General features: G+C 38.7%; 1 long non-coding RNA gene across 1 annotated transcript; it reads right to left on the bottom strand.

The window, feature by feature from the left end:
- Nucleotides 1–16473: 16473 nt before the first annotated feature.
- On the bottom strand, nt 16474–47313 carry LOC129638585 (uncharacterized). The gene is made up of 3 exons (XR_008707923.1): nt 46783–47313; nt 37540–37598; nt 16474–17663 (listed from the first exon to the last, which is right to left on the bottom strand). It is a non-coding gene; the product is annotated as an uncharacterized LOC129638585 (long non-coding RNA).
- Between the last annotated feature and the right edge of the window lie 24776 nt (nt 47314–72089).

Here is a 72089-nt window from a genome sequence, read left to right as displayed (position 1 = left end):
GGTGGGCTGCCATCTATGGGGTCGCTAGAGTCGGACACGACTGAGCGACTTCACTTTCACTTTTCACTTTCCTGCATTGGAGAAGGAAATGGCAACCCACTCCAGTGTTCTTGCCTGGAGAATCCCAGGGACGGGGAAGCCTGGTGGGCTGCCGTCTATGGGGTCGCACAGAGTTGGACACGACTGAAGCGACTTAGCAGCAGTAGCAGCAGCAGTTTTCAACTCGTTTGGGTAAACAGAAGCACAAATGGTGGATTGAAGCTGTGTTTAGCTTAAGAATCTGCCAGACTGTCTTCCAAAGTGACTATTCCATTTTAAATTCCCATGAACAATAAATGGAAGTTCCAGTTGCTCCACTGACTCTACAGCAATTGATATAGTTGTTTTGAAGTTTAGTCATTCTAACAGGTGTTTCAGTTCAATTTAGTTGCTCAGTCATGTCTGACTCTTTGCAACCTCATGAATTGCAGCACATCAGCCCTCCCTGTCCATCACCAACTCTCACAGTTCACTCAGACCCGCGTCCATCGAGTCAGTGATGCCATTCAGCCATCTCATCCTCTGTCGTCCCTTCTCCTCTTGCCCCCAATCCCTCCCAGCATCAGAGTCTTTTCCAATGAGTCAATTCTTCCCATGATGTGGCCAAAGTACTGGAGTTTCAGCTTTAGCATCATTCCTTCCAAAGAACACTCAGGACTGATCTCCTTTAGAATGGACTGGTTGGATCTCCTTGCAGTCCAAGGGACTCTCAAGAGTCTTCTCCAACACCACAGTTCAAAAGCATCAATTCTTCGGCTCTCAGCTTTCTTCACAGTCCAACTCTCACATCCATACATGACCACTGGAAAAACCATAGCCTTGACTAGACAGACCTTTGTTGGCAAAGTAATGTCTCTGCTTTCGAATATGCTATCTAGGTTGGTCATAACTTTGCTTTCAAGGAGTAAGCGTCTTTTAATTTCATGGCTGCAATCACCATCTGCAGTGATTTTGGAGCCCAAAAAATAAAGTCTGACACTGTTTCCACTGTTTCCCCATCTATTTCCCATGAAGTGATGGGACCAGATGCCATGATCGTAGTTTTCTGAATGTTGAGCTTTAAGCCCACTTTTTCACTCTCCTCTTTCACTTTCATCAAGAGCTTTTTTGGTTCCTCTTCACTTTCTGCCATAAGGGTGGTGTCATCTGCGTATCTGAGGTTATTGATATTTCTCTGGGCAATCTTGATTCCAGCTTTTGCTTCCTCCAGCCCAGCATTTCTCATGATGTACTCTGCATATAAGTTAGATAAGCAGGGTGAGAATATACAGCCTTGACATACTCCTTTTCCTATTTGGCACCAGTCTGTTGTTCCATGTCCAGTTCTAACTGTTGCTTCCTGACCTGCATATATGTTTCTCAAAGGCAGGTCAGGTGGTCTAGTATTCCCATCTCTTTCAGAATTTCCCACAGTTTATTGTGATCCACACAGTCAAAGGCTTTGGCAAGGTCAATAAAGCAGAAATAAATGTTTTTCTGGAACTCTCTTGCTTTTTCCATGATCCATCAGATGTTGGCAATTTGATCTCTGGCTCCTCTGCCTTTTCTAAAACCAGCTTGAACATCTGGAAGTTCATGGTTCATGTATTGCTGAAGCCTGGCTTGGAGAATTTTAAGCATTTTAGTAGCGTGTGAGATGAGTGGAATTGTGCGGTAGTTTGAGCATTCTTTAGCATTGCCTTTCTTTGGGATTGGAATGAAAACTGATCTTTTCCAGTACTGTGGCCACTGCTGAGTTTTCCAAATTTCCTGGCATATTGAGTGCAGCACTTTCACAGCATCATCTTTCAGGATTTGAAATAGCTCAACTGGAATTCCATCACCTCCACTAGCTTTGTTCGTAGTGATGCTTCCTAAGGCCCACTTGACTTCACATTCCAGGATGTCTGGCTCTAGGTGAGTGATCACACCATCGTGATTATCTTGGTCGTGAAGATCTTTTTTTGTACACTTCTTCTTAGTGGTGTCTAATTATTGCTTTTAGTTTGTGTTTTTTTAACGAAAAATGATGTTGAGCAAATTTTCATATGCTTACTTGCCATTTGTATATCTTATTTGGTAAGGTATCTGTAAAGGTTTTTTTGCCTTTTTAAAAATTGAGTTATTTCTTTATCATAGAGTTTTAGGAGTTCTTTGTGTATTTTTGATATAAATATATTATCATCTGTATGTTGTGCAGATGCTTTCTATCAGGCTATGACTTTTCTTTCCATTCTTTTAATAGTGTCTTTCATGCAGAAGTTTTTATTTTTAATTCAATAAAAGTCAAACATATAATTTTTATGAATCATGATTTTGGTGTTGCATCTAAAAACTCATCACCCAATTGAAGGACATATATATTTTTGCCCATATTTTTCTAGAAATTTTAAATTTCTAAAATTAGTTTAAATTTCTATGATCTATTCTATATTAATTTTTATGTAAGGCATTGCATTTCTTCATATTATATATTTGTTTCTTTTTCAACAGGGCTTCCCTGGTGGCTCAGCAGTAAAGAATTTGCCTGCCAATGTAGGAGACACTGGTTTGATCCCTGGGTTGGGAAGATCCCCTGGAGAAGGAAATGGCAACCCACTCCAGGATTCTTGCCTGGAGAATTCCACGCACAGAGGAGCCTGGCAGGCTACAGTCCATGGGGCTGCAAAGAGTCAGACTTGACTGAAGTGACTTAGCATGCACACAGAAGCTCTAGGCTTCATATTACTAACCAACACTTGTGCTTTTATTTCTAGTTTTTTGAAAAACAAAATGATAAAAAATTTCCCAAGCACTGCTGAATGATGACGACACTGACCAAGAATTGTTGACTGGTTGTTGACACCACTATTTTGTATCTTGGGATGTTAATCCATTAGCTGAAGTATGAAAATCTGAACTAAGAGTGGAGGTATTATTTGGTGATTTCATTATATAATGTCTGAAATAGAGCTTTTCAATGTTGATGACTAGAGTCACAGTGGTCACTCTCCTGGCCCCAGTGATAAAATAAGGCAAGAGGTCTACTCTGGCCTCTCTTGAAATGCAGAGTAGCATGGGGGAAAGAACTCAAACCACCATGGGTTATTTTGAAGTTGACCACATCCCTGAGCATACTGAAAATGTGTGAACTTCTGTAAGACCTAGACTATATGGCTTGAATTAGGAGTAGTTTTAACAAATTATTAAAATGGTTTTAATACAAAATATATCATTGTTCAAAAATGAATCTCATAACATTGCTAACTGGTTCTTAAAAGTCATCTCCAGATAGCCTGGCATCCCTCTTTTTCTTATTTTATTTGGGGTTGGTAATTTAGCTATGGTTTTTCCAGTAGTCATATATGGATGTGACAGCTGGACCATAAAGAAGGCTGAGCACTGAAGAATTGATCTTTTTGAACTGTGGTGCTGGAGAAGACTCTTTAGAATCCCTTGGATGGTAAGGAGATCAAATATTCATTGGAAGGACTGATGCTGAAAATGAAGCACCAGTACTTTGGCACACCTGATGTGGAGAACCAACTCATTGGAAAAGATCCTGATGCTGGGAAAGACTGAGGGCAGGAGGAGAGGGGGACAACCAAGGATGAGATGCTTGGATGGCATCACCGACTCAATGAACATGAGTTTGAGCAAACTCCGTGTGATAGTGAAGGACAGGGAAGCCTTGTTTGCTGCAGTCCTTGGGGTTGCAAAAGAATCAGACACAATGTGGCGACTGAAAAACAAAATTTATATAATTTTTCCATTACGACTGAATGGAAATTTTAGAATAAATGCACATACTTCTACAATTCAAATAACAAATAATTATTCCAGGATCCATTCCAGCATAGCTGTCTTCCAGATAATTCCTTAAAGAAAGCATCTGATTGTGATACACTTGACAGTTGTGTGACTATATTTAGATTGATTAAGATTTAAGCTCTTCTTTTCATTTAATGACCGTTTCTCATCACTAGTTTTGTCATTGTTTTGATGTTTTGTCTCTGGTAAGTTAACATTCTCATTTTATAAAGTTATGCTCCATAAAAGTATTTCTATATCTAAATTGCTGTGATCCTAGAATCAGTTCAGTTCAGTCACTCAGTCATGTCCACCTCTTTGCAACCCTATGAAGTGCAGCATGCCAGGCTTTCCTGTCCATCACCAACTCCCAGAGCTTACTCAAATTCATGTCCGTTGAGTTGGTGATGCCATTCAACCATCTCATTCTCTGTTGTCCCCTTCTCCTCCTGCCTTCAATCTTTCTCAGCATCAGGGTCTTTTCCAGTAAGTCAGTTCCTCACATCAGATGGCCAAAGTATTGGAGTTTTGGCTTCAGCATCAGTTCTTCCAATGAATATTCAGGACTGATTTCCTTTAGGATGGACTGGTTGGATCTCTTTGCAGTCCAAGGGACTCTGAAGAGTCTTCTCTAACACTACAGTTCCAGAGCATCAATTCTTTGTTACTCAGCTTTCTTTGTAGTCCAACTCTCACATCAGTACATGACTACTGGAAAAAACCATAGCTTTGACTAGCTGGACCTTTGTTGGCAAGGCAACATTTCTGCTTTTTAATATGCTGTCTAGGTTGGTCACAGCTTTTCTTCCAAGTATCAAGCATCTTGATTTCATGGCTGCAGTCACCATCTGCAGTGATTTTGGAGCCCAAGAAAATAAAGCCTCTCACTGTTTCCACTTTTTTTCCCCATCTGTTTGCCATGAAGTGATGGGACCACATGGCAGGATCTTCATTGTTTGAATGTTGAGTTCTAAGCCAGTTTTTCACTCTCCTCTTTCACTTTCATCATGAGGCTCTTCAGTTCTTCACTTTCTGCCATAAGGGTGGTGTCATCTGCATATCTTGGGTTATTGATATTTCTTCCGGCAATCTTGATTCCAGCTTGTACTTCATCCAGCCCAGCGTTTCTCATGATGTACTCTGCATAGAAGTTAAATAAGGAGGCTGACAATATACACTCTTGACTGGATTTGGAATCAGTCCATTGTTCCATGTCTGGTTCTAACTGTTGCTTCTTGACCTGCATACAGATTTCTCAGGAGGCAGGTAAGGTAGTCTGGTATTCCCATCTCTTGAAGAATTTTCCACAGTTTCTTGTGATCCACACAGTCAAAGGCTTTGGTGTAGTCAGTAAAGCAGAAGTAGATATTTTTTCTGCAACTCTAACTTTTTCTATGATCCAATTTGATTTCTGGTTCCTCTGCCATTTCTATCAACTTGAACATCTGGAATTTCTTGGTTCACGTACTGGTGAAGCCTGGCTTGAAGAATTTTGAGCATTATTTGCTAGCATGTGAGATGAGTGCAATTGTGCAGTGACCCTGGAACAATTATTTGTTATTTGAACTGTAGAAATCTGTGCATTTATTCTAAAATTTCCATTCAATCGTAAGTCTGTGTTGCCAGTATCATTCCTTTACACATTCACTTGAATTTAAGGTTAAATCTGATTTTTGTTAACTATTCAGATTAATTGCCTTCTACCTTGGAAAACCTGTGTGATTCAACAAATCAGCTCAAATTAGAATGAGTACAGAGAAGTTAAAATTCTCCCACCATGGTTATTATATAATTTGGTTATTCATCACAGTTAAGTTGTCTTGTTCTTCCCATATTTTAGTTACATATTTTTTCTTGACATTTTCCATGAAAGTCACTGCAAAAGTAAGGAAATAATGATATTTAAAAAAATTTAGAATTTATATGGAGATGTTATTACCTGAATTATAGGAACCTTTTTTTAACTGATGGAAGGATTATGATTTTACAATATTTTATTACAGTGAATCAAATCTGGTAATGAAACAGCTGTCAAAATTAACTGCAATTCTATTAAAAATTTCAGCCCAAAATTTCCTTTTTATCCAAGCACTTTTCAACATTTGATATTATTGTATAATTTTATTTTATTTTTTGTTTTATTGGAATCTACTGTCATTCATTAAAAATTTTACTAAAGCCATCCCTGTGGTATACTGTTTCCTCAGATTAAATTAAGAAAGCATTTAGTGGACTAAGAGAAAGTGATTAAATAGGACATTTAGTTTCTAGAAAACTTATTGGCTTTAAGTATCAATTCTTATCATCTGCTAAAAATCCCAGTATTTTCCTAAATGTTCCACTTTCTTTCACTTACCTAATATATCAGTGATCAGCATACATTGATAAAAAGCCAGGTTATCACCTAATCAGGTGACCAACACTATATTGTTGTTGCTATTCAGTCGCTAAGTCATGTCCCAACTCTGTGACCCCATGAACTGCAGCACACCAGACTTCCTTCTCCTTCATTGTCTCCTTCACTTCAGTGTTTCCTCAAACTCATGTCCATTGAGTGGCCGATGTCATCCATCCATCTCATCCTCTGTTGCCCCCTTTTCCTCCTGCCCTCAGTCTTTCTCAGCATCAGGGTCTTTTCCAATGAGTCAGCTCTTCACATCAGGTGGCCAAAGTATTGGCCTTCCAATGAGTATACAAGGGTTGATTACCCTTAGGATTAACTGATTTTAACTCCTTGCTGTCAAAGGGACTCTCAAGAGTCTTCTCCAGCACAATTTGAATGTACCTCTCAGAAGCTGCTCAGCCTTCTTTATGGTCTAAATCCCACACCCATACATGACTACTGGAAAAACCATAGCTTTGACTATACGGACCTTTGTCAGCAAAGTGATGTCTCTGCTTTTTAATGTGCTGTCTATGTTTGTCTTGCCTTTTCTTTCAAGGAGCAAATGTCTTTTAATTTACTGGCTGCAGTCACTGTCCGCAGTGATTTTGGAGCCCAGAAAGATGAAATCTACCACTGTTTCCATATTTTCCCGCATCTATTTGCCATGAAGTAATGGGGCCAGATGTCATGATCTTTGCTTGTTGAATGTTGAGTTTTAAGCCAGCTTTTTCACTTTCCTATTTCACCCTCATCAAAAGGCTTTTTAGTTCCTCTTCACTTTCTGCCATTAGAGTGGCATTATCTGTATATCTGAGGTTGTTGATATTTCTTATGACAATCTTGATTACAGCTGTGAATCATCCAGCCCTGTATTTCTCATGATGTACTCTGCATATAAGTTAAATAAGCAGAGTGACAATATACAGCCTTGATGCACTCCTTTCCCAATTTGGAACCAGTCCATTGTTCCATGTCTGATTCTAACCCTTACTTCTTTTCCTGCATAGAGTTTCTCAGGAGGCAGGTCAGATAGTCTGGTATTCACATCTCTTTAAGAATTCTCCACAGTCTGTTGTAATCTACACAAAGGTTTTAGCTTAGTCGATGAAGCATAAGTAGATGTTTTTCTGGACTTCCTTGGCTTTTTATGTGATTCAGCAGATGTTGGCAATTTGATCTCTTGTTCCACTGCCTTCAAGATTCCTCTTCCTTGAAGCCTATCTTGAAGGATTTAGAGCATTACCTTGGTAGCATGTGAAATGAGTGCAATTGTATGGTACTTTGAAAATTCTTTGTTATTTCTTTCCTTTAGGATTGGAAGGAATACTGATCTTTTCCAGTCCTGTGGCCACTGCTGAGTTTTCCAAATTTACTGGCATATTGAGTGCAGCACTTTCACAGCATCATCTTTCAGGATTTAAAATAGCTCAACTAGAATTCCATCACCTCCACTAGCTTTGTTCGTAGTGATGCTTTCTAAGGCCCACTTGACTCACATTCCAGGATGTCTGGCTCTAGGTGAGTGAACACACTATCGTGATTATCTTGGTCTACAAGAAATTTTAGAACTAACACCCAAAAAAGATGTCCTTTTCATTATAGGAGACTGGAATGCAAAAGTAGGAAGTCAAGAAACACCTGGAGTAACGGGCAAATTTGACCTTGGAATATGGAATGAAGCAGGGCTAAGACTAATAGAGTTTTGCCAAGAAAATGCACTGGTCATAACAAACACCCTCTTCCAACAACACAAGAGAAGACTCTACACATGGACATCACCAGATAGTCAACACCGAAATCAGATTGATTATATTCTTTGCAACCAAAGATGCCGAAGCTCTATACAGCCAACAAAAACAAGACCAGGAGCTGACTGTGCCTCAGATCATGAATTCTTTATTGCCAAATTCAGACTTAAATTGAAGAAAGTAAGGAAAACCACTAGACAATTCAGGTATGACCTAAATCAAATACCTTATGACTATACAGTGGAAGTGAGAAATAGATTTAAGGGACTAGATCTGATAGAGTGCCTGATGAACTATGGATGGAGGTTCGTGACATTGTACAGGAGACAGGGATCAAGACCATCCCCATGGAAAAGAAATGCGAAAAAGCAAAACGGCTGTCTGAGGAGGCCTTACAAATAGCTGTGAAAAGATGAGAAGTGCAAAGCAAAGGAGGAAAGGAAAGATATAAACATCTGAATGCAGAGTTTCAAAGAAGAGCAAGAAGAGAAAAGAAAGCCTTCCTCAGCGATCAATGCAAAGAAATAGAGAAAACAACAGAATGGGAAAGACTAGACATCTCTTCAAGAAAATTCGAGATACCAAGGGATCATTTCATGCAGAGATGGGCTTGATAAAGGACAGAAATGGTATGGACCTAAAAGAAGCAGAAGATATTAAGAACAGGTCCGAGAGTACACAGAAGAACTGTACAAAAAAGATCTTCACGACAAAGATAATCACGATGGTGTGATCACTCACCTAGAGCCAGATATCCTGGAATGTGAAGTCAAGTGGGCCTTAGAAAGCATTACTACGAACAAAGCTAGAGGACGTGATGGAATTCCAGTTGAGCTATTTCAAATCCTGAAAGACGATGCTGTGAAAGTGCTGCACTCAATATGCCAGCAAATTTGGAAAACTCAGCAGTGGCCACAGGACTGGAAAAGGTCAGTTTTCATTCCAATCCCAAAGAAAGGCAATGCCAAAGAATGCTCAAACTACCGCACAATTCCACTCATCTCACACTCTAATAAAGTAATGCTCAAAACTCTCCAAGCCAGGCTTCAGCAATATGTGAACCGTGAACTTCCAGATGTTCAAGCTGGATTTAGAAAAAGCAGAGAAACCAGAGATCAAACTGCCAATATCTGCTGGATCATCGAAAAAGCAAGAGAGTTCCAAAAAAAAACATATATTTCTGCTTTATTGACCTTGCCAAAGCCTTTGACTGTGTGGATCACAATAAACTGTGGAAAATTCTGAGAGATGGGAATACCAGACCACCTGACCTGCCTCTTGAGAAACCTGTATGCAGGTCAGGAAGCAACAGTTAGAACTGGACATGGAAACAACAGGCTGGTTCAAAATAGGAAAAGGAGTACGTCAAGACTGTGTATTGTCACCCTGCTTATTTAACTTATATGCAGAGAACATCATGCAGAGAAACACTGGGCTGGAAGAAGCACAACCCGGAATCAAGATTGCTGGGAAAAATATCAATAACCTCAGATATGCAGATGACACCACCCTTATGGCAGAAAGTGAAGAGGAACTGAAAAGCCTCTTGATGAAAGTGAAAGTGGAGAGTGAAAAATTTGGCTTAAAGCTCAACATTCAGAAAATGAAGATCATTGCATCTGGCCCCATCACTTCATGGGAAATAGATGGGGAAAGAGTGGAAACAGTGTCAGACTTTATTTTCTTGGGCTCCAAAATCACTGCAGATGGTGACTGCAGCCATGAATTTAAAAGACACTCCTTTGAATAAAAATTATGACCAACGTAGATAGCATATTGAAAATCAGAGACATTACTTTGCCAACAAAGGTCCATCTAGTCAAGGCTATGGTTTTTCCAGTGGTCATGTATGGATGTGAGAGTTGGACTGTGAAGAAAGCTGAGCACCGAAGAATTGATGCTTTTGAACTGTGGTGTTGGAGAAGACTTTTGAGAGTCCCTTGGACTGCAAGGAGATCCAACCAGTCCATTCTAAAGGAGATCAGCCCTGAGATTTCTTTGGAAGGTATGATGCTAAAGCTGAAACTCCAGTACTTTGGCAACCTCATGTGAAGAGTTGACTCACTGGAAAAGACTCTGATGCTGGGAGGGAATGGGGGCAGGAGGAGAAGGGGACCACAGAGGATGAGTTGGCTGGATGGCATCACTGACTTGATGGACATGAGTCTGAGTGAACTCTGGCAGTTGGTGATGGACAGGGAGGCCTGACGTGTTACGATTCACGGTGTTGCAAAGAGTCGGACACGACTGAGTGACTGAACTGAACTGAACTGAACATCTAGCTATAAATCATTTCCCCTAAAGTGAGGAACAAGACAAGTGTGCCCACTTTCACCACTACTATTCAACATAGTTTTGGAAGTTTTGGCCACAGCGATCAGAGCAGAAAAAGAAATAAAAGGAATCCAAATTGGAAAAGAAGATTAAAACTCTCACTGTTTGCAAATAACATGAACCTCTACATAGAAAACTCTAAAGACTCCACCAGAAAATTACTAGAGCTAATCAGTGAATACAGTAAAGTTGCAGGACATAAATTCAACACACAGAAAAACCTTGCATTCCTATACACTAGTAATGAGAAAATAGAAAGAGAAATTAAGGAAGCATCCCATTCACCATTGCAATGAAAAGAATAAAATACTTAGGAATATATCTACCCAAAGAAACTAAAGACCTATATATAGAAAATTATAAAACACTGGTGAAAGAAATCAAAGAGGACACTAATAGATGGAGAAATATACCATGTTCATGGATCGGAAGAATCAATATAATGAAAATGAGTATACTACCCAAAGCAATCTATAGATTCAATGCAATCCTTACCAAACTACCAACAGTATTTTTCACAGGGCTAGAACAAATCATTTCACAATTTGTATGGAAATAGGAAAAACCTCGAATAGCCAAAGCAATCTTGAGAAAGAAGAATGGAACAGGAGGAATCAACCTGCCTGACTTCACGCTTTACTACAAAGCCACAGTCATCAGGACAGTATGGTGCTGGCACAAAGACAGAAATATAGATCAATGGAACAAAATAGAAAGTCCAGCGATAAACCCATGCATCTATGGACACCTTATCTTTGACAAAGGAGGCAAGAATATACAATGGAGTAAAGACAATCTCTTTAACAAGTGGTGCTGGGAAAACTGGTCAACCACTTGTAAAAGAATGAAACTAGAACACTTTCTAACACCATTCACAAAAATAAACTCAAAATGGATTAAAGATCTAAACGTAAGGCCAGAAACTATAAAACTCCTAGAGGAGAACATAGGCAAAACACTCTCCGACATAAATCACAGCAGGATCCTCTATGACCCACCTCCCAGAATATTGGAAATAAAAGCAAAAATAAACATATGGGACCTAATTAAAATTAAAAGCTTCTACATAACAAAGGAAACTATAAGCAAGGTGAAAAGACAGCCTTCGGAATGGGAGAACATAATAGCAAATGAAGCAACTGACAACTAATCTCAAAAATATCCAAGCAACTCCTGCAGCTCAATTCCAGAAAAATAAATGACCCAATCAAAAAATGGGCCAAAGAACTACATAGATATTTCTCCAAAGAAGACATACAGATGGCTAGCAAACACATAAAAAGATGCTCAACATCACTCATTATCAGAGAAATGCACATCAAAACCACAATGAGGTACCATTTCACGCCAGTCAGAATGGCTGCTATCCAAAAGTCTACAAGCAAAAATGCTGGAGAGGGTGTGGAGAAAAGGGAACCCTCTTACACTGTTGGTGGGAATGCAAACTAGTCCAGCCACTATGGAGAACAGTGTGGAGATTCCTTAAAAAACTGGAAGTAGAACTGCCTTATGACCCAGCAATCCCACTGCTGGGCATACACACCAAGGAAACCAGAATTGAAAGAAACACATGTACCCCAATGTTCATCGCAGCACTGTTTATAATAGCCAGGACATGGGAGCAACCTAGGTGTACATCAGCAGATGAATGGATAAGAAAGCTGTGGTACATATACACAATGGAGTATTACTCAGCCATTAAAAAGAATATATTTGAGTCAGTTCTAACGAGGTGGATGAAACTGGAGCCTATTATACAGAGTGAAGTAAGCCAGAAAGAAAAACACCAATACAGTGTACTAACACATATATATGGATTTTGAAAGATGGTAATGATTACCCTGTATGCAAGACACCAAAAGAGACACAGATGTCTAGAACAGTCTTTTGGACTCTATGGGAGAGGGCGAGGGTGAGATGATTTGGGAGAATGGCATTGAAACATGTATAATATCATATGAGAAATGAATCACCAGTCCAGGTTCGATGCAGGATACAGGATGCTTGGGGCTGGTGCACTGGGATGACCCAGGGGGATGGTATGGGGGGGGAGTTGGGAGGGGGGTTCAGGATTTGGAACACGTGTACCCCTGTGGCAGATTCATGTTGATGTATGGCAAAACCAATACAATATTTTAAAATACTTAGCCTCCAATCAAAATAAATAAATTTAAAAAAAAAGTATGCAAAACATATTAATTTTTTACTTTGGCAACAAGATAGTAAGAGTTTTCTTTTAAAGTTGAAAGTTTAGGTTTTATAAGAATATTTAATTAGAAGTAAATTTATAAAAAAGATGTATCACCATTTCTAAATAATTTAAGATGTTGTTGATAGCAGACCTGTGTGAAAAATTCTAACAAATCTGATGCAGGAAAAAATTGAAAACCAGAATTTTGGTCAAAATCTAGAAGCAGTACCTGTGCCATGTATAACATATTTGTATTCATTCTTTAGAAAGATGACATAAACTCCGTTGATAGTGATGCCATTCTTTGGAACAATTCAAAAGTTATGTATCATTATGGACCTGTCCCCAGATGGGATATCTTGATGTGGTCCATATCAGATTTGCTCAAACACCATGTTCAAACACCATGGGAATGATGTCATCCAAGCAAATAAAATTTAATTTAGGCATGTTCCAGGATATATTAGAATAGAGAAGAGATCTTCCTATAAGGAACAAATTCTGTCTGTTTTGGAGGAAGAAATTTTCTTCTACCCTTATAGGTTCTTCTGGCTGACCTAATAGTAAAATTGACATGAGACAGATTAATAGGAGAAAATCAAAGTTTAGCAACATCTATACCTGGGAGAGACCCAGGAAAACTGAATAACTCTCCCAAATGGCTAAAACCCTCACCTTAAATACCATTCTCATCTGAAGATGTTTAGGGATGGGAAGAGTCAGTTATGGAACATGACCAGGAAAAACGTGCCGTCCTCCATTGATTGAGTTTCTAGGGATTTGGTCATCATTCTCTTCTGGTAAATGGAAGTAGACAGTGTTACAAATGGACATTTCCATTACACAGGTAAATGTTTGCTACAAAAGTATAACTCATACTTGGTTTTCAAAATTTTTCCCTTTCTGCTGTTGCTTAGAAAATAACCAGATTAAAATAATATGTGAGAGAGACATATTTTGGTGGTGCAAATTCTTCTCCTTTACATATCTTTGGTAGAAAAGGGTTATTTTGAATTTATAGTAATCCGATATTTGGTATGAACAGTTGTTTATTATTAATAATGTTAACAAAAGCTTATAAACATATTTTTGATGGATTGAAAATATAGAAGTTTTAGACAAGCATTTAATTGAAAGAAAATGCATGGGAAATGGAATACCACAAAGGTGGCATTCCAATATAACACAAGGGGATTAGAACAAGGAAATGAAAATGTTTACAATTCTATGAAGAAGCTTTGGGTAAAAGTAATCCCCAAAATAATTTCTTAAAATGCTACTTTCTGTCCATTATAGAACAAAGAATAATTCCACCTTATGAGAGAATTGAATAAAGTGAAAAATGTAGTGGGTTTTTATCTTGCTTCCTATAAAATATATCAACAATATAGAATTTGATGAAATTCTTTCTTCATTGAAAGAAGAAAGAAATAGAAATTGGATATAGATATTGCTTGAAAATCACATTATATGCAATAGTAGTTTATATAATGAAATTAAAATATTTATAAGTTTTCTGTGATAGTAACGATTTATCATGTACAACACTGATAAAATATTTAGAAATTGTAGGTAAAAAGCATGGTTCATTTGCAAACCTAAGTATGGCTTACATAATACTGTTGATAATTTCAGATACTACTCCCTTAGCAGTGTGAAGTTTCTGCAAAATGAAATTACAGTTGCCCCTTGAACAACATGGGGGTTAGGGGTGCTGACCCCATATAGTCAAAAATCCACTTCTATTTAACATTATAAATCCACTTTATGTATAATTTTATAGTCAGCTCTCTGTATCTGTAGTTCTGTATCCATGGATTCAACCAACCACAGATCATATACTATTGAAAAACTCCCCATATACGTGGACCTGTGCAGTTCAAACCCATGCTTTTCAAGGGTCAACTGTAATAAAAAATGATTAAAGAACCAAAATTGTTCAATAAGGTTGTCCAACTTAATAATACTGTCAAAAGAACACAAAATTATATGGTAAATACATTACAGCATATTTTTTTCTGAAATAAAGACAAGTAAATATTATGAAATAAACAATTATTATGAATATTCCACTTATTTTTCGTTTTCAAAACTGTCAAAACATCAACAGAACACCTAGATAAGTACAAAAATAAACCAACTGTTTTGGATATTTGACTGGCTTTCACATAAAAATCATAGCCATACACATATATTTATTTCAATATTGATTCCTTGGCTTGTAGTCCCCCTTCTAACATCTTCAAAGTGAAGCAGGCCTTCATACTTAGAACCTTCCTGACTTTTCCTTCTGCCCCATCTCTTTTTCCACCAGTATAGGAAAATTCTCTGCTTTTAAGGGTTTATAGGATTAAATGGGATCCATGTGGATAATCTAGGATAATGTTCTTATTTTATGGCCCATGATTTTAATTAAATCAGCAAATTCTTTTGCACTGAAAGGCAGTCTATGCACAATTTACAGGGATTAGGACATGGACATCTTTGGGGAGCCGTTCTATCTACCACAAGAGATGACCAGAAATACAGAGCTACAGAAATACTAGACCTTGCAGAGCTGAAGGGCAGAAAGAGTTTGAGGTGTCTTGATACATGTTAGGGAAAGAGTTGCATCAGTGCACATTCCTTCTAGCAGTGTCTGGGATAACATGTTTCACCACGTGCTTACCAGCATCCACTATCATCAGTTTTTAACCGCTACTCATTTGATGGTGGGGAAATCCTGAGTCTCTGGGGGTAGGGGGAATACTTTTCCATATATTTGATAGATATTTGCATACCCTCATTTGTGAACTGTATGTTTATTTTCTTTGTCCATTTATTGCTTGCATTTTGAGTATTTTTCATGGACCTGTATAAGATGATAAACATATTCACCTTTAACACTGTATGGTTTGTGAAAGAAAGTCATAAAGACTTTACAAATATAGAGAAAATCATGTATCCCCCACTTTTATGAAAGATCTACATTAGTACCTGTTTTCAGTAACTGAAAGAAATCCAGAGGATTTTTGTCTTTTGGGGGGAAAAAGGCAAAAACATAATAACATCAGTGTTTGTTTTTCAGTGAGCTGAGCATCTATAGAGGCCATCTGTACCCCCAAGTATCCAGTATTGACAAAAGTTTAATGGCACAGTTCCTTCCCCGGGAACTACACTCAGCATTCAGCCTTCATGGCTTTGAAGCATCTGTGTCTGTGAGCATCTGTGTTTTATCTCCATTCATTTTGTATCTCCTTTAGTAAAATGTGGCCTAAAGTAATTGCTTCTTTGCTTTATACCTTTTCATTTCACAGGTTTCTTAGGAATGTTCTCCTTTCAGATAGTGGGGGAAACCTGTATTCAAAATTGAAAATTTACTTCTGATCACATTCCCTTGGGCTGTTTGGTACATGTACATGCAGTCTTTATACATTTTTTACACAGTTGATATCACAGTATATATGGAAATTAGCATTCTACAAATAAAATTATAACAATAGTATTTTCCTATGGGAAACTTTATTCATAACTATATCAGTTGCATAATACTCCATCATAGGGATGTGTTATAAATTGAAATATTCACTACTTGCCATATATGAGGCAACTTTTTCTAAAGTTTTCCATTTTCTCTTTGGATTTCAACTAAATGTTTTAAATTCATCCATTTTTAAGGTTCCTGTTTTACCACTTTGTAGTTTCTTGCACTGAATCTAAGCATAGAAAGTTCCCCCAAATGTAAGATAAATATTCATTACTTTTTCTGAAAATAGGTGATTTTAAAAATATTTCACACTTAAATTCTTCTGGAATTTATATTTGCATATATTGGGAGGTGGTGTTTTTAATGTATTCCTCTTCTCTCAGCTCCATTTCAATAACTAAAGAATCTCATTACTGTTTGAAAATAACTTTGTTTTCTTTTCTTTTGATACTTCTTTTATCATATAGTAAACTGATATATATTAGAATGTGTTCTTTGGCTATATACTCCATTCCATAAGACTGCTGATTCTTGTGCCATTTCTAGGTTTAATGATTTTTTTTTTTTTTTTTTTTTTGCTTCCCTGGTGGCTCAGTTGGTAAAGAACTCACCTGCCAATGCAGAAGATGTAAAAGACACGGGTTTTATTGATCCCTGGGTCAGGAAGATCCCCTGGAAAAGGAAATGGCAACCCACTCCAGTATTTTTACGTGGAGAATATCATGGACAGAGGAGCCTGGTGGGTTACAGTTCACGGGGTTGCAAAGACTTGGACACGATTGAGCATGTGCATGCATGCATACAAGCGCACACACAATGATTTTTTATAATATGCTTAATATGTACAAATAAATGAAATTATAAGAAATATTGGGGCTTCCCTGGTAGCTCAGACTGTAGAGAATCTGCCTGCAATGCAGGAGACCCTGGATCGGGTCAATGCAGGATTGACCCCGGGTTCAATCCCTGGATCGGGAAGATCCCATGGAGAAGGGAATGGCAACCCACTCCAGTATTCTTGCCTGGAGAATTCCATGGACAGATCATGGGGTCGCAAATAGTCGGACATGACTGAGCGACTAGAACAAATGAATGAACAATAAGAAATATTGGCAATTTCTGTCAAATGATGTCTCCAGTTTATCTTAAGAATTATTTTTAAATTTCTCTGGATTAATTGTGTAGATACTTTTATCAAGTTTATATCAAATATATAAATCTATTTGGGAGGAGTTGAGCTTTGCTATTTATACTCTTGTCCACTCATGGTATGACTTCACTTATATAGATTTTTAAAAATTTGCTCATTAAAGTTTATATTTTTTCCTTGTAGAAAATAGTATTTAAGGTGGTGGCTGGGTAATTACTCAGTTTCAAGGAGGTGCTCAGTTGTGCTGAGTCTCTCCTATGTATACAGGGGGGATGCATGTTATTAAATTTCAGTTTCTTCCCTATCAATCTGTATTTTATTACAGGGGCTCACAGTCACAAACCTAGACGGGTAGAAAGAAAATTGTTTTCCCTCCCTACAGTTGGAACTGCAAAGTTACATTATAAAGAGGCGTGCATTAAGACGAGCAACTGATCAGAGGCATCACTGTCCATCAATTGTCCACTGAGGTCCCACAGGTCCTTTTGATCTGTTTTTCCTCATTCTCAAATGTAAATCCCCTGGCAAGGTCTCTGGCACAAGTTAGGAATTCAGTATATGGCTGCCACTTTTTCTTCTCCCTTATTAAACAGGACAGAGATGTTAGCATAGCACTGTTTCCAGAAGATTCCATTGACAGTGCCTTTGAAAATCAATTAGAAGTAATGGAGACCAGAGACAGAAAACTATGTAACATGTTAGCAATAAAGGTAAGAATAATACAGATCAAAGCAATGGTGATGGAAAAGGAGAGAATGGCGTTGAAAACTATTTTGTAGGGAAATCTTGCTGATCAGTGTAGCAGAGTGGCTTAGACTATGAACATCAGATTCAGGCAGATCTAAGTTCACATCCTAACCATGTCACCTTGACCAAATCATTTAATTTATCCAACCTCCAATTTCTTTATCTGAAAGATGCAAATAGCTTCCCTCGTGGCTCAGTTGGTAAAGAATCCACTTGCAATGCAGGAGACCTGAGTTCTATCCCTGGGTCAGGAAGATACCCTGGAGAAGGGCATGGCAACCATGCCCTTCGTTGGCATGTATTCTTGTACACTCCAGTATTCTTGCCTGGATAACTCCATGGACAGAGCAGCCTGGCATGCTGCACTCCATGGGGTAGCAAAGAGTTGGACACAACTGAGCAACTAAGCACATAGCACACAAAATAAAAATAAGAGTAGTGCCTTATTATCTTGATTATTTACTTATCATTGCTGCTAAGTCACTTCAGTCGTGTCCGACTCTGTGCAACCCCATAGACGGCAGCCCACCAGGCTCCCCCGTCCCTGGGATTCTCCAGGCAAGAACACTGGAGTGGGTTGCCATTTCCTTCTCCAATGCATGAAAGTGAAAAGTGAAAGTGAAGTCACTCAGTCGTGTCTGACTCTTTGAGACCCCATGGACTGCAGCCCACCAGGCTCCTCTGTCCATGGGATTTTCCAGGCAAGAGTACTGAAGTGGGGTGCCATTGTGATCTATAATTGAACCTGGATAATCACCATGACTGAATTATATCATGGAGGTAAGGATATGGACATCGATTTGGCATAAGACTTGAAGACTGAAATTCAGATGTGAGCAAGGAACCAATTAAGGATGACTCAGATATCTTAGTTGCATGACTAGCTACAGGGCAGAGCCATTTCTAGATATTAGGGAAATAGGAAAAATCAGTGACTGTGAAGAGGAACACATATCAATAGTATAGACATTTCCACCTGGATATCTCACAAGTCCATAGCAACAGAGACACTGGAAGGGATAAACAGCCCTCCTGATAGGTACCAGGGCTATAGAAGTATGCAATATATGCTAGGGAAAGCATATACTGCAATATTTCAACATTTTCTTTTAAACCAGTGATCCTTTCTAATACACAGTTTTCTATTGCATCACAGTTACTGCCTCTGTATGTTTCATCTTCTCACCAAAATAGGTATACAATCTGCTTGGTCATTTATTTTCTATTTATCTGCATCACAAAAAAAAAAAAACTGGAAGGATGGCTGGTTAGGAAGGTGGGGGAGGTGGAGTAGGTGAAGGTCCTGTACTTTCCAATGTGCTTGGATTTGAATGTGATGGAGGAAATTTTTTTAAATATTTATCTGCATGAAGAACCTCAACCAATAAGTGTGATAGTTTATGATTAATGAGAAAATTTACATGAAATATGCTAAGGTAATTTAAATACCATAAGGCACAGGAGTTCATATACAAAGTGGAAGTATTATTACAAATAAGATCAGCAAGATCCTTTCTACCTTAAAGGGAATAAATGGGTGTCACTTCTTATTATAAATATATTGCATGGGTTTTGTGGTCACCACATATGTTGAGGTTAAAGGTTTCACTTGTGGAAGTTATTATTTTTCTGTTTATAAATAACCTTTGCAGTAAAAACAAAAGAAACTTATTCTTGAATTAGATCTTTGCTTCAAACCTCGTTAATCTTCAATGGAGTGCTTTGTTCTCTGTGTTTCCCCATCACTAGATGGTAAATCATCTGTGCTGCTCCCCTTCTCCTTCCCTCACTTAGCTTGCCAGAGAAGGGCAGGCCACAGAGGGCTTGGATTCTCCAAGTATTTATATCAAGATCATTTCATATCTAGGTTTCTCATTGTATTTCACTGTGGCTCATATGTATATTTTTTTGTAGTCAAGGAAGAATCAAAGTGTTTTTTAAAGATTAATGCCTTCTATTTCCCACTAGAAAATTTTAAGATATTAATTTATAGGCCTTTTTTCTTATATTCCCCCTCTCACTAACCTCAGTTCAAACAGATAATAGACTCTGGGTTTCACGTTTTTAGAAAATAGATGTGCCTCTGCTGAGAGGTGGTACAGCTTGTTGGGCTCCCTGCTTGAAGATATGAATAGCAAATGTATAGAAGAAGCCCATGACGCATGGTCTTCCCCATGACTAACAAGAATGATTCCCTCCAGGGAATGGAGGAAGGAGAAAAGCCAATGGGTCAGTTAAGGCAGATCCATGCTGTTGACTCTTATTGCACCTCAGGAATGTATCAGGACCTCAGAGCAAATGGTTACATGGTACAGGAAGCTAGATCCGGGGCCTGAGATTCCAAAGACATGGCAGCAATACAACAGAGATCCCTTACTCACCAGGAACTTCCATAGCCTTGAACAAAGGCCCATTAGCACTAACCATGTTGGAGCAGAGGTCAGAGCCTCTTCATCATTTTTCTCATTCCCATCAAATTCTCTGAGAATCTAGTGCCAACACAGGGTTGAAGATGGGACATCCAAAATGCCAGTGACAGAATCTCCCACCAAATTAGTGGGATGAGTGCCCAGGATCTAAAGACATTTGATCAAAAAGGAAAAAAGACTTGTTTCTGTCAAGTTGGCAAACTGAGATTCATACCCACACATGAATTTCAGGTAGTCTGTGTGCTAAAAATAGTACCTAGGTTCTTCAAAATAAAATCTTATTTAATTCCTGAGTGAACCTTCGCCAACTGTACATGCTACCAACCTGTGGCCCTGACATTCTGACACTGTCACTTCCCAAATTTGTACCATTTCAGAGACCCAAGAACAGAAGTGAGGGCCACAGCAAAATCTAAGATTTCAAGCAAAGGACACATAGTTTGAAATAGAAGATAACTCAGAGAGAGAAACTCAGCCAGAGATTCAGTAATTGGCACCTGCTTCTGCTTAAATTTGGCTGATGGCAGGAGACCTCATGAAGTTCCCCAGCAACTGCAGGATGTGAAGGAGTATCTGTGCGGAGAAGAATATGGGGAGACACACACACACAGTTTTCATCACTGTCTGCGGGAAGCCGAGGTTCCCACAGTCTGGCAGGTTCCCACGATTCTAAGACAGAGGACATGCTCAGTTGAGGGCAAGAGCTGTCATGCCCACCAGGTAGGCTCTGAACTGACTGATGGAGCATGTAACCAGAGAGGGTGCCACACGTGTATGACAAGGATCAGGGCTTCATAGACACTGCCCCTTTGACAATCCTCCATGTAAGGATCTGGAGCAAAGATGGAAGCTGTTCTAGAAAATCAATCTATGTTGAAGCCACATTGTTTGCAGAAATGACCACAACATGGTTTAAGAATATTCACTGGAGGGATTGAGGCTGAGGCTCCAATACTTTGGCCACCTGATGTGAAGAACTGACTCATTGGAAAAGACCTTGATGCTGAGAAAGATTGAAGGCAGGAGGAGAAGGGGACAACAGAGGAAAAGATGGTAGGATGACATCACCGACTCAACGGACATGAGTTTGAGCAAACTCTGGGAGTGGTGATGGACAGGGAAGCCTAGTGTGCTGCAGTCCATAGCGTTGCAAAGAGTTGGATATGACTGAGCAACTCAAAAACAACAAAAATGGTTCAATAATATGTCCTCTGTCCAGCTACCACTAGAAGACCATATAGCCAACTCTAGACATCAGCTGACCCAGAATCTAGTCGAGGGTGGGATGGATATTAGCAATAGGCAGAAGACCAAATGCATTGAGAACAGCTTCCCTCCCCAACACACACATTTTAAACTGGAACCCTGCTATACATACATTTTCAACAACTGTTTTTCCAACCGTGTACCATGAACACATGTTAATGCTGACATGTACACACTGCTACCAAATGATTTTTGAGAGCTCCATAAGATTCTGTTAACTAGAAGTACCATTTTTTAACCAACCCCCCTTTGGTAAAAATGTTTTTTTGCTTCATTATGTGTTTTTTATCTTAACAATTGTACGCTATTATAAAGAGCACTGTACATACTCTTGAGAATAAATATTTGGAAGCAAAATTTTGGGGTCACATGGTATGGGCAATTGCAAGATACACTCCTAAATTGTTTTGTGACTCATAGCCCTGTCAGGAGTTAGAGTCAACTTCCTGGAGTCTTTACCATCACTAGACATACTGGGTGTGTATGGCTGCGAACACAATCTGTTCGGTTCAATTGCTCAGTCATGTCTGACTCTTTGTGACCCCATGGACTGCAGCACACCAGACTTCCCTGTCCTTCACCAACTCCTGAAGCTTGCTCAAATTCATCCATCAAGTTGGTGATGCCACCCAACATTCTCATCATCTTTCATCCCCTTCTCCTCCTGCCTTCAATCTTTCCCAGCATCAGAGTCTTTTCCAATGAATTAGTTCTCTGCATCAGGTGGCCAAAGTATTGGAGATTCAGCTTCAGGATCAGTCCTTCCAATGAATATTCAGGACTTATTTCCTTTAGGATTAACTGATTTGATCTCCTTGCAGTCCAAGGGATTCTCAAGAATCTTCTCCAACACCACAGCTCAAAAGCATCAATTCTTTGGTGCTCAGCTTTGTTTATACTCCAATTCTCATATCCATGCATGACTACTGGAAAAACCATAGCTTTGACTAGATGGAGCTTTGTCAGCAAAATAATGTCTCTGATTTTCAATATGCTGTCTAGGTTTGTCAAAGCTTTTCTTCCAAGGAGCAAGCATATTTTAAAACAATACACTGCCACAAACATAATGCCTTAACACACACATTGACTGTCTCATGGCTTCTGATTGTCAGGCATCTTAACATAGTTCAGCTATATTCTCTGCTTCAGAGTCTCAGCAGCTATAATCAAGATGTCAACTGGGCTGCATTCTTACCTGAAGAAAAATCCACTTGTAGACTTAGATTGTCAGCAGGATTCATTTCTCCATGGCTCAAAGGCTGAGAACTACCTGTTCTTTTCAACTAGAAGACTCCCTCAGCTCCTAGAGGCCGCCCAACAGTGCCTGATCATGTGGCCCTCTGCAGAATCAGTTCATAGCATGACATCTTACTTTATCAAGGACAACAACCTAGGATACAGCCAACTAACAAGAGAGTCTTACATACAGTATATAATTGCGGGGGTAACAGCCCATCATCGTTACCATGTTCTATAGGTTAAAAACGAGTCAGGTGTTCCATGAGAAGCTCTACTGGGACGTTTTCTACAGTGGCATGGACACAGGAAGGTAGGAGTCACAAATGTCACCTTAAAGTCTGTTCACCACCCTAGATCCTATCATTTGTTTCCCTTTTTACAAATTTAGCACATGGATCATTGCTTTAATTTGCACTCATTTTGCCTTGATAAGTAAAATGTTTAATGGAAAAAATGGTCAGTGTTAAATGCTGCTCCTTCACACACACACACACACACACACACACACTCAAAAAGTAAGTAACATAAAAAGCTCACAGCTCTAGCACACATTAACCATGAATTTCCTAGAGCACTTTTTCCATGGAATTTAAAATGACCATGCACCAAAATAGTATCAAGAAAGGTAGTATTTCATGATGTTTATGTGAATGTTCTCTGGAACTAAAATGCCTGAGTTTGAATACCGGCCTCACTGTTTACAAGCTATGACACTTTCAGCACTGATTTGGTCTCAGTCTGTGTTTCAATTTGTAAGATTATGCTTATGTTAGTCAATGCTTAGACTTACTGGGCACGTTCTATGTTCTTCACTCTTAAGCACTTTAACATATGCTAACCCATTTAATTCTCACAGTAAGCTCAAAAAATAGATATTGTGAAAGATATCACCCCTGGGTATGGGGCGTATTAGAATTAACTTAAGTAAAGGCCATAGAATAGCCCCTGGCATGGAGAAAGCACTCAATAAATGTTAGTGACCATTATGATGGTAAATGTAGGGCTGTGCTCATGTCCAGTGCTCTGGGTGACACAAAGAGTATAACACAATGTTTAACCCCCAAGAAGATTATCGAGGGAAAAGGACATTTACTGGAAAAGAGCAGAATCAAGATCACAGATATTTCCTTAGGCAGCATATGATTAAGTGGCATGTGTTAAGGCTAGGTCCAGAGAATATAAACTTCTTCTAGAAGAGAGGGGTCACAAAATCTGTTTCAAAGAATGAACAGGGGATGTGAATCAAGAGAAAAGTGGGAATGGGCAGCTACCAAAGAATGGAATAGTTGGCACAAAGGCTGAGAAAAAGGAATGGCCAAGGCTGGTCTCTGCCAAGGAATGAAACATTAGAACTCTGGTAGAAGAACCAGGCTTCCAGGAAGTGAACAAGGCAAAGCTGGACAGGGAAGCCGACACAATCATATGGGTGGCCTTGATGTACTGCATGAATCTGTGAATATCCATCCCTCTAGGGAGTGTTATTATTGATTCAGTGAATAAAATGATGATTTGTCATAATGAAGAGTCTGTATTTCAGTAAGAACAAATTCAATGCTAAACTTCCATCTGAGGAAGGAAACAATGGAATGCCCTCAAGCCTTCACTGACTCAATGCCACTAAGCCATCCCGCCAGACTTGACTCATACAAAATGCCTCCCCAGACTTTCATAAATTCCTGGAATGTCTACTATCATTTGTCACATGGAGACACAGTACCTCTAATTGTTAGGCAACTACCAAGTGTAGAAATTGTGGCTATTCGAGGAAAAAAACAGGGTCCCTGGCTGGGCAGGGACCATTATTTACAGCAGGAAAAGACAGTCTTGTTTATTGAGCACCTAGTGCACTCCTGGCATTATACTAAGTGCTCTCCCATGTGTGCATTTAATCCTAATTGGCACCACGGGCCTGATCAACCCCTTTGGCTTTTCTGCTGATTTGAACTGTTGGTGCTGAAGAAACACACAACTTCTCATTTTGTTCATCTGTCTACACTTATGGACACACAAATTGAACCATACAGCTCACAGCTCTTGTCCCACACCAACACAGAGGACAGTACCAGACTCATTAAACCCCCAGGATCTGAAATGAGATGTGTGTTGGACATGAAGGTGAGAGATGCCAAGCTGCCATCCAGGTGGAAAGCCTTGTCCTTGTGGGTGTTTACATACATGGACAATGGCAATAAAATACTACACCCAGGGAACATTTCATATAGCTACAAACACCTGCAGGTACATTTATTACTTCATTTAACACTCACAATAACTGTGTGAGGTAAATACTGTTACAAACTACATTTTATACATGAAAGAATTGCTCCTCTCTCAAGCTAACACATTTCACTTGGACCCAATCTTTCCCCTTGTGAGTTTTGACATGTTACTGATTTCTCTTTGCACCTCCATCCTAGCCCTTTGGGTGCTGAAAGTCAAATTATAGAAAGAAGTCTTCTGCTGTATCAATATTTTTATGTTTAATAAACACTCATCCTCTGCTTAATCTGGGTTATTCAAATAACATGTATAGTAACTACCTTCAAAACATTAGGAATGTGATCTAATTTTGCACCCCAGCCTATAAATCTACAAATATTCATTTGATTCTGTCTCCTACCTACAGGGACATTACTTGTTAATCTAAGTTCAGATGGTGACTAGAACAGTTTCAAGAAGTATAAAGTTCTCGACAGACATAAAGATTAACCTGCTGGAAGACTCACCAAAGAGAAAAACTTCTTTCTCCTGGGTGCATTTAATTTGTTTTCCTTCAGATCTATATGGGTTTCCCTGATAGCCCAGTTGGTAGAGAATCCACCTGCAATTCAGGAGACCCTGGTTCGATTCCTGGGTTTGGAAGATCCACTGGAGAAGAGAAAGGTTACCCTCTCCAGTATTCTCAGGCTTTCCTTGTGGCTCAGCTATGAAAGAATCTGCCTGTAATGCAGAAGACCTGGGTTTGATCCCTGGGTTGGAAAGATCCCCTGAAGAAGGGAACAGCTACCCACTCCAGTATTCTGGTCTGGAGAATTCCTTGGACTGTATAGTCCATGGGGTTGCAAAGAGTTGGTTATGACTGTGTGATTTTCACCTTCAGATTGATGTTGACCTCAGGGAAATAATGCTACCTTTTTTTGATCTTTATACTTCCACTCTGTCAAAGGACACTTTCTCTACTCTCCTTTATCTGGCTCTGTCTGCTTCTCTGCTACTTGATGATAATTAGACCTACTGAAGAGATAGCTTTTGGTGCCCTTTGGTTCTATTACAATGGGCAGCCATGGAAAACGGAAAGGCCAGGGGAGCGTGGCAGTGGGACAAATACAGATGAATGTGTGGGCTGCTGCACACCAGGGCTCAGAAACCTGGTGGGCAAAGGAAGGGCTTGAAGATGAAGTCTCCCAAGACAGACTCTCCTGCTACTCAGTGTCCTTGAAGATTCAGAGCAGCAGCCATGCAAAAGCCAGAGCAGGCTCAACAGGATAAAACATTCAAGAATCTCAAGTTTAGCAAGAAGGGGCATTCATTCCCAAGGTGGATGTACACTTGGGCTGCTGTCACTTTTGAAAGTTGTTGTTAATGGAAGACAATTTGACTTCCCTTTCTAAATTCACAAGCTATAATTAGGTATATGTGGACAAAGTACTTGCATAGAATGTTAAAAAGTAATGATTCACCATGTTTCTTCATCAAGAAATAGTCCTTTGTATTTTGATGGATCCTCTGTATTAAAGCAACAAGCTGTCAGGATGCCAACTACCTTTCTTTGTGGCTTATCAATATGTTATGAGAGAGACACCGTTAAAAATAGCAGTGAAGTCAACAGAAGCTTGGGGATTAGAACTAACTCCATGCCCTCCATCATTTGTTTTCCTTCCTCAGAGACAGCTCTGCGGAGGCTTAAACATTTCATTCAGAGACTTTTACGATATGAAAGATTGGAACTCTTTGTACTGCTTCTAAAATAAATTCTAGGTGTTAAGTTGCTTTAAATGAGTTGAAAAGTGTTTAGGATTCCAAGTTCAGTAAGCTGCTGCCCATTTTCAAGATATTAAAACTGAAGTTTGGGTTGTTTAAGGAGCCTCCCATATAAGAGTAGGGGAAAGGATAAATTGGGAGAGTGGGACTGACATATACATGCTACTATATATAAAATAGATAATTAATAAGGACCTACTGCATAGCACAGAGAATTCCACTCAGTACTCTGTAACTGCCTATATGGGGAAAGACTTTGAAAAAGAATAGATATATGTATATGTGTTAATATAACTGAATTGCTTTGCTGCACACCTGAAACTAACTAAACATTGTATAACAGTTTCACTTTGCTGTACACCTGAAATTAATACAACATTGTAAATCAACCATACTCCAATATAAAATAAAAGGTTTTAAAAAAGAAAGAAGCTTCTCCTAATGAGAAGCTTCTCATCCTAACACAGCTATGATGAACGTCAGGAGTCTCATTGAAACCTTTTTCCAAATTCCAAAGCACATGTCCCTCTCACCAAAGAACTCTGTAGAAAAATAAGACTTTGTTTTTAAGGTACAAGAAAAAAAACACTAAGATATAATAAAAACATATCTACTCTCCATGGGCATAACCTCTGAGAAAGGACCACAAGCAATGTCTACTATTATTTTGCACTTCAAGAAAAATACAGACATATTTTCCTCTAAACTATGTCCAAAGAGACAGAGCCTGAGCCCAAGCTTTCTTTGCTCCTTTCTGCTTTATGACCCCATGAGTCTATCACCTAATACTTTGCAAACTAAAAGTCCACAGTAGTTTCTGATATCTCCATTTGTGCCTGAAAGTGAGACAGAAAGTATGAGCATAAAATCGCTTGCCTGTTACATGCAGTTAATATTAATGTTGCATAATGAAGTAGGATATGTTGATCCTATTTTGATTGAGGAGCTTTAAGGAGTGAAATATGATGTGCTCAAGCAGCATTGGTGAAACTATTTTTCTCCTAAATGTCACATAGTTAAGAGCCCATTGAGACATACTCATTTATAGAAACCTCCTTCTCCCATGCCTTAAATCCAAGTCAAATATGAATGGCATAATGGTTTAATGAACCAACATTCCTCTCAAGTTATAGCTAACAAAGAGTAAGAGAGACAAGAATATTTCCTGTAACTATCTGCTTCTTCAATAACCCTATCTCCATAGTATGTCCCCTAGTCACCTCCATTAGATGGCATGAGTTTGTAGCTGAACTTACTTCACTCTTTATTCACTTCCTTTCATCTATTGAGAGGATACCTTTTGCCTTTCAAAGTTCAGCTCTCAGTCTTGAAACAAGGCTGCTCACCTTTTTACCAAGTGAATTCTTACCAAGTGAAAGTCAGAGAGGATCACTTTCAAAGTGAGACTGACAGAATTCAGATTATCACAGAACACAGAACTACAAACTTACAGGAAAGCAAACAGGTGCTCCACTGAGATCTCAAGCATGGCTGGGAGTGCTTGGGAAGACAAGTGAGGAGGGCCCTACGAACAAGCTTTGAAGAAATTCACTTTAAGAGAATTATGAAAAGAATGCTGCATAAAATGAGGAGATTATCCTAGCACTGAAGAAGGGGAATAGGAGCATGCTTATAAAAAATATTTACTCCAGGAAATGAGATCACACTGTAGTCACCATCTAACACCTTTCATCAAAAGCAAACAAACCTTATAGGAAAATAAAATACCAGCACGTGGTCTTAAACAATACTAGCACTAATAAAGAATTACTGCAGAAACTGCATCCCTGAAGCTTCTCAACTGATATTCCCATAGAAGACACCAGAACAATTATAACAAAAGTAATATGCAAAAATATCCATGAAGACAGCCTTCTTGAATGAAGTAAGACTTCAGCTTTAAAAATTGAAAGGGCAAAATTAGAGAATATAGATGAACACCTATACATGCCCTGACTAAATTTCTGAAATTTAAGCATAATTCATCTTTCAATCATCTAGTCAGAAAAACAAAAACAACTCAAAACAGATTCCTTACAAAAGAGAAACAAATGTTGGTTCCAGGCTCATTAGAGCTTGATAATATATGCATTTATACACATGCATATATATTAAACCATATTTCCCTATAACAACAAAAATATATTAAACATATATTCTTAAAATCCTCAATAAAATACTAGTGACATGAATACATCAAATACTATAGGTATAAAGTTATTCAGTAATTTCAGGAGGCATAGCAACCACTTCAACTCTTAAACCTCTATTACCTCCAACCTCAGTATACTTTTAAGAGAAAACAAAGCCTCATCCCACTTTGATCTACTTCCTTAATCAACATTTGCATGATCCAGACACGCGCAATTAGTATTCACTTCTCATTGTACAATAAGTACTTGATTTTTCAATTGTATATCCCACTGCCTTTCCTGGGCTCTGCTGGTGGCTCAGATGGTAAAGAACCTGCCTGCCAATACAGGAGATCTGGGTTCCATCCCTGGGTCAGGAAGATTCCCTGGAGAAGGAAATGGCAACCCACTCCAGTGTTCTTGCCTGGAGAATTCCATGGACAGAGGAACATAGCAGTCTACAGTCCATGGGGTTGCAAAGAGTCGGACATGACTGAGGGCTCTCCACTACTGATTACCATTTTCTCTCTATTAACTCTTTGCTAACAATTATAGATGCAAATTTTTTCCATTCTAAAAACATACCACTCACAGACTAGTTAAGAAAAGCTTCTTCCAACCCAATTTCCTTTTTCCTTAGCCATTTCATTTTTTCACTCCTTCACTTCTAAACTTCTCGAAATTGTGGTCTGCATTGGCTACTTCCATCTCCCCATATTTCCCATCTCACAATTTGAGTTTGTTTTTTTTTTTTTTAACCAAGATTAGCGGCTTTCTTATTATTAAAACCAGTGAGCACTCACAGCCTTATCTTACTCAGTCCCTCAGCCATGGTCTGATTGAATGCAACTGGCTTCTAGAAATACTTTAGTCTCCTGTTGTCCACAACACACTGTTTATTTTCTTCCAACCTATCTGGGAACTAACTCTCAATCTTTATTGCCAGATTCACTGCTCTGATCTATTCCTTAAATGCTAAGTCTGTGTCAAGTTTCTTACGTAGGCCCCTTTTATCACTTTACACTGTCCAAACATGATCTCACCCATTCCCCTGGTTTAAATGATAACATAAATGTTAAGGATTCCTAAACAAATCCAACAACACACATTTATATGCACATCCCACAGGTTTCTCAAATACTATTAATACTACTTTACACTCACTAGCCCTTTGCATATTATCCTGTATGTATAGCTTTCCTCTTCATTTACTACTTTTTCCAAATGTGAATCAATGCACACATTTTATTAAGTATCCAGATATGTTTCCCTTAATATGCAGACACCTTACCATGTCACTAAATAATATATGGCACACTTTTACAATGCATTACTAAATACATGATGCTGAAGCTCCAATAGTTTGGCCAACTGATACAAAAAGCTGACTCGTTGGAAAGACCCTGATGCTGGGAAAGATTGAAGGCAGGAGGAGTAGGGGGTGACAGAGGATTTTGAGATGGCTGGATGGCATCATGGACTCAATGGACATGAGTTTGAGCAAACTGCAAGAGATCGTGGAGGAGCCTGGTGTACTTCTGTCAATGGGATTGCAAAGAGTCAGACACAATTTAACAACTGAACAATAAGAATATGCAACAGAGATAGCATATAATATGTAAAGCCTAAAGTATTAGCTTTGTATTCCTTTACATAGAAGTTTGCAGACCCCAGCCCTATGGCCATGAAGACAATCTTTTGTGTCACCATTGTACCAGTAGAACTTACTTTGGTGATAGAAATTTCTATAATCCGTGCTGTCTCATATGATAGACACCAGCCATACGTGGCTATTGAGTACCTGAAATGTGCTTAATGGGTTTGAGGAACTGAGTTTTTTTTTTTTTTTTCTAGTTTTATTTACTGATAATTTCTAATTTAATTGATTTAAAATGTCAAATACCTACAATTTCAATACAGTTTGTATCTTATATTTAAAAACAAAGAATATTGAGAGCTGAATCATTTCAATGAGATAAACAACAAAGACTCAACATCTCTTAATATTATCCAGAAACAGATTTTAAAATACACAGTGGAACACTAAGTGGCAAACAAAACTATAATACATCCAAAGGTTAAACTCCTTTGAAAAACAGCTGCTGTGCAATTCTCAAGAATGGGATTTCCATGTTTCGTTAATACATCTAAAATATGTCCACTGCCTACTACAAATCCTGATGATCCTCAGAAAGCTGGTCTGAATCAAGAACTGAGTTTTTGGTATTATTTAATCCACTTAAATTGCAAGATGTGTATTGTGGTTACTATAATGAACAATGTAGTCTTAATGTTTTTATCTAAGTTTTAACACTGTATCTTTCAGAACTGTCTTAAATCCAACTAGATGTCTGTACATGTTGTCAAATCAAATTTCATTTTCTCATAGGAATTAAAAAAAAAAAATTCCTAACCTTTTTCCTGGGCTTCCCTGGTGGTCCAGTGGTAAAAAATCCACCTGTCAATGCAGGAGACATGGGTTTGATCTCTAGATCAGGAAGATCCCCTGAAGGAGAACATGGAAACCCACTCCAGTATTCTTGCCTGGGAAACCTCATGGACAGAGGAGCTGACGGGCTACAGTCCATGGAGTTGCAAAGAGTTGGATACAACCGAGCAACTGAAAAATAAGAATAGTCATTTTCCCATGGTGATACAAATAGAATAATATACAGGTAGCAGAGTGGGGTTGGTAAGATCCCCTGGAGGAGGGCATGGAAACCACTCCATTATTCTTGCCTGGAGAATCCCCATGGACAGAGGAGCCTGACGGGCTATAGAGTCAATGGGATCGCAAAGAGCTGGACGCGACTGAGTGACTAAACACAGCACACAGCAGAGTGGGGAAGATGTACGTGACTTCTAGAGGCCAGAGTCAACCTCAGAAAATTCTGTGACTTTTTTTATATCATTTTCATGACACTTATGCACTAGGATTAGTTCTTACTTCTAAGTAACTTATTCCTAATACTAATACAATTATTATCCATATTTTCCATATGGGGAACTGTGGCACAAAGTTTATGTCCAAGGGCATAGAGACAGTAGGTATCACAACCAAGACTTGTACCCAGGCCATTTTGGTGGCAGAGCTCATGCTGTTAAACCACTGACACAGCAAGTGTGGCTTTTTTCTATCTTATTGCACTAGCTCAGACCACTAATCACTGCATTAGTAAACTGGTAGTGGTTACACTCTTTGTCTTATCCCTGATTTTAAAGTGATAATATTTTAGTATGGTATCTGATTCATTTTTGTTAATAAATTTTATCAAGTAAAGGAGTTCCCTATTTCTTGTTTGCAAAATTTTATCATGAATTATGTAATTCATGAAATAGAAATTTTAATCAAAAATTTTTGATTTTCTGCATATACTGAAATCATCACATAACTTTTTTACCTTTAATCTCTTAGTATGATGAATCATTTTTCTAATGTTGAATTAAGTTTGCATTCCTGGAATAAACACAATCATGATGTTCTATGTATATAAATGTATATAAGCTGTATGTTATCTATATGTCATATATGGTATTTATATGGTGAGAGAGAATATGGAGCTGGTTTGCAATTTTTAAGAGTATTTTAGTAGCAATTTTCAGGACCAAGACTAGCATGCAGTTTTCCTTTCTTCTACTATCTTTATCTGGTTTTTCCATCAGGTACATATGCCTAATTCAATCAGTTAAAGAATACCCTTTTTCATTCTCTTGGCAGTCACTATCTCAGGTCTGTCAGTCTTTGGAGGCAACTTACTATGTTCCCTCTGGCTGGTTTTAACTCCATTTCTTTGTTTCAGTATTCCATAGTTTATATATCAATGTGCTTAGGTGTAAGTTTAATCTTATTTGTTCTTTTTGGGATCAGTTTGAGAGTTTCTTTCACAAACTACGGAAAATACTTAACTATAAACTTATTGAAAATTTCCTCTCTTCCCATCTTCCTATTGTATCCCTCTAGTATTTCGACTAGATATGTTAATCCTTCTAAGTTTGTCATGCATTATTCTCAACATAGATTTTGTATTTTCCATCTCTGTTTCTCTGTACTGAATTCTGAGTAATTTCTGATGTATAGTCAAGTTTATGAATTCTCTTCAGCAATGTTTAACATTTTTTAAAACCATACACCAAGGTTTTTTAATTTTTAGAAGATCATTTTTACCCTTTTTTTTTCAAATTTCACTAACAAAATTAGTCAATTGGATAATTTATTTTTCTTAGCCAAATTTTCAATACCCTCTATTTCTCTAAACATGTTAAATATGCTCATTGTATATTGTTTTTTTCTGATAATTCCAGTGTTCACAGTCTTGGTAGTTTGGTTTCATTTTAGGACTTGATTGTTTCTGTTGATACTGAAGAGTTTTTTGTTTTTTGTTTTTTGTTTTTTTTTTATCTTTTAAGAGTTTTGACTATGAGTTCAATATTGGGTATGTAAACGTGCAGAAGAAACAATTATTCAATATTAGGAATCAAGTTGAAGCAATTTCCCTTTTGATAGGTCAAATGAGATAAAATATATGGTTATCTTGATAGATGCTAAAAGATATCTTGTAACATTTGTCACCAATTCCAGATTTCTTTTAAGAAAAGAGTAAACTAAAAGTAGCATGTATCCCTAAATGCTGTGTATCTTAAAATATGATATACTGGTGCTATCTGCGCTAAAATCTTCAAAATATTGTTTCAAAAGGTTTATTTATTCCACAGATTTCGAGAAATAGGCCTTCCAGGATGGTGGGAAACTAGAAAGAGGTACTTATTAGGGACTTAGGGGCACAGACTACTTTACTCCCTGGGGGAAAATGTGACCTCACTGATACCGAGTTTGGACCAAGATCTAAGAAAGCCTAACACAAACCTCTCCTTAGAAACGCTAAACAAAGAGATGTGTACATTTTCCTTCAGTAGTGATGTGAGTCCTAAACAGAAAAGAACTGTAAAATAATATTAGGCTTTGCTCTTCTGGGAAATCTGAACCTTTTGCAGACAGTGTCATCAGTTAGGTGCTGCTCCTTTGGAGACTGAGGGATGCTACACTGTTATATGTTATAGGATTTTGTGTCCTTGGCTAAATGAACCTGGAAATTACAGTAAGCTGTGAGTTGTATATGCTGGTCTTTTCCAATTAATCAACAGAATTTCTGAAAGCATGTGACAGGACACTCATGCCAGGGGCTGACAGATTGAGTTAAAAAAAAAAAAAGTATGACCAAAATGTTTGGAAAATAGTATGCATTTAAACACATCCTCTTCTTGGAAAATTACAACACAGTAGATAATTAAAGGCCCCATAAATTCCAACCATAAGGATAACTTCTTGGTTCAGATAAAGGGTTAGCAACCTTTTTTTCTGTAAGGACCAGATATAAACATTTTAGACTTAGCAGGTCAAATGGTCTCTGTTGCATCTACTCAACCCTGCATTTGAAGTACAAAGCAACCACAGAAAATACCTGAACAAATGCCATGGCTCTGTTTCAACAGAAGTTTATAAAGAGAGACAGAGGGCTGGGTATGACCCATGTGCCATAGCTTAGGCAAATGACCATATCCTACACATATCTGATCACAAAAATTTTATTCACTCAAATCTCAATCCATAACCTATGTGCTTTAAAGTAATAGGCAAATTGAAATGATAAATAAATCCTACTTGAAAAGCAAGCAGGACTTCCCTGGTGGCTCAGGTGTTATTGCGGGAGACCTGGGTTGGATCCCTGGGTTGGGAAGATCCCCTGGAGGCGGGCATGGCAACCCATTCCAGTATTCTTGCCTAGAAAATTCCATTGTCAGAGGAGCCATGCGAGCTACAGTCCATGGAGCTGCAAACAGCTGAACATGACTGAGTGACTAAGTACACACATTTGAAAGGCAAAGAATGTTTAAAACTTTTTATAAGCTTTCTATAGGATTTATGAAGGATACAGTTATCTAAAAAATATTAGGGTAATAGAATAGTGATAGGATTTTAAAATTTGTATTGTTTTCCATTTCCTTATACATGGACTTTTAATACTCATTTCTCACTCAACCTGTCTTTAATGATATGTCTGTCTTGTGATTATGTTATAGAAAATCAATTTGAAGTTATGATATCCAGAGTTGGGACTAAAATATAACAGAATATTAGAATCACAATTGCAAATTTACTAGCTTTTAAGTTGTATGACTCTTTGTACATGTGCTCAGTTGTGTCCGATTCTTTGAGACCCCATGGACTATAGCCCGCCAGGCTCCTCTGTCCATGAGATTCTCCAGGCAAGAGTACTGGAGTGGGTTGCCATTTCCTTCTCCATTTAAATTGTATACATGTTATGATTTTCTTGTCTTAAAAGTCTTAGTGAGGTATTATGTTTCCATGAACCGAAAAGCCAACTCTGTGGTAGACAAGTTTGATAAATGCTGACTATAGGACCACTAACTTAAGTATGTGGTGTCTGCAAACCTTACCTCATAACTGCTATGACTTTTGATCATTTTATTTGGAACTTTAGTATTTATATTATTAAGCAACTCAATCAATGGAAGATAAAAGTACTATAAACAAATAGATCTCTTTCTACTTTCTCAATTTAATAATTTTTTCCTCCTTCTGCTTGGTTGATGTGACCTAAATGTATAATTTGTCCTTCATTTTTTAATGTTAACAGTATCTTAAGGCAAGGCATTCCTAGAGATTTAAGGAAAGTAAAATATTTATATGAAAGAGTATAAAGTTCACTTTTAGCTTAATCACTGTGTGAACCTTAACAAAATCACTTTACTTCTTTGACCAACAGTTTCCTCATCTGTAAAATAGGATAATTAAACCCTTCTCATGAGGTGATTTCTAATGCTACCTCATCATACATATGTGAACACCTGAGTATAGCTCCTGACGAAGAGCATATGCTTGAGAATGGATAGCTGCATTTGAAGATGTGAGCACTTCTTAAATTTTCCTCGCCAGGACTCTTTTACAGTCTAAATGTGTTTAGAAGGCATGTTTTATGCTTTAGAAGACTCGCTTAAGGGGATCAACACAGGAATCAAAGTCCATTGCATTCGCATTTCAAAATAAGATATTGTGAAGATTCCCCACACGGTTTAGGAAGAATCTTCCCCAGAGAGAAATGTGCTAATAGAGTCCTAAATAGTATAGTGATTGCCAGACAGCATTATTCATCCTCATGACAACTCCAGAGCAAACAGCCTGGGGAAGGCCACAGTCACATTACTAACAGTGGTTCAGACTTGCTTATTTTAAAAGCATTCAATCAGCCAAAGCTCCCTTTCCACTAACGATTTCCAATCACAAACCTCTCTTGGTTGACAGCAATGGATTTCTCATTACAATGTGCTATCATTACAGGTTGGCCTTCCCCATGGCTTTACTTCAGGTTAGAAATACCTCACCTCTATTTCACTGACCTGCAAAGATCAGAAAATAAACCTATTTCCAGTCTACACAGAACATGTTATGATTTATCAGAAGACTATGTGCTATTTATTAAAAGGTGAGTTTGTCCCCAACTCACTTTTTATTATAAATAGATGTTATCATGCTTGCATGAGTGCATTCAAAGTCTTATTCAATTTTTTTGAAGAGCTAGAACCTTTGAATTGGTTTCCCAGACTGTTTTAGGCAATCGCCACCTAGTAAAAGCAAAGCTATTTGAATATCTCCATTATGGAATCTGGTTTGCTGTCTATAGGCCTCTATACATAGCACTTTCAATTAGGACACCTGGCCTATTCTTTAAATGTCCCCACAGGACATAATCTAATTTTAAACTCCAATCTTCATTAGTGCAGTATAGCCTCAACCCTTAATCTCCAGCCTAATTTAATTCTGTTCATCTCCTCTTTGTCTGACCTCTATAAAACTAACTTACAAGGGTCTTCACACTCTTGTACATATCTTGCCTGGATGAATAGCATCGAGGATTCCAGTAAGCAGATAGAAGATGGCTGGATTATGGACTATATTTCCAAAAATTCACAGACTTCCAAGCCTCTGGCCCTTGGGTCACAATTTCTCTACCTAGATCCACCTTCCTTCCTTCCACTGGGAAACTTCAGTTTACTGTTCCACTGAGAGTGATCTACTACAGCAATTGTCTTTGTAGGTTTTCTTTTATGCCTCACTAGGTGAGAAAGCCTTCAAGGGCTGAGACCTATCTTTTTATTCTCTTTGCATATGAGGAATGAGGGGGCAGTACTGTGCTGGTTGCCTTCATCCTCCACTTAAGCGAACACTACAGACCACTTCAATGATGCTTGAAACACTTGACCTTTAATCTTGGGTTCCAGGCTCCCTAAGTCTTCTTTATTTAACTGTTCTCTCTCCATTGCCCTTGGTAATTTCACTGACTGATGGGTTTTGAGTTAGATCCAAGTTCAAAGTCCAGGTGTGTCCTTTACTAGCCCTGTCACCATAAAGAACACACTTCTTAGCTCCTTTTCTTTTCACTGACCATCAACATATGATTCTTTGCACACTTGCCTGATACAGCAATTGTAACTTCCTCAAAATCATGGATATATTTAGTCCCCCACACCTAGCTTCATACATGTTACAGGTAGGCAATCAGGAAATACTAAATAAGTGAATCCTCTCAATATGCCATTCATTCATTCACTCAATTTGTATTTGAGGACACTTTTCTTTTACTTACGTTATAGCATTTTGAAGTGGGGCAGTCCTGGATTCAGAATCTATTGATAACTTTGTCACCTGAAAGTGAAAGTCACTCAGTCATGTCTGCTTCTTTGCAACCCCATGGACTATAGCTTGCCAAGCTCCTCTGTCCATGTGGATTCTCCAGGCAAGACTACTGGAGTGGGTTGCCATGCCCTCTTCCAGGGGATCTTCCCAACCCAGGGATCAAACCCAGGTCTCTCTCATTGCAGGCAGATTCTTTACCATTTGAGCCACCAGGGAAGCCCACCTTAGTCACCTCTTACTATGCAATTTCATACTACATTTTTTACATGTCCAACTTTCCACTCAATTATAAACTCTTAAGGGGAGACAGTATATATTGTTCATCTTTAAGTTATTCCTCTTTAAAGGTTATCATGGGGACTCACAAGTCTGACTCCCATAAAAGGGTGCTTAATGAAAAGTAAGTGCAAAATCAGAGTAACAAGTGCCAAATACTTTATATAAATGAGGTGTTTTCATGATTACTGTGTTGGGTCCTCTCATTAGAACCCTTTCTGTGGCAGCACTTCCATGGGTTACAGCATGATCTTGATAAATGAGGAAGATATGACTTTTGAGTTTCCCCTCTGCTGCTTTCTATATGTGTTACACCTTCAAATCCCTGACAGTTATCAGCCTTGACACTATTGCTATAAGGTAACAGTTATGTTAGGTAGGCGGTGAGGAGATACCCCTCGTCTAAGGTAAGGAGCAATGGCTGAGCTTTGTTGGAGAAGCTGTGAAGAGATACCCCACGTCCAAGGTAAGAGAAACTCAAGTAAGACGGTAGGTGTTGCAAGAGGGCATCAGAGGGCAAACACACTGAAACCATACTCACAGAAAACTAGTCAATCTAATCACACTAGGACCACAGCCTGGTCTAACTCAATGAAACTAAGCCATGCCCGTGGGGCAACCCAAGACGGGCGGATCATGGTGGAGAGATCTGACAGAATGTGGTCCACTGGAGAAGGGAATGGCAAACCACTTCAGTATTCTTGCCTTGAGAACCCCATGAACAGTATGAAAAGGCAAAAGGATAGGATACTGAAAGAGAAACTCCCCAGGTCAGTAGGTGCCCAATATGCTACTGGAGATCAGTGGAGAAATAACTCCAGAAAGAATGAAGGGATGGAAACAAAGAAAAAACAATACCCAGCTGTGGATGTGACTGGTAATAGAAGCAAGGTCCAATGCTGTAAAGAGCAATATTGCATAGGGACCTGGAATTTCAGGTCCATGAATCAAGGCAAATTGGAAGTGGTCAAACAAGAGATGGCAAGAGTGAATGTCGACATTCTAGGAATCAGTGAACTGAAATGGACTGGAATGGGTGAATTTAACTCAGATGACCATTATATCTACTACTGCGGGCAGGAATCCCTCAGAAGAAATGGAGTGGCCATCATGGTCAACAAGAGAGTCCGAAATTCAGTACTTGGATGCAATCTCAAAAACGACAGTATGATCTCTGTTCGTTTCCAAGGCAAACCATTCAATATCAGGGTAATCCAAGTCTATGTCCCAACCAGTAATGCTGAAGAAGCTGAAGTTGAACAGTTCTATGAAGACCTACAAGACCTTTTAGAACTAACACCCAAAAAAGATGTCCTTTTCATTATAGGGGACTGGAATGCAAAAGTAGGAAGTCAAGAAACACCTGGAGTAACAGGCAAATTTGGCCTTGTAATACAGAATGAAGCAGGGGAAAGGCTAATAGATTTTTGCCAAGAAAATACACTGGTCATAACAAACACCCTCTTCCAACAACACAAGAGAAGACTCTATACATGGACATCACCAGATGGTCAACACTGAAATCAGATTGATTATATTCTTTGCAGCCAAAGATGAAGAAGCTCTATACAGTCAGCAAAAACAAGACCAGGAGCTGACTGTGGCTGAGATCATGAACTCCTTATTGCCAAATTCAGACTTAAATTGAAGAAAGTAGGGAAAACCACTAGACCATTTAGGTATGACCTAAATCCAAACCCTTATGATTATACAGTGGAAGTGAGAAATAGATTTAAGGGCTTAGATCTGATAGACAGAGTGCCTGATGAGCTATGGAATGAGGTTCGTGACATTGTACAGGAGACAGGGATCAATACCATTCCCATAGAAAAGAAAAGCAAAAAAGCAAAATGGCTGTCTGGGGAGGCCTTACAAATAGCTGCGAAAAGAAGAGAAGCAAAAAGCAAAGGAGAAAAGGAAAGATATAAACATCTGAATGCAGAGTTCCAAAGAATAGCAAGAAGAGATAAAGCCTTCTTCAGCGATCAATGCAAAGAAGTAGAGGAAAACAACAGAATGGGAAAGACTAGGGATCTCTTCAAGAAAAGCAGAAATACCAAAGGAATATTTCATGCAAAGATGAGCTCGATAAAGGACAGAAATGGTATGGACCTAACAAAAGCAGAAGATATTAAGAAGAGATGGCAAGAATACACAGAAGAACTGTACAAAAAAGATCTTCACGACAAAGATAATCACGATGGTGTGATCACTGACATAGAGCCAGACATCCTGGAATGTGAAGTCAATCAGGCCTTAGAAAGCATCACTACGAACAAAGCTAGTGGAGATGATGGAATTCCAGTTGAGCTATTCCAAATCCTGAAAGATGATGCTGTGAAAGTGCTGCACTCAATATGCCAGGAAATTTGGAAAACTCAGCAGTGGCCACAGGACTGGAAAAGGTCAGTTTTCATTCCAATCCCAAAGAAAGGCAGTGCCAAAGAATGCTCTAACTACTGCACAATTGCACTCATCTCACACGCTAGTAAAGTAATGCTCAAAATTCTCCAAGCCAGGCTTCAGCAATATGTGAACCGTGAACTTCCTGATGTTCAAGCTGGTTTTAGAAAAGGCTGAGGAACCCGAGATCAAATTGCCAACATCCGCTGGATCATGGAAAAATCAAGAGAGTTCCAGAAAAGCATCTCTTTCTGCTTTACTGACTATGCCAAAGCCTTTGACTGTGTGGATCACAATAAACTGTGGAAAATTCTGAAAGAGATGGGAATACCAGACCACCTCACCTGCCTCTTGAGAAATTTGTATGCAGGTCAGGAAGCAACAGTTAGAACTGGACATGGAACAACAGACTGGTTGGAAATAGGAAAAGGAGTTCATCAAGGCTGTATATTGTTACCCTGTTTATTTAACTTATATGCAGAGTACATCATGAGAAAGTTGGACTGGAAGAAACACAAGCTGGAATCAAGATTGCTGGGAGAAATATCAATAACCTCAGATATGCAGATGACACCACCCTTATGGCAGAAAGTGAAGAGGAACTCAAAAGCCTCTTGATGAAAATGAAAGAGGAGAGTGAAAAAGTTGGCTTAAAGCTCAACATTCAGAAAACGAAGATCATGGCATCCGGTCCCACTACTTCATGGGAAATAGATGGGGAAACAGTGGAAACAGTGTCAGACTTTATTTTTCTGGGCTCCAAAATCACTACAGATGGTGACTGCAGCCATGAAATTAAAAGACGCTGACTCCTTGGAAGGAAAGTTATGACCAACCTAGATAGCATATTCAAAAACAGAGACATTACTTTGCCAACAAAGGTCCAGCTAGTCAAGGCTATGGTTTTTCCAGTGGTCATGTATGGATGTGAGAGTTGGACTGTGAAGAAAGCTGGGCGCCGAAGAATTGATGCTTTTGAACTGTGGTGTTGGAGAAGACTCTTGAGAGTCCCTTGGACTGCAAGGGATCCAACCAGTCCATTCTGAAGGAGATCAGCCCTGGGATTTCTTTGGAAGGAATGATGCTAAAACTGAAACTCCAGTACTTTGGCCACCTCATGCGAAGAGTTGACTCTTTGGAAAAAACTCTGATGCTGGGAGGGATTGAGGGCAGGAGGAGAAGGGGACGACAGAGGATGAGATGGCTGGATGGCATCACTGACTTGATGGACATGAGTCTGGGTGAACTCTGGGAGTTGGTGATGTATAGGGATGCCTGGCGTGCTGCAATTCATGGGGTCACAAAGAGTCAGACAGGACTGAGCGACTGATCTGATCTGATGTTAAGTAGTGGCCTGGCACATGGGGGATGCTCAGTTAATGTTTGTTATCTTTCTTCTCTGTTTTGGTTTAAAAGGTGTAGCAATGGGTCCCATGTGTGTTAGAGAGATCACTAATAAGCTTTTAACCAATTGGAAATGACGTGATTTCATATTATGATCCCTTTTGATTGCAGAAGAGAGAATTTTTTTAAGTGGAAAAGAGTACTGCTATTAAGATGACTTCATTTCAGTAATCCATTTTAATCTGACTTGTCAAATATCATATTTATTATTCTAAGAGACTAACTTACCATACCCAATTAACATTTTCTTTTAAAATGATGAGACTGTAATAAAGAAGAATGAAATAATACTATTTGTAAAAATATGGATGAACCTAGAGATTATCATCCTAAGTGAAATAAGTCAGACATAGAACAAAATGCCATACAATACCACTTATATATGGAATCTGAAAAACAATGCAAATAAATTTATATACAAAGCAGCAACAGACACAGAAAACAGACCTGTGGTTGTCAAGGGGGAGGGATGGACTGGGAGTTTGGGATTAGCAGATGCAAACTAATAGAATGGATATACAACAAGGTCCTTACTGCATAACATAGGAACTATATTCAACATCCTGTGATAAACTATAATGGAAAAGAACATTAAAAATGTATGCATATGTATAACTGAATCACTTTGCTGTACAGGAGAAATTAACACAACATTGTAAGTTGACTATATTTCAATAAAATTTTAGAAAATATGTTCTGACTGTAGAATTTTAAGCTCTGAATCCCACGCTGAAAAACTTGATGAGTAACAGCTTTTGCTAGAATTAAATATATCAGTACCCCTTAAATAAATAAAAAAAAAAAAAACTTTTTCACACAAAACAGTGGCAATGGATGATAAAAGATGGATTATACTCAAGACCTATGGGTTAGGAAATCTGTAAAGACTGCCACAGTCATGGAAAATACTATAAATTGCAAGGGATGCAAAACTTCTATGAAAATCAAACACTCCAGAGCCCTATTTAAAAGTTGGAGTGTGCTTATCAGTCTTAAATTCACAGTGAAGAGAACCTGATAGTCTGCGATATTCTAAAATCTACAACAGTCATATGTGTGTTTAGGGGGACAAAATTTATCTTAAAACAACTCCTAAATTCTCACTAATATTCTTATATATCTCAAGTTCCACCTGAAATGAAATACAGACAAGCTCAAAATTTTCCTGTATAACTTCAGCTTATGTAAAAAATTAGGAAAGTATTATGACTCACACTGTTTTAAAAAATCAGTATCATTCAAAATTTAACCAAGAATGTTAATTATGTCTCTATATAAATATGTTCATGGTTTCTTTTTTCCAGTTTCTAAAGTGATTTTTAACCATTTCCATACAGAGCAGAAATCTGACTCTCCCCCAAAGCTGTAAGGAATAATCAGAGGATGTTATATATCCTTTATCAGCTTGAAATTCCTACCTGCTACAGCTTCAGGCAAACAATAGGCTATTTGCTTAGCATGTCTGAGCAATTGGCATTTCAATCAGATAATTAGAGGGAGCAGGGGAATTGGCACATTTGCAGAATCAGTCACACCTATGGGGAGTCAGATGCCTTTTAAACCCTTGCTTCTGTAGTTGGTCAAATCAGCCTGGAGTCCAGGGAAGCAGGTATGAAAGCACCAGAAACTCAGGCCACTGCAATGCTTCTTTTACTTACAAGTTTTACCTTCCACTTTGTAGGCACCACAAGTGAGTATCATACTATAGAACAAATGAATTACTGAAAAGGTGTGTGAAATGTATGGATGGGTCTTCACCTGCTAAACTCTATTTTAAATGTGCAAGGCAGGTTGATGTTATAAAGGAACCCCATTAAAACCTTCTTTAAGAAGAAAATGTCTGTCAATGAAAGAACTACACATTCTCTGACTTCGTGATTCTTAACCTTTCTGGGTCATTAGACCACTTTGAGACTACATGGAAAGTTATGGAACTTACTGCATGAAAGAAAAATCAAGGCAGATGAGAAACTTTACATACCATTTTAGGAACTTCAAAGACTCCTCCTCACAGTCTTAGACTTTAGAAAGAATTTCTTCTATAATTAGAGGTATTAAAACTCAAGGTAGTAAGTGAAGCAAAAGTAACTTCCCAGGATATATACTATAAGATTGAAAATACTTTGGAGTCTGTGGCTTTGGCTATACCAATTGATTGATTCATTCACTCATATATTCAACAATTCTTATTTCATATGTACCATGTACCAGGGCCTGTTTTTAGGTGCTGGGAAGCAATGAATAAGAAATAGAAATCCAGCTCTCGTGAAGTTTATATAATGAAATGTGATTCAAGCTGCCTACAGTGTATGTACCAAGGTGGAAAAAAATACACCTTAAGAGGCAATACTGGAATAACTTTTAAGCTGTGGTTCTCTGTCTTGGATGTAGATGACAATCACCTGGGGCACTTAATCTCAAAAACTCAGCCACACTGCTGCCATATCACCTCCCTTCTCTTACACTTTGTGTAGAGTTGTACACTCAGCAACACACAGTATACTGTTTGCAATTTATGTGCATGTGTGTGTACTTATGCCCACGTGAATATGGGTGGGGGGGGTGTCGAGCACTGCAAAGAAAGGGTCTGAGGTACACCCAGGCATATACAGAATATAGAGGTGGGAGGGTAAGGAAATGATTCAAGAATAGGACAATCTAGTGAAAAAAAGTATCTCAGAGTCAGAGGCGACCATGAGAACCTGAAGCCCCTGGGGGGAAAATGTGGAAGGCTTCCAGGGGTCATTGAATTCTCAGAGTGTGTATCTGGAAGGTTAGGGAGGCCTCTGGGTCCACACTTTGGAATAAAACCGTGCTATCTGTACCAGGTGTGATTACCACACAGTGTAACACTTTTCACGTCAAGACAGAAGTGGCTGCCTGAGTGAGGTGACATAGTGGGCATCAAAAGGTTCTTATCCATTTTCTTTGTAGATTAAAAAAAAAAAAGACCAAAACGTCTAAAAGGCATGCCACAGCACAGGAGACATACCGAGTTCCACTGTATCTTTCAGCCATGTAAATCATTTGGGGTTGTGCTCCTGAAGCCTGCAAGTAATTATTCAAACTAAACCTGGAAGCATAGAAAACTAAAAAGTTTACATTCAGGAAGGTCCATGAATGAGTTCTTTTTGATCCATCTTTCTAACCAGGTGAAAACCGCACTTTCTAGCTCAAATTATATTCAGAGCCAGGAAGCTGTGGTAGAATTCAGTTTCCTTTATAGCATACTTCTAGAACTGTAGCATGCTTGCCTAGGTGCCAGGTTTATTGGTGACTATGCTGGACTTGATAAAGGGACCTATTTTTATCTCCTCAAGTCCAATTAGTATAGCTGATTAAAAGGAAGAAAGAAAGGAAGGGGAGAGGGAGAGGAAAGGAAAAAGAAAGATCAATATGGTATAACTTCTTCCTTCAAGTGAAGCTCTACATTTCATCACCAAGTGTTCATAAATTTTAAAATTTATATATTTATCTATTAAATTATTTGGTGGTGGGGGGAGGGGGCAGAAGTGCTTCCCAGGTGGCTCAGCAGTAAAGAACCTGCCTGCCAATGCAGGAGATGTGGGTTCAATTTCTGGGCTGGGAAGATCCTTTGGAGAAGGAAATACCACTGCAATATTCTTGCCTGGAAAATCCCATGGACAGAGGAGCCTAGCGGGCTATAACTCATGGGGTCGCAAGAGAGTCAGACACAACTTAGCAAGTGAGCAGACACAGTATATGTGTTAAATTATTTATATTCGACGTGAAGATTATTCAGTCCAGCACTACTGACATTTTACACCAGGAAATTTTTGGTTGTGGGGATGCGGTCCTGTGTGCTGCAGGATGTCCAACAGCCCATGTGATCCCTACCCACTAGAAGCCTGTAGCATCCTGCCCACCAATTATGACAACCACAAATGTCTCCATATATTTCCAATTGTGGGAGCAGGGGGGTGGGAGCTGCCCCACATTGAAAACCACAGGTGTTTACTTTCATGAAGAATTCAACAACTTGCAAATACACATACAGTAAAATACAAATAAAATATAAGCATCATCATCTCCAAGGAAACAGATGAATAAAAATCCAAAACCAGTGGAAGAGGAACTGAGGTATGAAGAGATTAAGGACTAAAAAGACTGATTCTGTTGAACCTCAAGTATTTTTTCTGAGCTTTCTGGTTGCCAAAGGAGCAGGGAGGGCAGCAGAAAGTCAGAGAGACCAGCCTACTGCACATGCATAAACTGAACTCTTCCAAACCTGTCTGCTCATAAACATATCACACATACAAACACACACCTGCTACTTCTCAGTAATAACCATCATCTGTGTCTACCCAACTACTCAAAACTCTAAAACTTAAGGATTATCCTCTAAGGTTCCCCTTTCTCCTACCTAAGAGCTCCACCTACCCGCCCCACACTGAACCTGTTATTAGCAAATCTTGTCAATTATAAGACAAATATATATCTGAAATCCAACTTTGGATCTGTCTCCGTTGTCATCTCCCTTGGACCAAGATTTCATCATTTCCTGCCTGGTCTATACCAAGAGCCTCCTAATTTGTCTCTTTGTTTCCATTTTGTACCCCTTCAATCACTTCTCAGAGGAATCTTCTTGAATGTAAACCAAATCATATGACTTTCCTGCTGAAACATCCCAAAGCTTGGCAGTGCACTGAGAATGAATCAAAACTCCAACATCCAGCTCCTACCTGTTTTTCCAAAATTTTCTAACCATCTCACCCATTGCCACCAACCAACCACACTCCATTTCTTTCAGTTCCCACCACACAGACTCTTCCCCAGCATCAGGTACCACAATTATTATTTCAAACTTACTAATAAGGGTATCGTTTTGTGATTTCTCAGCTACATAGTACACATACACCAAAGCATTAATATGACTTGTTACAGGAATTTAACACTAGGGAAATGTGGGAGTAGAGTAAGTTCTTCCTGTCTGATTTAGGAACGTGATATTTACCAGGAAGGCAGGAAGGGAAGATGGAGGTAAAGCAAAGAAGGCAAGAAAAAGACAAAACCTACAAATGGAAGCGGCAGCCCATGAGTCTGAGTGGGAACCCACAAAGGCAGATGGGGTGGTTGGAGTTCCCGTTACCTCCAAGCTCCATACAGTGAGTGTTTGGAAGGAAAAGGCGCTCTTTGTGAAGATCTGCTCTCACCCCAGGAGCTAGCAGTGAAAGGAGCAGGATCCAGGGGAAGCTGGGGCAGCCTCAGGCCCCACCTCTCCCACTGCCCTGAATCCTCAAGGTAACCAGCAAATGGATGAATGAAAAGGCCTGTGAATTACAAGAGCACGTGCCTCCACTTCTCGCAGGGGAAAACACCTCCCTTGCTGCTCCTGGTCTTCAAGCCACCAAAATTCCTATTCCAACTGAGCAAAAACGTCCAGGGAAGGGAATTCTGTGACAAAGGAGTGTGGCCTAGCCAGGTTGCCACATTACAGTGCCTCCACATCCTGGTAGCAAACAGAAATGCTTTTATTGATTTTTTTATTTATTTTAATTGGGGGCTAATTACTTTACAATATTGCATTGGCTTTGCCATACATCAACATGAAGCCACCAAGGGTGCACACGTGTTCACCATCCTGAACCCCCCCTCCCACCTGCCTTCCCATACCATCCCTCTGGGTCATCCCAGTGCACCAGCCCCAAGCATCCTGCATCAGACATCAAACCTGGACTGGCGATTCATTTCATATATGATATTATACATGTTTCAATGACATTCTCCCAAATCATCCCACCCTCGCCCTCTCCCACAGAGTCCAAAAGACTGTTCTATACATCTGTGCCTCTTTTGCTGTCTCGCATACAGGGTTATCGTTACCATCATTCTAAATTTCATATATATGCGTTAATATACTGCATTGGTGTTTTTCTTTCTGGTTTACTTCACTCTGTATAATAGGCTCCAGTTTCATCCACCTCATTAGAACTGATTCAAATGTATTATTTTTAATGGCTGAGTAATACTCTATTGTGTATATGTACCACAGCTTTCTTATCCATTCGTCTGCTGATAGACATCTAGGTTGCTTCCATGTCCTGGCTATTATAAACAGTGCTGCAATGAACATTAACACACATGTCGCTTTCAATTCTGGTTTCCTCGGTGTGTATGCCCAGAAGTGGGATTTCTAGGTCATACGGCAGTTCTATTTCCAGTTTCTAAGGAATTTCCACATTGTTCTCCATAGTGGCTGGACTAGTTTGCATTCCCACCAACAGTGTAAAACGGTTCCCTTTTCTCCACACCCTCTCCAGCATTTATTGCTTGTAGACTTTTGGATAGCAGTCATTCTGACTGGTGTGAAATGGTACCTCATTGTGGTTTTGATTTGCATTTCTCTGATAATGAGTGATGTTGAGCATCTTTTCATGTGTTTGTTAGCCATCTGTATGTCTTCTTTGGAGAAATGTCTGTTTAGATCTTTGGCCCATTTTTTGATTGGGTCATTTATTTTTCTGGAATTGAGCTGCAGGAGTTGCTTGGATATTTTTGAGATTAATTCTTTGTCAGTTGCTTCATGTGTTATTATATTCTCCCATTCTGAAGGCGGTCTTTTCACCTTGCTTATAGTTTCTTTTGTTGTGCAGAAGCTTTTAATTTTAATTAGGTCCCATTTGTTTATTTTTTCTTTTATTTCCAATATTCTGGGAGGTGGGTCATAGAGGATCCTGCTGTGATTTATGTCAGAGAGTGTTTTGCCTATGTTCTCCTCAAGGAGTTTTATAGTTTCTAGTCTTACATTTAGATCTTTAATCCATTTTTAGTTTATTTTTGTGTATGGTGTTAGAAAGTGTTCTAGTTTCATTCTTTTATAAGTGCTTGACCAGTTTTCCCAGCACCACTTGTTAAAGACATTGCCTTTTATCCATTGTATATTCTTGCCTCCTTTGTCAAAGATAAGGTGTTCATAGGCGGTGGATTTATCTGTGGGCTTTCTATTTTGTTCCATTGATCTATATTACTGTCTTTGTGCCAGTACCATACTGTCTTGATGATTGTGGCTTTGTAGTAGAACCTGAAGTCAGGCAAGTTGATTCCTCCTGTTCCATTCTTCTTTCTCAAGATTGCTTTGGCTATTCGAGGTTTTTTGTATTTTTATACAAATTGTGAAATTATTTGTTCTGGCTCTCTGAAAAATACCATTGGTAGCTTCTTAGGGATTGCAATGAATCTATAGATTACTTTGAGTGGTATACTCATTTTCACTATATTGATTCTTCCGATCCATGAACATGGTATATTTCCCCACCTATAAGTGTCCTCTTTGATTTCTTTCACCAGTGTTTTACAGTTTTCTATATATAGGTCTTTAGTTTTGTTAGGTAGATATATTCCTAAGTATTTTATTCTTTTCGTTGCAATGGTGAATGGGATTGTTTCCTTAATTTCTCTTTCTGTTTTCTCATTATTAGTGTATAGGAATGCAAGGGATTTCTGGGTGTTGATTTTACATCCTGCAACTTTACTATATTCGTTGATTAGCTCTAGTAATTTTCTGGTGGAGTCTTTAGGGTTTTCTATGTAGAGGATCATGTCATCTGCAAACAGTGAGAGTTTTCCTTCTTCTTTTCCAATTTGGATTCCTTTTGTTTCTTTTTATGCTCTGATGGCTGTGACCAAAACTTCCAAAAATATGTTGAACAGTAGTGGTAAAAGTGGGCACCCTTGTCTTGTTCCTGACTTTAGGGGAAATGCTTTCAATTTTTCACCATTGAGGATAAAGTTTGCTGTGAGTTTGTCATATGTAGCTTTTATTATGTTGAGGTATGTTCCTTCTATTCCTGCTTTCTGGAGAGTTTTTATCATAAATGGATGTTGAATTTTTTCAAAGGTTTTCACTGCATCTATTGAGATAATCATATGGATTTTATTTTTCAATTTGCTAATGTGGTGTATTACATTGATTGATTTGCAGATATTGAAGAATCCTTGCATCCCTGGGATAAAGCCCACTCATGATGTATGATCTTTTTAGTGAGTTGTTGAATTCTGATTGCTGGAATTTTGTTAAGGATTTTGGCATCTATGTTCATCAATGATATTGGCCTGTAGTTTTCTTTTTTTGTGGCATCTTTGTCAGGTTTTGGTATTAGAGTGATGGTGGCCTCATAGAATGAGTTTGGAAGTTTACCTGCCTCTGCAATTTTCTGGAAGAGTTTGAGTAGGATAGGTGTTAGCTCTTCTCTAAATTTTTGGTAGAATTCAGATGTGAAGCCGTCTGGACTTGGGCTTTTGTTTGCTGTAAGATCTCTGATTTCAGGTTCAATTTCCATGCTTGTGATGGGTCTGTTAAGGTTTTCTATTTCTTCCTGGTTCAGTTTTCGAAAGTTGTACTTTTCTAAGAATATGTCCATTTCTTCCAAGTTGTCCATTTTATTGGCATATGATTGCTGAAAGTAGTCTCTTATGATCCTTTGTATTTCTGTGTGGTCTGTGTGATCTCTCCATTTTCATTTCTAATTTTATTGATTTGTTTTTTCTCCCTTTGTTTCTTGATGAGTCTGGCTAATGGTTTGTCAATTTTCTTTATCCTCTCAAAGAACCAGTTTTTGGCTTTGTTGATTTTTGCTGTGGTCTCTGTGTTTCTTTTGCATTCTTTCTGCCCTAGTTTTTAAAGATTTATTTCCTTCTACTAACCTTGGGGTTCTTCATTTCTTCCTTTTCTAGTTTCTTTAGGTGTAGAGTTAGGTTATTTATTTGACTTTTTTTCTTGTTTCTTGAGGTATGCCTGTATTGCTCTGAACCTTCCCCTAAGCACTGCTTTTACAGTGTCCCACAGGTTTTGGATTGTTGTGTTTTCATTTTCATTCATTTCTATGCATATTTTTATTTCTTTTTTGATTTCTTCTGTGATTTGTTGGTTATTCAGCAGCGTGTTGTTCAGCCTCCATATGTTGGAATTTTTATTAGTTTTGCTCCTGTAATTGAGATCTAATCTTACTGCATTGTAGTCAGAAAAGATGCTTGGAATGATTTCGATTTTCTTGAATTTTCCAAGGCTAGATTTATGGCCCAGGATGTGATCTACCCTGGAGAAGGTTCCGTGTGTGCTTGAGAAAAATGTGAAAATCATTGTTTCGGGGAGAAATGTCCTAGAGATATCAATTAGGTCTATCTGCCCTATTGTATCATTTAAAGTTTGTGTTTCCTTGTTGATTTTCTGTTCAGTTGATCTATTCATAGGTGTGTGTGGCCTATTAAAGTCTTCCACTATTATTGTGTTATTGTTTATTTCGCCTTTCATACTTGTTAGCATTTGTCTTACATACTGTGGTGCTCCTATGTTGGATGCATATATATTTATAATTGTTATATCTTCTTATTGGATTGATCCTTTGATCATTATGTAGTGACCTTCTTTGTCTCTTTTCACAGCCTTTGTTTTAAAGTCTATCCTATCTTAATGAGTATTGCTACTCCTGCTTTCTTTTGGTCTCTATTTGCATGGAGTAATTTTTTCCAGCCCTTCACTTTCAGTCTGTATGTCTTCCTTGTTTTGAGGTGGGTCTCTTGTTGACAACATACATAGGGGTCTTGTTTTTGTATCCATTCACCCAGTCTTTTTATTTTGGTTAGGGCATTCAACCCATATATATTTAAGGTAATTATTGATAAGTATGATCCCGTTGCCATTTCCTTTTTTGGGGGGTTCCAGTTTATACACCCTTTTTGTGTTTCCTGTCTAGAGAAGATCCTTTAGCATTTGTTGGAGACCTGGTTTGGTGGTGCTGATTTCTCTCAGCTTGTGCTTGTCTATAAAGCTTTTGGTTTTTCCTTCATATTTGAATGAGATCCTTGCTGGGTACATTAATCTGGGCTGTAAGTTATTTTTTTTTTTTTCATCACTTTATGCATGCCCTGCCATTCCCTCCTGGCCTGAAGAGTTTCTATTGAAAGATCAGCTGTTATCCTTATGGGGATCCCCTTGTGTGTTATTTGTTTTTTTCCCTTGCTGCTTTTAATATTTGTTCTTTGTGTTTGATCTTTGTTAATTTGATTAATATGTGTCTTGGGGTGTTTTGCCTTGGGTTTATCCTGTTTGGGACTCTCTGGGTTTCTTAGACTTGGGTGATTATTTCCTTCCCAATTTTAGGGAAGTTTTCAACTATTATCTCCTCAAGTATTTTCTCTTGGTCTTTCTTTTTGTCTTCTTCTTCTTCTGGGACTCCTATGATTCGAATGTTGGGGCCTTTAACATTGTCCCAGAGGTCTCTGAGATTCTCATCATTTCTTTTAATTTGTTTTTCTTTTTTCCTCTTTGATTCATTTATTTTTACCATTCTATCTTCTACCTCACTAATCCTATCTTCTGCCTTCATTATTCTACTATTTGTTCCCTCCAGAGTATTTCTGATCTCATTTATTGCATTATTCATTATATATTGACTTTTTTTTCTTCTAGGTCCTTGTTAAACCTTTCTTGCATCTTCTCAGTCCTTGTCTCCAGGCTATTTATCTGTGATTCCATTTTGATTTCAAGATTTTGGGTCATTTTCACTATCATTATTCAGAATTCTTTATCAGGTCGATTCCCTATCTCTTCCTCTTTTGTTTGGTTTGGTGGGCATGTATCCTGTTCCTTTACCTGGTGGGTATTCCTCTGTTTCTTCATCTTGTTTATATTGCTGTGTTTGGGATGGTCTTTCCATATTCTGGCAGTTTGTGGAGTTCTCTTTATTGTGGAGTTTCCTTGCTGTGGGTGGGGTTGTACGTGTGGCTTTTCAAGGTTTCCTGGTTAGGGAACCTTGTGTGGGTGTTCTGGTGGGTGGGGCTGGATTTCTTCTCTCTGGAGTGCAATGAAGTGTCTAGTAATGAATTATGAGATGTCAATGGGTTTGGAGTGACTTTGGGCAGCCTGTATATTGAAGCTCCAGGCTGTGTTCCTGTGTTGCTGGATAATTTGCATGGTATGTCTTGCTCTGGAACTTGTTGGCCCTTGGGTGGTTCTTGGTTTCAGTGTACGTATGGAGGCGTTTGATGAGCTCCTATCAATTTTTGCCAATGGCACCCCACTCCAGTACTCTTGCTTGGAAAATCCCATGGATGGAGGAGCCTGTTAGGCTGCAATCCATGGGGTCGTTAACAGTCGGACACAACTGAGGGACTTCACTTTCACTTTTCACTTTCATGCATTGGAGAAGGAAATGGCAACCCACTCCAGTGTTCTTGCCTGGAGAATCCCAGGGATGGGGGAGCCTGGTGGGCTGCCATCTATGGGGTCGCACAGAGTCGGACACAACTGAAGTGACTTAGCATAGCATAGCATAGCATAGCAATTTTTGTTCCCTGGAGTCAGGAGTTCTCTGGTGTTCTCAGGATTTGGACTTAAGCCTCCTGTTTCTGGTTTTCAGTCTTATTTTTACAGTAGCCTCAAGACTTCTCCATCTATACAGCACTGTTTATAAAACATCTAGGTTAAAGATGAAAAGTTTCTCCACAGTGAGGGACACCCAGAGAGGTTCACAGAGTTACATGGAGATGAGAAGAGGGAGGAGGGATTTAGAGGTGACCTGAATGAGATGAGGTGGAATCAAAAGAGGAGAGAGCAAGCTAGCCAGTAATCACTCACTTATGTGTGCTCCACAGTCTGGACCACTCAGAGATGTTCACGGAGTTATACAGAGAAGAGAAGAGGGAGGAAGGAGACAGAGGTGGTCAGGCGGATAAAGGGGGGAATCAAAACGAGCGAGACAAATCCAGCCAGTAATCAGTTCCCTAAGTGTTCTCCAATGTCTGGAACACACAGAGAGATCCACAGAGTTGGGTAGAGAAGAGAAGGGGGAGGGAAGAGATAGAGGCGACCTGGTAGAGAAAAAGGAGAGTAAGGGGGAGAGAGCAGTCAAGCCAGTAATCTTGCTCCCAAGTAAAAATGGGTACTGAGGATTGGGTTCTTAAAGGCACAAAATTGATAACAAATACCAAAAAGCAAAGATTAAAAATCTAGAGTAGAGGTTGGATTTTCAAAAATACAATATTAAGGAAAAAAAAAAAACAAAGTCACAAAAATTATTTTATATATATATATATACACACACACACACACACACACACACACACACACATGAGGTTTGCTTTAAGAAATAGGGTCTCTTTTTTTTGCAAAGTAATAGTAGGTTATAAAAATGAAAATTAAAGGAATAATAGAGGAATTAACAATTAAAAAAATAAAGAATGATAGTAAAAATAGTAAAATATATATCTAGGACTTTCTCTGGTGTTGTTGTGGACAGTGTGGGGTCAGTTCTTTTTTGGATAGTTCCTTGATCCAGCTTATATTTCTCAAGATCTATAGGCCCCTTTCTATGTATTCGGTACTAACTACAGGGTTTTAATCTATTGCACCTGTCACTTCCAAGGAGGTTCCCTCTGTTTTAGCTTCTTCTGTTTGCTCGTCTCTTCAGTGTCTAATTTCCACCCTGACACAAGGGGGCAGTGGTGGACACTTTTTTAGGCTAACTTGTTCAGTCATGTTGTGGGGAAGGAGGGAGGCTGCAAATAACACTGGTGTGTGCTCACAGTGTCTTGGCCACACTGGGTTTCCTCCCCACTGATAGCATGTGTGCTTTCCCTGTCTACACTGTTTAGGTTCTAGGTTGCTCTGCTGGGAACTGTCTGAGCCCGGCCCTGGGTTGTATGCACTTCCAAGGTCTAAGTCGCTCAGATTCAGGTATTCGGGTAGTCCTCAGAGGTGCAGACTTGGCTGGGCCTGTGTTTTGTGTCCTTCCCAGGTCCGAGCAGCTCAGGTGACCAGGTGTTTGGCAAGCGTGGTCGCTGCCACTTATCGCCTCCCCATCCCTCCTGTTCGGTTTTCTGGGTGTACAACCAGCGCACCTTCTCAGGCGAATGTTAACCATCCAGAATCCCAAGAAGTCTTAGTTAGCAACGAAGCCTGCTTGCAGTTTGGTAGATAATGCTTCTCTGAGGCCGTGATTTCCCCCTTCCAGCTCTGGCTGCCTGTCACCTGAGGGGGATGGTCTGCAGTGGGCTAGCTCTGCTCAGTCCTTTGTTCTGTGAGCGGGCCTGAAGGTGTCTTAGGTTAGGGCTTTTTACATGGTAGCTATTCCACAGTCTGGTTTGCTAGCCCAAGTTAGTTCCCTCAGATTGCCCTCGGGGCATTCAGGCCCGGTCCTTACTCTAAGCAATGCAGCCCGGGCCTCCCTGCCCAGCCCCCGCTTGCTAGCATCGGATGCAGGCATCTGCACTGCTTCTCCGCTGGGGGAGTTACCACTGGGCACATTATCTGTGGATTTTAATTATTTATTTATTTTTCCTCCCAGTTATGTTGCCCTCTGTGGTTCCAAGGCTCTCCACAGACTTGGCAGTGAGAGTGTTTCCTGGTGTTTGGAAACTTCTCTCTTTTTTAAGACTCCCTTCACGGGGATGGAGCTCCATCTCTACCTCTTTTGTCTCTCTTTTTGTCTTTTATATTTTTTCCTACCTCCTTTTGAAGACAATGGGCTGCTTTTCTGGGTGCCTGATGTCCTCTGGCAGCATTCAGAAGTTGTTTTGTGGAATTTACTCAGAGTTCAAATGTTCTTTTGATGAATTTGTAGGGGAGAAAGTGGTCTCCCTGACCTATTCCTCCACCATCTTAGGACCGCCTCCTCCTTTTATTGATTTTGAACAAAATGTACCCCAAATTTAGAAGACTTCCAAGAAGGTTAAAAAAAAAAAAAAAAAAAAAAAAAAAAAAAAAAAACATAACATGGGTTGATTTACCAGTCCTTCAAAGATATCATTTTGAACCTCAGACTGACCACGGGCAGCAAACATGTCTAAACGATCATGTTGTTTTTCATTGTGTTTACACCATACTAGTATTTGCAGAAAAACGTTATAAACCAAATACTTTGTGTATATATGTAATGCTATTTTTAAATTTGGGGAACTATAGCTTCTATTTTGGAGAAGGCAACGGCACCCCACTCCAGTACTCTTGCCTGAAAAATCCCATGGATAGAGGAGCCTGGTGGGCTGCAGTCCATGGGGTCGTGAAGAGTCGGACACGACTGAGTGACTTCACTTTCACTTTTCACTTTCATGCATTGGAGAAGGAAATGGCAACCCACTCCAGTGTTCTTGCCTGGAGAATCCCAGGGACGGTGGAGCCTGGTGGGCTGCCGTCTATGGGGTTGCACAGAGTTGGACACGACTGAAGTGACTTAGCAGTGACTTAGCAGTAGCTTCTATTTGAATTGGTAGAATACTTTGTTTTTATAGATGTAACTATAAACTATCTATGTACTACCACTAATGCCAAGCACATTTCTGCTCCCTATCTTTCTTATTTGAGTTGGAATATTGTTTTTAACATCATGCTGGGCTCTACCTGTATTTTTTATTATCACCATATATGCATTTCACCACAAAATAAATTGCATTTGTATTTTAAATTTATTTAGATGTGAATACACTTACAGGTAAATGTTAATTACAACAGAAAATGTTTTTTCCTTCAGTTTTGAAGTTCTAAAGTGAATTTACAGTAACATTTACAATAAAGGCAGATACACTGTCTCTGACAATGTTTTATTCACAAAGGCTTGCCAAGGCAAGCTCCATAAATTTGGTTTCTTAAAAATGGTACTATTATTGGAATAAGCTCTTTTTTATTTGAAGCATCTGATAATATTGATATGAAATTCAACTCTTTTAACTGCAACTGCAAAGATCTTCTGCAAGTGGAACCAACACAGTATAAATTGTCCTTTTATTTTTCCTGCATGCACAAACACTTTGAATTTGAAAATGAGTAAAATTAAATTAGAATAGTGATTTCACTCTCCAATCATGTTTTACAGAGTAACATGGAAACATCTTTTTGCAACAAAACGTGTTAGTAGTAAACTGTCATCCTCTGAAACACTCTCAAATGATGATTAACTTTCAAGTGATTGCTGACGCTTCTTCAGCAGATTGGTGATTTCTTATTTTCAGCTGATCAATGGTACCACTACCACCCCAAAGAGGAAGTGGGTAATATCAAGGGATATTTCATTTTTATCATCAATTTTCTTGCTAGATCAATATTGAGTACTTACTATTTGCATTTAATATGCACTTTTATTTTTTGGAACTCACAGCTACAGAAAAGGTGAATCACAAAAACTTAAAAAAAGTTACTTTGTAAAAAATTAGAAGTCCAAATAGGAACCACATGTGGATTACTCTGTCTATAGACTATAGTATGGCTGGTCAGCCCCAATTTCCACCCTATATTTCTTGGACACAACCTGTAATGTCCCATGATTCCTACTGACCATGACAAGTGGCAACCTTACCCTATAGCTTCATGTACTTAACAGTTCTTGGCTTAGATCACGGCACAAGTGGCTCCTGTAAGGCAGTGGAGCCAATGACTTCTGCCATCACCATTTGAGACTAGAAGGAAGCACTGATTCCCAGCACTAGGCAGCACACACTTCACTGTATCCACAAATACCTAGCATGCTGACTTTAAAAGCGAAGATCAAAGAAAAAGATATGGTCCAACACTTTCCACTATACAAATATCTCACACACCACACTATGAGACCAAGTCAGAAAGCAGAAATATACATTGCAGATCTGCCAAAGCTACCCTGACATATTTTAAGGCAACTATTAATATTAATGTTGTTTAGTCACTCAGTTGTGCCCAACTCTTTGCAACCCATGGACAGTAGCCCGCCAGGCTCTTTTGCCTATGGGGATTCTTCAGGCAGGAACACTGGAGTGGGTTGCCATTTCCTCCACCCGGGGAACTTCTCAACCTAGGGATCGAACCCAAATCTCCTGCATTGGCTGGAAGATTCTTTACTCCTGAGCCACCAGGGAAGCCCAATACTTTACCAAATATGAAATATCCAGAAAAATGCAAAATCTGACTGGATTCCAGGAGTACAGGAGTAAACAAGGGCTCACCCAGGAAAACAGGGACTCACTGGTTAGTCATTTAGTAACTAGCCCTAGTAACTAGGATTCACATTTATTTCAACCTTAACTCTGATTTAGAGCTCCTGCCTGTCTCCTGAGCAAGGCTCTGGGATCTGCCATCAGGAAGAGTGTGTGAGCAGGAAGTGCTTGGTCTCTTTTTTCTCTCTCCCCTCAACCCTACCACCTCTTACTGGCCAGAGGCGATCAGCCTCAATGACCTCCAGTAATTCTTACCCTATAGTAGCAACATTGTTTTGTTGTCCCTTCTCACACTGAAGGGGCCTGACCTGTGTAAATGCAACTTCATGGAAATGTCCTCAATCAGAACTACCTAATAGCCACTCTGCAATTTCTGACCCACAAAAAAAACTGTGAGAAAAATCAATTTTTCTTGTATTTAAGACACTGACTCTGGGGGTGATTTTTCACATGTCAATCAATAACTGATGAATTCTCCTCCTGGGTCAGGAAGAACTAGGGGGATGAGAAGAAGACAGTAGGTCTTTTATGGCTGCTGTACTCACAAGTCTTACCTTTAGGGCTGTACTCCCTAAACTGTGTCCAGAGCCTGGCTTTTGGTGGGGAGGGGGGTGGTGCTCATTAGTCAGTCCTCTGAGCACTGGCAGATGTCTTCAAAAAGAAATTCTTCCACTCGGGCAAGGCATGCTCTGGATGATTCACAATACCCTCAAAGCTTTCACCCCCTGCAATAGACCCATAGCTTTTTCCTCTTTGGGTCTTTTTTTTTTTTTTCTGGTAAGCAGCTTTCTTGGGCATCCAGACATCAAGATTACTCAAGGTGACTACCTTCTGAGCTAGCCACTTGGCCAAAAGGAAAATCGCTCAAGGTGCAGTTTGCCTAATTGCTGATTCTCTCTCCATGCACTGCCTTTCGGAGCTACTCAGATCCACTCTTAATTTCTATGTTCATTTATCCCCCCTCCCTCACTTAAATATACTGTCTAATTCTTCCAAGAACTCTTGCCCTGACCTCCATCTGAGTGTGATCGTGAACTGGACATATGAATTTCTGTGGTTCTGGATGATTCCATCCTGAGAATGTACTGCTACTCTTCCCTTGCAGGCATACTGAATCTGTGCAAGTGGTTCTCAGCTACTCTTCCCTTGCAGGCATACTGAATCTGTGCAAGTGGTTCTCATGGAACCCTCTTCCATCAAGTTTAGTGAAAAAACTTTAAAAATCCATTCTACTTCTATTCCAAAAATTTCCTTTTGGTAATTCCCTTTAAAGTGTTTCATATTCTTCTACAAGGGAAAAATGGAGAAGAGGTCACTGGACCAATTTTTCTAGCTTTCAGTGTGTTCTTTAAGAAAGAGATATGTCGGAGGGAGGAACTAAGATGGCAGAGGAATAGGACGGGGAGACCACTTTCTCCCCCACAAATTCATCAAAAGAACATTTAAATGCCGAGTAAATTCCACAAAACAACTTCTGAATGCTGGCAGAGGACATCAGGCACCCAGAAAAGCAACCTATTGTCTTCTAAAGGAGATGTTTTATTGATGGTGCTGTATAGAAGGAGAAGTTTTGAGACTACTGTAAAAATAAGACCGATAACTGGAAGCAGGGGGCTTAAGTCCAAATCCTGACTCAAGAGAACTCCTGACTCCAGGGAACATTAACTGACAGGAGTTCATCAAACGCCTCCATACCTACACTGAAACCAAACACCACACAAGGGCCAACAAGTTCCAGGGCAAGACATACCAAGCAAATTCTCCAGGAACACAGGAACACAGCCCTGAGCTCCGGTATACAGGCTGCCCAAAGTTACTACAAAACCATAGACATCTCATAACTCATTACTGGACACTTCATTGCACTCCAGAGAGAAGAAATCCAGCTCCACCAACCAGAACACCGACACAACCTTCCCTAACCAAGAAACCTTGACAAGCCACCTGCACAAACCCACACACAGCTAGGAAACTCCACAATAAAGAGAACTCCACAAACTGCCAGAATACAGAAAGGACACCCCAAACTCAGCAATATAAACAAGATGAAGAGACAGAGGAATACCCAGCAGGTAAAGGAACAGGATAAGTGCCCACCAAACCAAACAAAAGAGGAAGAGATAGGGAATCTACCTGATAAAGAATTCCAAATAATGATAGTGAAATTGATCCAAAATCTTGAAATCAAAATGGAATCACAGATAAATAGCCTGGAGACAAGGATTGAGAAGATGCAAGAAAGGTTTAACAAGGACCTAAAATAAATTAAAAAAAGAGTCAATATATAATGAATAATGCAATAAATGAGATCAAAAACACTCTGGAGGCAACAAATAGTAGAATAACAGAGGCAGAAGATAGAATTAGTGAATTAGAAGACAGAATGGTAGAAACAAATGAAGCAGAGAGGAAAAAATAAAAACGAATTAAAAGAAATGAGGACAGTCTCAGAGACCTCCAGGACAATATTAAACGATATAGCATTCGAATCATAGGAGTCCCAGAAGAAGAAGACAAAAAGAAAGACCAAGAGAAAATACTTGAGGAGATAATAGTTGAAAACTTCCCTAAAATGGGGAAGGAAATAATCACCCAAGTCCAAGAAACCCAGAGAGTCCCAAACAGGATAAACCCAAGGCTAAACACCCCAAGACACATATTAATCAAATTAACAAAGATCAAACACAAAGAACAAATATTAAAATCATCAAGAGAAAAACAACAAATAACACACAAGGGAATTCCCATAAGGATAACAGCTGATCTTTCAATAAAAACACTTCATGCCAGGAGGGAATGGCAAGACATACTTAAAGTGATGAAAGAAAATAACCTACAGCCCAGATTACTGTACCCAGGAAGGATCTCATTCAAATATGAAGGAGAAATCAAAAAAGCTTTACAGACAAGCAAAAGCTGAGAGAATTCAGCACCACCAAACCAGCTCTCCAACAAATACTAAAGGATATTCTCAAGACAGGAAACACAAAAAGGGTGTATAAATTCAAACCCAAAACAATAGAGTAAATGGCAACGGGATCATACTTATCAATAATTACCTTAAACGTAAATGGGTTGAATGACCCAGCCAAAAGACAAAGACTGGCTGAATGGATACAAAAACAAGACCCCTACATATGTTGTCTACAAGAGGCCCACCTCAAAACAGGGGAACACATACAGACTGAAAGTGAAGGGCTGGAAAATATTACTCCATGCAAACAGAGACCAAAAGAAAGCAGGAGTAGCAATACTCATATCAGATAAAATAGACTTTAAAACAAAGGGTGTGAAAAGAGACAAAGAAAGTCACTACATAATGATCAAAGGATCAATCCAAGAAGAAGATATAACAATTATAAATATATATGCACCCAACATAGGAGCACCACAATATGTAAGACAAATGCTAACAAGTATGAAATGAGAAATTAACAATAACACAATAATAATGGGAGAATTTAATACCCCACGCACACCTATGGATAGATCAACTAAACAAAATTAACAAGGAAACAAAAACTTTAAACAATACAATTGACCAGTTAGACCTAATTGATATCTATAGGACATTTCATCCCAAAACAATGAATTTCACCTTTTTCTCAAGTGCACACGGAACCTTCTCCAGGATAGATCACATCCTGGGCCATAAATGTAGCCTTGGTAAATTCAAAAAAATTGAAATCATTCCAAGCATCTTTTCTGACCACAATGCAGTAAGATTAGATCTCAATTACAGGAGAAATACTATTAAAAATTCCAACATATGGAGGCTGAACAACATGCTGCTGAATAACCAACAAATCACAGAAGAAATCTAAAAAGAAATCAAAATTTGCATAGAAACTAATGAAAATGAAAACACAACAACCCACAGCCTGTGGGACACTGTAAAAGCAGTCCTAAGGGGAAAGTTCATAGCAATACAGGCACACCTCAAGAAACAAGAAAAAAGTCAAATAAGTAACCTAACTCTACACCTAAAGAAACTAGACAAGGAAGAAATGAAGAACCCCAAGGTTAGTAGAAGGAAAGAAATCTTAAAAATTATGGCAGAAATAAATGTAAAAGAAACAAAAGAGACCACAGCAAAAATCAACACTGCCAAAAGATGGTTCTTTGAAAGTATAAATACAATTGACAAACCATTAGTCAGACTCATCAAGAAACAAAGGGAGAAAAACCAAATCAATAAAATTAGAAATGAAAATGGAGAGATCAAAACAGACAACACAGAAATACAAAGGATCATAAGAGAGTACAATCAGCAATTATATGCCAATAAAATGGACAATGTGGAAGAAATGGACAAATTCTTAGAAAAGTACAACTTTCCAAAACTCGACCAGGAAGAAATAGAAAATCTTAACAGACCCATCACAAGCACGGACATGGAAACTGTAATCAGAAATCTTCCAGCAAACAAAAGCCCAGGTCCAGATGGCTTCACAGCTGAATTCTACCAAAAATTTAGAGAAGAGCTAACACCTATCCTACTCAAACTCTTCCAGAAAATTGTAGAGGAAGGTAAACTTCCAAACTTATTCTATGAAGCCACCATCACCCTAATACCAAAACCTGACAAAGATCCCTCAAAAGAAGAAAACTACAGGCCAATATCACTGATGAACATAGATGCAAAAATCCTTAACAAAATTCTAGCAATCAGAATCCAACAATACATTAAAAAGATCATACACCAGGACCAAGTGGGCTTTATCCCAAGGATGCAAAGATTCTTCAATATCTGCAAATCAATCAATGTAATACACCACATTAACAAATTGAAAAATAAAAACCATATGATTATCTCAATAGATGCAGTGAAAGCCTTTGACAAAATTCAACATCCATTTATGATAAAATTCTCCAGAAAGCAGGAATAGAAGGAACATACCTCAACATAATAAAAGCTATATATGACAAACCCACAGCAAACATTATCCTCAATGGTGAAAAATTGAAAGCATTTCCTCTAAAGTCAGGCACAAGACAAGAGTGCCCACTTTCACCATTACTATTCAACATAGTTTTGGAAGTTTTGGTCACAGCCATCAGAGCAGAAAAAGAAATAAAAGGAATCCAAATTGGAAAAGAAGAAGGAAAACTCTCACTGTTTGCAGATGACATGATTCTCTACATAGAAAACCCTAAAGGCTCTACCAGAAAATTACTAGAACTAATCAATGATTATAGTAAAGTTGCAGGATATAAAATCAACACACAGAAATCCCTTGCAGTCCTACACACTAATAATGAGACAATAGAAAGAGAAATTAAAGAAACAATTCCATTCACTATTGCAACGAAAAGAATAAAATACTTAGGAATATATCTACCAAAAGAAACTAAAGACCTATATATAGAAAACTATAAAACACTGGTGAAAGAAATCAAAGAGCACACTAATAGATGGAGAAATATACCATGTTCATGAATTGGAAGACTCAATATAATGAAAATGAGTATACTACCCAAAGCAATTTATAGATTCAATGCAATCCCTGTCAAGGTACCCATGGTATTCTTCACAGAGACAGAACAAATAATTTCACAATTTATATGGAAATACAAAAAACCTCGAATAGCCAAAGTAATCTTGAGAAAGAAGAATGGAACTGGAGGGATCAACCTACCTGACTTCAGGCTCTACTACAAAGCCACAGTCATCAAGAAAGTATGGTACTGGCACAAAGACAGAAATATTGATCAATGGAACAAAATGGAAAGCCCAGAGATAAGTCCACGCACATATGGACACCTTATCTTTGACAAAGGAGGCAAGAATATACAATGGATTGAACACAATTTCTTTAACAAGTGGTGCTGGAAAAACTGGTCAACCACTTGTAAAAGAATGAAACTAGAACGCTTTCTAACACCATACACAAAAATAAACTCAAAATGGATTAAAGATCTAAACGTAAGACCAGAAACTATAAAACTCCTAGAGGAGAACATAGGCAAAACACTCTCCGACATACATCACAGCAGAATCCTCTATGACTCACCTCCCAGAATATTGGAAATAAAAGCAAAAATAAACAAATGGGACTTAATTAAACTTAAAAGCTTGTGCACAACAAAAGAAACTATAAGCAAGGTGAAAAGACAGCCTTCAGAATGGGAGAAAATAATAGCAAAGGAAGCAACTGACAAAAAACTAATCTCAAAAATATACAAGCAACTCCTACAGCTCAATTCCAGAAAAATAAATGACCCAATCAAAAAAGGGGCCAAAGAACTAAATAGACAATTCTCCAAAGAAGACATACAGATGGCTAACAAACACATGAAAAGATGCTCAACATCACTCATTATCAGAGAAATGCAAATCAAAACCACTATGAGGTACCATTTCATGCCAGTCAGAATGGATGCGATCCAAATGTCTACAAGCAATAAATGCTGGAGAGGGTGTGGAGAAAAGGGAACCCTCTTGCACTGTTGGTGGGAATGCAAACTAGTACAAACACTATGGAGAACAGTGTGGAGATTCCTTAATAAACTGGAAATAGGACTGCCTTATGATCCAGCAATCCCACTGCTGGGCACACACACTGAGGAAACCAGAAGGGAAAGAGACACGTGTACCCCAATGTTCATCTCAGCACTGTGTATAGTAGCCAGGACATGGAAGCAACCTAGATGTCCATCAGCAGATGAATGGATAAGAAAGCTGTGGTACATATACACAATGGAGTATTACTCAGCCATTAAAAAGAATACATTTGAATCAGTTCTAATGAGGTGGATGAATCTGGAGCCTATTATACAGAGTGAAGTAAGCCAGAAAGAAAAACACCAATACAGTATACTAACGCATATATATGGAATTTAGAATGATGGTAACAATAACCCTGTGTATGAGACAGCAAAAGAGACACTGATGTATAGAACAGTCTTTTGGACTCTTTGGACTCTGTGGGAGAGGGAGAGGGTGGGATGATTTGGGAGAATGACATTGAAACATGTATAATGTCATATATGAAACGAGTCGCCAGTCCAGGTTTGATGCATAATACTGGATGCTTGGGGCTGGTGCACTGGGACTACCCAGAAGGATGGTATGGGGAGGGACGAGGGAGGAGGATTCAGGATGGGGAACACATGTATACCTGTGGTGGATTCATTTTGATATATAGCAAAACCAATACAATATTGTAAAGTTAAAAAATAAAATAATAAATAAATAAATAAAAAAGAAAGAGGTATGTCTAGCACTGTTGTTCTCAGCTTTGGATTTTAGCCCAGATTTCTAGTAAACTGGAAAAGCACAATTTATTATCCTGCTACATTTTAGCTTTTTTCCTCCTGCTTGAGATAAGGCTGGTAAGTTCAAAACATATATTTTTTAAAAAATTGATGAAATTATCAAGATCTTATTATCAAAGGGGTAGATAACTATATTTTTAAATACTTATATAAGGCATTGGAGAAGGAAGTGGCAACCCATTCCAGTGTTCTTGCCTGGAGAATCCCAGGGACGGAGGAGCCTGGTAGGCTGTCGTTTATGGTGTTGCACAGAGTCGGACACAACTGAAGTGACTTAGCAGCAGCAGCAGCATATAAGGCATCCTATAGCAGTTATTTTGTAACATAATGACATTTCTTCAACATTTTAAAAATTCACTAATGACTTTATAAAGCTTTTTAAAAATACTGCTGCTGCTGCTGCTGCTAAGTCATTTCAGTCGTGTCCAACTCTGTGCAACACCATAGACGACAGCCTACCAGGCTCCTCCGTCCCTGGGATTCTCCAGGCAAGAACACTGGAGTGGGTTGCCATTTCCTTCTCCAATGCATGAAAGTGAAAAGTCAAAGTGAAGTCGCTCAGTCGTGTCAGACTCTTAGCGACCCCATGGAGCCTACCAGGCTCCTCCATCCGTGGGATTTTTCCACACAAGAGTACTGGAGTGGGGTGCCATTGCCTTCTCTAATCCTTGTTAAAGGCAAAGGACACAGGATTTCCCTGGTTGTCCAGTTGTTAGCACTCTATATTTCTATTGCAGGGAGTGCAGGCTCCATCCCTGGCTGGGGAAATGAGATCCTGCCTGCTATGCAGTGCAGTTAAAAACTAAAATTAAAAAAAGAAAGAAAGAAAGAAAAGCACAGGATATAGCAAAACTATTGTTTCCAAAAATACGGTAATCCATATTCTTCACAAGACTCAGTGAAGAATATTTCTACTGCACCAGATTGAATATAACAAATAAGAGGTTAATTTGGGAAAAAAATAAATAAGTAAAGGAAAAGATGGAAATCACAGCTGCAAAATGAAAACCTATAAAGGAGAAAATGAATACCCAACTCACTCTGGAGAAACTGTATGATGACATGCTTAGGAACATGGGATGCTGGGGTTGAAATTTCCCACCGTATGAACTTATACAGATTACTTCAATATTCTGAACACTAGTTATCATATTTGTGAAATGATAACTGAACAGAGATGATAACTGAACTTCACTCACAGGGTACTTGGGAGAATTAAATGAGATTGTGCACATAGAACACTTAACATATGTAATATATGTGAGCTTCTATCACTGAAGAATAACCAAAATATGAGAAACTTAAACAAGTTCTTCCTGGTCATACAGGAAAAGGATAAAAAGATTCAAATTCTATGATAAAGACATGATAAATATGGAAGGCATATTCCAGAGGTGCAACCTATAGATAATTGGTGATCTTGAAAAAGAGTATAAAACCAAGAGAACAGAGTTAATAAGCAAAGACAGACCTGCAGACTGAAAGCGCTCAGAAAGTATTAAGGAAAAATTAATAAAATTAACTCTACAAATATACTTCAGTTCCATTCCGTTCAGTCGCTCAGTTGTGTCCAACTCTTTGCAACCCCATGAATTGCAGCATGCCAGGCCTCCCTGTCCATCACCGACTCCCAGAGTTTACTCAAACTCATGTCCATTGAGTCAGTGATGCCATCCAGCCATCTCATCCTCTGTCATCCCCTTCTCCTCCTGCCCCCAATCCCTCCCAGCATCAGAGTCTTTTCCAATGAGTCAGCTCTTTGCATCAGGTGGCCAAAATATTGGAGTTTCAGCTTTAGCATCAGTCCTTCCAATGAACACCCAGGACTGATCTCCTTTAGGATGGACTGGTTGGATCTTCTTGCAGTCCAAGGGACTCTCAAGAGTCTTTTCCAACACCACAGTTCAAAAGCATCAATTCTTTGGCACTCAGCCTTCTTCACAGTCCAACTTTCACATCCATACCTGACTACTGGAAAAACCATAGCCTTGACTAGATGGACCTTTGTCGGCAAAGTAATGTCTCTGCTTTTGAATATGCTATCTAGGCTGGTCGTAACTTTCCTTCCAAGGAGTAAGCATCTTTTAATTTCATGGCTGCAGTCACCATCTGCAGTGATTTTTGAGCCCCCAAAATAAAGTCTGACACTGTTTCCACTGTTTCCCCATCTATTTCCCATGAAGTGATGGAACCAGATGTCTTGATCTTCGTTTTCTGAATGTTGAGCTTTAAGCCAACTTTTTCACTCTCCACTTTCACTTTCATCAAGAGGCTTTTTATTTCCTCTTCACTTTCTGCCATAAGGATGGTGTCATCTGTATATCTGAGGTTATTGATATTTCTCCGGGCAATCTTGATTCCAGCTTGTGCTTCCTCCAGCCCAGCATTTCTCATGATACTCTGCATATAAGTTAAATAAGCAGGGTGACAATATACAGCCTTGACGAACTCCTTTTGCTATTTGGAACCAGTCCGTTGTTCCATGTCCAGTTCTAACTGTTGCTTCCTGACCTGCATACACATTTCTCAAGAGGCAGATCAGGTGGTCTGGTATTCCCATCTCTTTCAGAATTTTCCACAGTTTATTGTGACCCACACAGTCAAAGGCTTTGGCATAGTCAGTAAAGCAGAAATAGATGTTCTTTTTTTTTTTTTTTTTTTTTCTGGAGTTCTCTTGCTTTTTTGATGATCCAGTGGATGTTTGCAATTTGGTCTCTGGTTCCTCTGCCTTTTCTAAAACCAGTTTGTACATCTGGAAGTTCACAGTTCACATATTGCTGAAGCCTGGCTTGGAGAATTTTGAGCATTACTTAGCGCGTGAGATAAGTGTAATTGTGCAGTAGTTTGAGCATTCTTTAGCATTGACTGTTTAGTGTGTTTTCTTTTCTTGGTGGATTTTCAAATTTCGATTATAAAGAAAGAATCTCATGAATATCTAGCAAATACTATAAGGGAAAAAGGAGAAAAGTTAGCCCATAAAAGAATTAGGTCGCACTCTAGACTCCTCTGCAACACTAAACCCCTGAAGGATACAGAAGTTTCTGTGGCAGTTTTACACAAAAAAATTGTTGTTCATGTGTGAATAGATTTGTAAGCATGCTACCACTCAGGAATTATGCTAAACTGGTACTCTTCATGAATAAAATATTTGAAGGTCCTTCCAAATTAAACTACTTGAAAATGTTTGTTAGGGAAAAAAGTGTCAAGAGATAATCCATTAAAATTCAAGGCAACTTCAGAAAAATTTGAAGGAACAGGCTGTTATATATATATACTCTTAAATAACTGTAAATACATACTTATACTTTAAATAATTGCTTTTAGAGGGATTACTAAATTAATTTTATATTTACTTAGAAATAAGAAAATGATATTTTAAAAAAACACATAAAAATAAAGGTAAATTATAAAAATGAATTCCAGAAGCCCAGGTTGTAGCTGCAAAATCTTAGAAGAAACAAAGGAAGAGGAAAACAAATGCAATGAGTTCCACATCTCAGAAAGGAAGTGAAAATTAAAGGAGTTATTTCAAACCAAGAGTAACATTATTTTTAATAGTGAAATAGTAAAGTTCACCCATTAACATGAGAAAGAAAGCAAAAAATACTCTCACTATTATGACAATGTTAACACTACTTTGGAAGTTCCAGTAAAATTAAACAGAAATAAAAATGTACCAGTGAAAAAATATGAAAATTACATCACTGTTGCAAATTATGTAATTATATACCTAGGAAAAAAGCTGACTGAAAAGCTGCCAGAAATAAGAGTTTTCAACTAGACATTAAATTAAAAGCTCAAAATTTAATAGCACTCCTGTGCATATCAGTAATCAAGTTAGCTATTTCCAGCCAAAGTGAAAGTGTTAATAGCTCAGTCCTTGCCATTGACTTCTCCAGGGGATCTTCCCAACCCAGAGATCAAACCCAGGTCTCCTGCAGTGGAAGCAAATGATTTACCACTGAGCCAAAGGGAAGCTCCTTAGAGCAGTTCTCTCAGTATCTTGTGATACTGCCTCCCAGGCTTGAAGTCCTAACATAACTCTCAATTTTTATGTTGTAAATAATTTTAAAGTTCACACTCCCCAGCCTTTAAATCTGGGATGGATCTGTAGCTTGTTTTGACCAAAAGAATGTGGCACATTGAATGCTATATCAGTTATGTTGACTAAAAAATATGGTCACAACTTGAAAGTAGAGAGTTATTTGATTTGGTGGGAATGTTTAAGACTCCAAGCCCAGGAAACAACATCTAAATAGCTCTAAGAAAACTGCTCCAAAGAGGCATGAGAGGAAGTCAGGCTTCCTGTTTGCTTGTTTACCTTCCTTCTTGCATTCCCCCAGCTCCTTAGCAATCACCATGGGGGGTGGTAGCATCTGCTACCTTTGGAGTCAAGAAATCACTGATGGCTGTGACATTTCTTGTTCATTAGATATTTTCATTTCACAGTTACAATCCTAGGTTCCGAGAGTCCTCGAGTGCTTCCTCTCTTTGTTTGGAATTCAGTCCCTATAACAGGAACAAGCCTGGGCTAGCCTCCTACTAGAGGAGAGCCCGCCCCTTTGTTCCAGCTAAAGCACCAGAGGTTTCAGGGCTAGCAGAGATCAGCAAAGCTGCTTACCTGACCCACATCTGTACCCAGATGCACCTGGGAGCTTAGCCAAGCTCAGAGAAAACACCAGCTGAGCCAATATGCAGAATCCTGAGCTAAATAACTGGTCATTTTTTAAGCCACTTCCTTTTTGGTAACTCCCCATTGTCACAAAATAAAGACCAGACTCTACTGTGAATTAAGAAAATTTCCTGCATCACCCCCCAACCCCCCACCAAGATCGAGGTTTCCAGACACTCCACCTCTCCACTGCCAACACTCTCAGTCATTGACATATGGTCCAGAAAAGTGAAAAAGTGAAAGTGTTAACAGCTAAGTCATGTCTGACTCTTAGTGACCCCATGGACTGCAGACTGCCAGGCTCCTTGGTCCATGGGATTTCCCAGGAAAGAATACTGGAGTGTGTTGCCATGCCCTCCTCCAGCGGATCTTGCTGACCCAGGGATTGAATCTGCATCTCCTACATTGTAAGCAGGTTCTTTACGACTGAGCCACCAGGGAATCCCAGAGACCAAGGTAAATCTACTGAATCAAAAGCACTGGGCATCAGCTAAGAATACTTTAAAGAGGTCTTGAGCCATATCCCAGTCTTCCTGAAACAAACTTCAAAAGTGGGACCAAATAATCTTTTATTTTCTCATTTAACTCTACAGGGGATTCTGATGAAACAAATTGTCATATTCCAGTTTGAGAATAAGAACTTCACAGCTGGCAGAGAAGTAAAAAAAAAAAAAAAAATAGAAATCATTCCAAGCATCTTTTCTGACCACAATGCAATAAGATTAGATCTCAATTACAGGAGAAAAACTATTAAAAATTCCAAAATATGGAGGCTGAACAACACGCTGCTGAATAACCAACAAATCACAGAAGAAATCAAAAAAGAAATCAAAATTTGCATAGAAACTAATGAAAATGAAAACACAACAACCCACAGCCTGTGGGACACTGTAAAAGCAGTCCTAAGGGGAAAGTTCATAGCAATACAGGCACACCTCAAGAAACAAGAAAAAAGTCAAATAAATAACCTAACCCTACACCTAAAGCAACTAGAAAAGGAAGAAATGAAGAAACCTAGGGTTAGTAGAAGGAAAGAAATCTTAAAAATTAGGGCAGAAATAAATGCAAAAGAAACAAAAGAGACCATAGCAAAAATCAACAAAGCCAAAAGCTGGTTCTTTGAAAGGATAAATAAAATTGACAAACCATTAGCCAGACTCATCAAGAAACAAAGGGAGAAAAATCAGATCAATAAAATTAGAAAGGAAAATGGAGAGATCACAACAGACAACACAGAAATACAAAGGATCATAAGAGAGTACTATCAACAATTATATGCCAATAAAATGGACAACGTGGAAGAAATGGACAAATTCTTAGAAAAGTACAACTTTCCAAAACTCGACCAGGAAGAAATAGAAAATCTTAACAGACCCATCACAAGCACGGAAATTGAAACTGTAATCAAAAATCTTCCAGCAAACAAAAGCCCAGGTCCAGACGGCTTCACAGCTGAATTCTACCAAAAATTTAGAGACGAGCTAGCACCTATCCTGCTCAAACTCTTCCAGAAAATTGCAGAGGAAGGTAAACTTCCAATCTCATTCTATGAGGCCACCATCACCCTAATACCAAAACCTGACAAAGATCCCACAAAAGAAGAAAACTACAGGCCAATATCACTGATGAACATAGATGCAAAAATCCTTAACAAAATTCTAGCAATCAGAATCCAACAATACATTAAAAAGATCACACGACAGGACAAAGTGGGCTTTATCCTAGGGATGCAAGGATTCTGCAATATCCACAAATCAATCAATGTAATACACCACATTAACAAATTGAAAAATAAAAACCATATGATTATCTCAATAGATGCAGAGAAAGCCTTTGACAAAATTTAACATCCATTTATGATAAAAAAAAAAAAACTCTCCAGAAAGCAGGAATAGAAGGAACATACCTCAACATAATAAAAGCTATATATGACAAACCCACAGCAAACATTATCCTCAATGGTGAAAAATTGAAAGCATTTCCTCTAAAGTCAGGCACAAGACAAGTGTGCCCACTTTCACCATTACTATTCAACATAGTTTTGGAAGTTTTGGCCACAGCAATCAGAGCAGAAAAAGAAATAAAAGGAATCCAAATTGGAAAAGAAGAAGTAAAACTCTCAGTATTTGCAGATGACATGATCCTCTACATAGAAAACCCTAAAGACTCCACCAGAAAATTACTAGAACTAATCAATGACTATAGTAAAGTTGCAGGATATAAAATCAACACCCAGAAATCCCTTGCATTCCTATACACTAATAATGAGAAAACAGAAAGAGAAATTAAAGAAACAATTCCATTCACCATTGCAATGAAAAGAATAAAATACTTAGGAATATATCTACCCAAAGAAACTAAAGACCCATATATTGAAAACTATAAAACACTGGTGAAAGAAATCAAAGAGGACACTAATAGATGGAGAAATATACCATGTTCATGGATTGGAAGAATCAATATAGTGAAAATGAGTATACTACCCAAAGCAATTTATAGATTCAATGCAATCCCTATCAAGCTACCAATGGTATTCTTCACAGAGC

This window comes from Bubalus kerabau, chromosome X, assembly GCF_029407905.1.
Source record: "Bubalus kerabau isolate K-KA32 ecotype Philippines breed swamp buffalo chromosome X, PCC_UOA_SB_1v2, whole genome shotgun sequence".
NCBI classification, from domain to species: domain Eukaryota; kingdom Metazoa; phylum Chordata; class Mammalia; order Artiodactyla; family Bovidae; genus Bubalus; species Bubalus kerabau.
The sequence above is the reverse complement of the archived record's forward strand: the minus strand, read 5'-3'. Positions and strand labels throughout refer to the sequence as shown.